The sequence below is a fragment of the Marmota marmota genome, unplaced genomic scaffold, assembly GCF_001458135.2.
Source record: "Marmota marmota marmota unplaced genomic scaffold, marMar, whole genome shotgun sequence".
Lineage (NCBI taxonomy): Eukaryota > Metazoa > Chordata > Mammalia > Rodentia > Sciuridae > Marmota > Marmota marmota.
The window spans coordinates 16,434,415-16,499,338 of NW_026000229.1; the positions used below are offsets into that span (position 1 = coordinate 16,434,415).

General features: G+C 46.7%; 1 protein-coding gene, 1 long non-coding RNA gene and 1 other non-coding gene across 3 annotated transcripts; 2 read left to right on the forward strand and 1 right to left on the reverse strand.

The window, feature by feature from the left end:
• Window positions 1-6,709: 6,709 nt before the first annotated feature.
• On the reverse strand, window positions 6,710-37,983 carry Ankdd1a (ankyrin repeat and death domain containing 1A). The gene is given in 16 exon segments (XM_048793069.1): window positions 6,710-8,773; window positions 9,552-9,683; window positions 10,817-11,021; window positions 12,657-12,752; window positions 13,698-13,796; window positions 15,318-15,416; window positions 19,172-19,270; window positions 19,399-19,497; window positions 20,047-20,145; window positions 22,862-22,960; window positions 23,633-23,737; window positions 29,471-29,569; window positions 31,267-31,293; window positions 31,295-31,396; window positions 33,222-33,325; window positions 37,822-37,983. Coding segments are annotated over 16 exon segments (1,560 nt in total). The 5' UTR covers window positions 37,856-37,983; the 3' UTR covers window positions 6,710-8,711.
• Window positions 24,332-41,082, forward strand: LOC125613306. Its single transcript, XR_007343829.1, has 3 exons — window positions 24,332-24,487; window positions 28,486-28,591; window positions 40,832-41,082. It is a non-coding gene; the product is annotated as an uncharacterized LOC125613306 (long non-coding RNA).
• A 6,082-nt stretch (window positions 41,083-47,164) lies between these two features.
• Window positions 47,165-47,305, forward strand: LOC125613444. Its single transcript, XR_007344011.1, has one exon. It is a non-coding gene; the product is annotated as a U4 spliceosomal RNA (small nuclear RNA).
• Window positions 47,306-64,924: the final 17,619 nt, after the last annotated feature.

Below are 64,924 nucleotides of genomic sequence, written 5' to 3' on the forward strand. Positions count from 1 at the left end.
TAGGAGGTTGAGGCAGGAGGATCACGAGTTCAAAGCCAGCCTCAGCAACAGCGAGATGCTAAGCAACTCAGTGAGACCCTGTCTCTAAATAAAATACAAAAATGTGGCTCAGTGGTTGAGGGCCCCTGAGTTACATCCCCAGTACACCCCCACAAAAAAATCACTCCCATTTCCTCACTGCTCAGACCTGCCCCTCCTCTCCTACACTCACTTCTCAGGTCCTGGCAGGGTTAAGACTCAGAGGCCTCAGCTAGAAATTCAGCTCTTAGACCACTCACCCATATCCTCTATCCCCAAGTCTCAGGCCCAAGCAGAAATAAAATGAAACTTGGCTGTAAGATGTTTAAAGATCAACATCTGTGAAGGAATGATAGCCTGGGCAGAGGAAGAGCGATGATTCAGGCCCAACCAAGCATCTGCCAATCAGGCAGGGAGCTCTGGAGCTAGCAGTGCCCACTGGAATATTCTCGTGGAGGAGTGGAATGATGGGTTTTATGCCTGCTGCCTTGTTCAGTTCTCCATGCAGCTGCCATGGAGACAGCATGGCCTTGGGTAAGGCAACTCTGGGCAGCAGAGGCAGAAAGCAAAGGTCACGTGCCCACCACACTCCCTGCAGCTGGGCATAAGGCCGCCCCTTCCTAGCCACAGGACAGGTCTTGGCATCTCCTGCTCAGACTATTGCAGTGGCTTTTCACAGGCTCCACCATCACCCCATCCCAGCCAGCCTCTATGTACTGGTCTCATTTTGTCACTCATCAGTGAAACAGCCTGACCAAACTGAAATAGGACGTTTAGTAATGAAGGGAGCAACTCCAGTCATAAGTGGTGTCTTCTTCACCCTAGCGCTGAGAACCAAACCCAGAGCCTTGCACATGCTAGGCAGGCACTCTACCACTGAATGATACCCAGCCCTTTTTATTTTTGAGGGCAGCTAAGATACTCACCCATGATGCCTCAAACTTGTAATCTTCCTGCTTCAACCTCCAGAGTAACTGGGATTAAAAATGCTTGGCTTTCACCCAGTTCTTTTTTTTTTTTTTATTGACAAATACATAACCTATCTTTGTTTTAGTAACTTATTCAAATTTGTTATATATGACAACAGAATGCATTTCAACTCATATTACATATATAGCACAATTTTCATATCTCTAGTTGTACACAACGTAGAGTCACACCATATGTGTCTTCATACATGTACTTAGAGTAATGATGTCCATTTCATTCCACTTTCTTTCCTACCCCCATACCCGCTCCCTTCCCCTCCCTACCCTTTGCCCTATCTAGAGTTCATCTATTCCTCCCATGCTGCCCCCACCATCCCCATTATGAATCCAGCATCCTTATATCAGAGAAAACATTCAGCATTTGATATTTTGGGATTGGCTTATTTCACTTAGCATTATATTCTCCAGCTCCATCCATTTACCTGCAAATGCCATGATTTTACTCTCTTATAATGTTGAGTAATATTCCATTGTGTATATATACCACATTTTCTTTATCCATTCATTTACTGAAGGGCATCTAGGTTGGTTCAACAGTTTAGCTATTGTGAATTGTGCTGCTATAAACATTGATGTGGCTGTGTCCCTGTAGTATGCTGTTTTTAAGTCCTTTGGGTATAGACCGAGAAGTGGGATAGCTGGGTCAAATGGTGGTTCCATTACCAGTTTTCCAAGAAATCTCCATACTGCTTTTCATATTGGCTGCACCAATTTGCAGTCCCACAAGCAATGTATGAGTGTCTTTTTCCCCACATTCTCGCCAGCACTTGTTATTGTTTGTATTCTTTTTTTTTTTAATTTTTAGTTGTAGGTGGACAAAACGCCTTTATTTATTTATTTTTTATGTGGTGCTGAGGATTCAACCAGTGTCTCACCCGCACTAGGCGAGCATTCTACCACTGACTCACAACCCCAGCCCCTGTTGTTTGTATTCTTAATAGCTGCCATTCTGACTGGAGTGAGATGAAATCTTAGTGTAGTTTTGATTTGCATTTCTCTAATTGCTAGAGATATTGAACATTTTTTCATATATTTGTAAATTGATTCTATATCATCTTCTGAGAAGTGTGTGTTCAGTTCCTTGGCCCATTTATTGATTGGGTTATTTGGTTTTTTGGTGTTAAGATTTTTTTTAAATTTTTTTTTGTAGTTGTAGATTAACAGAATGCCTTTATTTTATTTGTTTATTTTTATGTGGTGCTGAGGATCGAACCCAGTGCCTCAAGCATGCTAGGCAAGCACTCTCCCACTGAGCTACAGCCTCAGCCCCAGTATTAAGATTTTTGAGTTCTTTTTATATCCTAGAGATTAGTGCTCTATCTGATGTGCTTGTGGTAAAAATTTGCTCCCATTCTGTTGGCTCTCTATTCACCTCACTGATTGTTTCTTTTTCTGAGAAGAAGCTTTTTAGCTTGAATCCATCCCATTTATCAATTCTTGATTTTAATTCTTGTGCTATAGGAGTCTTATTAAGGAAGTTGGGGCCTAATCTGACATGATGGCGATTTGGGCTACTATTCTTCTAATAGGCGCAGTGTCTCTGGTTTAATTCCTAGGTCCTTGATCCACTTTGAGTTGAGTTTTGTGCATGGTGAGAGAGAGAGGGGTTTAATTTCATTTTGTTGCATATGGACTTCCAGTTTTCCCAGCACCATTTGTTGAAGAGGCTATCTTTTCTCCAATATGTTTTTGGTGCTTTTGTCTAATATAAGATAACTGTAATTATGCGTGTTAGTTTCTGTGTCCTCTATTCTGTACCATTGGTCTACCAGTCTACTTTGGTGCCAATACCCATACTGTTGCTCTGTAGTATAGTTTGAGGTCTGATATAGTGATACCACCTGCTTCACTCTTCTTGCTAAAGATTGCTTTAGCTATTCTGGGTCTCTTATTTTTCCAGATCACCCCAGTTCTTAACCCGTGAGTTTTATGGGCTCCTTTTGATATGTGATGTGACCCAAAGCCTGCCCCACACCTCCCAGAAACTATCCTGAAATCCATTGGAGAAAGAGCTTTCACTATAGATCTATAAGCTTACAGAGTATATTTAAATAGATTTTAAGCTTATGTCTTGCAAAAGGAGGGAATAACAATAGAGAAAGAAAATACACATTGGAAAAGATTGAAGTGTACTTTTTAAATATAAGGAAAATCATAATTAGCAAGGTAAACCTGTGCTCTGAAAGAAGCACGTTTCCAAAGAGGGAGTGAAACAAAGCCATAAAACGGCAAATTCCCTAAAAACTGATCAGGCTGTTTTTCAGGAAGGAAGCAGGTCCAGAAACCTAGGACCTGACCAAAAATAACCTTCAGAACTTGGTGGAACCTGAGGAATGAAAATTGGGCCTCACAGACCTAGAATAAAGGGAGGGGTGCAGGAAGCTCCAGAATCATCCGCAAGATGCCCTGGGCCAGCAGACCATCTGGAGTGCTGGCTGACCCAAGTCTCCCAGTTGCAACCAATAGCCCTCCAGTCCCCTCACCCAAAGCCACATAAATGCCTTCGCTGCTGATGAGGGAGACAGATTTGAGTGTCCTCCTGTCTCCTTGTCAGATGACCCACAATAAGGTTCTTCCTTTTGGCAAAAAGGCAGTCACATGGTACTGGGTTCTATGCATGTCATGCAGCAGATTCTTGCTCAGTTATAGGAATCTATTCTGTTCAGTTTTTTTGTCTTAGGAGACATCAATTTTTAAATTATGGGGTGAAGAATGAACTTTCAGCATCCCTTCTGCACCCCTTTAAATCTCTCCTTGTCCTTCCATACTCTGTTCCAGCAACACCAATCCTCAGATGCATCTATTGCCACACCTCCAGGCCCCTGCATAGATGGCACTCTTAACTGAGTCTGTCCTTTCCCCACTACTTTCTCCTCTGTGAACTTCTCAGACCCCCTTCTTCAAGGAAGAATAAATCCCATAATTCTTCACACTCACCCACTATAGGGCCACTTACAGAATATTACACTTACTCAGGTCCAAGCCCCTCTCCTTCACTCTAAGCTTCTGGGGGCAAGAACTATGGGCTACTTACCTCCGTACTGGCTCCGGGCAGGCTGCCAGCACAGGGGTGCTCTGGGACTGTGTACTGGTGGGGCCACGCTGAGAGCGAGCTCACACAGAACCCACCCAGGATAGACTCTTGCCTGCTTTGACACTGTTTGGATTTCCCAAACAAAAGAAATGAGGATTGAATCTGAGAGATTAGTTCAATGTTTATTTAAGGACATGCTTTTTTACCTCAACAAAAAAAAAAATACAAAATTCTTTTTGTAAAATTCATCCAAATAAATTATCAAAGTCCCATGTACTACAAAAGACACCTGTAATTCCGGCTACTCAGGAGGCTGAGGCAGAAGGAGTTGGAAACCAATTTATTGAGACCCTATCTCTAAATAAAATAAAAAAGGGACAGGGATATAGCATAGGAGGTAGAGCATTCCTGGGTTCAATCCCCAGTATTGGAAAACTTTTTTGAAAAAAACTTTTCCAAATGGAATAGATGATGGCCATGTTGCCCAAGCTGGTCTTAAACTCCTGGATTCAAGCAATCCTCCTGCCTCAGCCTCCCAAGTAGTTAGGACTATAGGAATCTGCCATCACAGTTGGTCTTTTCTTTTTCTTCTTCTTCTTCTTTTTTTGTTTTTGTTTTTGTTTGTTTGTTTGTTTTGTTTGAGATGGGGTCCTGCTATGTTACCCAGGCTGGTTTTGAACTCCTAGTATATTAATTAGCTTCCTGTCTCTGCAACAAAATATCTGAGATAATCAACTTTTTAAAGAAATATTTTTATTTTATTTGTTTATTTATTTTTTTTATGTGGTGCTGAGGATCAAACCCAAGGCCTCCCACGTGCCAGGCAAGTGCTCTACCGCTGAGCCCCAGCCCCAGCCCGATAATCAACTTTTAAGGAGGAAAGGTTTATATTTGCTCACATTTCAGTCCGCAGTCACTTGGACCTGTTGCTGTGGTAGCACAGCCCATCATGGCAGAAGCACATGAAGGAGGATGTCTGTTCACCTCCGGGCAGCCAGGAAGCAAGGAGGAAGAGGAAGAGACCGGCATCCTGATATCCCCATCAAGGGCATCAAGTGACTTAACTTTCTTCTAATAGGCTGTACTTCCTAAAAGGTTCCACCACTTCCCAATAGTGCCACCAGCTGGGGGCCAATCCTTCAACCCACGGGTCTTTGGAGGACATTCCAGGTCCAAGCTACAGTACCTGGGTTCAGGTGATTCTCCAGCGTCTGCTGCCTGAGGATTACAAGTGCATAGCACTGTGCCCAGCCTGATGGGTTGATTTTTAAAAGCTTTTTCTTTTATTCCTTTTTATAATTTTATTTTTAGATCTAGAGAAAAGTTGGGCAGAAGGTACAGAGAATTTCAATATATCCTTCTTTTATTTATACAAGTAGAAGCAAATAAAAATATATTTTTGGTTTCTTTCCTTTCTTACACAATCAGCATACCATATGTACTGATCAGATCTTGATTTTTTTCTACTTAATTTATTCTGAAGCTCTTTTGAAACAATACTTGGAAAGTATCCATGATCTTTTGTTTTAATTTTTTTTTAAAGAAAAAGAGAGAGAGAATTTTAATTTTTTTTTTTTTTTTTTTTTTTTTAGTTTTCAGTGGACACAACATCTTTGTATGTGGTGCTGAGGATCGAATCCGGGCTGCACGCATGCCAGGCAAGCATGCTACCGCTTGAGCCACATCCCCAGCCCCTCTTTTGTTTTAATTATTGAACCATACTTTATTTTACCCATCCTCTGAAGATGGTCATTCAGTTTATTTTTAAAAAACAAAAGATTGACCAGGCATGGTACTGCATGCCTGTAATCTCAGTGGCTTAGGAGGCTGAGGCAGGAGGATCATAAGTTCAAGGCCAGCCTCAGCAATTTAGCTGAGGCCTTAAGCAACTTAGTGAGACCCTATCTCAAAATAAAAAAGTAAAAAGGGTTGGGGATGTGACTCAGCGGTTAGGTGCCTCTGGGTTGAATCCCCAGTAACAAAAATAAAATAAAAAACAAGAGATTGGAAACAATGTAGTGATAAAAAACCTCATATGTCTGTTATTAGGTACATATATTGACTTATTATAGGACATGTCCCTAGAAGTGGGATTGCTGGACCAAGGGGGAGAGATGTCTGTGGTTTGGATAGACAAAGCCAGATTGCCTCTCAGAGGACTGGACCACTGTGTATGCCACCAGCCACAAGTGACAACTGAAGCCCCTTTCAGCTTTAACAGTTCTGATTCTGTCTCCTGTCAGTCCCGGCCCAGGGGAGAACTTTGTGGGGAGCTTTTCTGAGACGTGGGCTCCTAGAATGGCCACAGCTGTGCCACACAAGAGAGCCCACACTAGATACCAATGGCTTTCTGGCAGAACTTCTAGGTTATTCTGCACAGATGGTTTCTGAATTGTAGGAAATCAAAAAGCTTCCAAAGAGTCACATTTTCCTGGAAACCTACTCTCCTGCTGGGGTGACCGAGCCCCACAACCTGTGCTTGCCTGGCACCTGAAAGCGAAGCTCAGATTGGCTCTGTGGTCCAGTGTGGTTGTCACTTGTCTATTTACATCTCAAACGACTGAGGTGGGGGGTGTAGCTCAGTGGTAGAGCACTTGCCTAGCATGCCCAAGGACTGGGCTCAATCCCCAGCACCACCAAATGTGTATACATGTATTTTTTTCAAACAATTAAAATAGGATAATATTTAAAATCCATTTCCTCAGACCCACTAACCACATTTAAAGTGCTCAATAGCCACAGGTCACTAGTGGATACCATCTTGGACAGGGCAGATAGAAAACATTTTTGTAGAACATTCTACTGGATTATACTGCTCCAAAACAGTGACCCTTTGTATGCAGCTATTAAAAATGAAAAGAGGGTTGGCGTTTAGCTCAGTGGTAGAGCATGTGCTCGGCATAGGCAAAACCCTAGATTCAACCCCCAGCACCATAAAAAAAAAAAAAAAAGTACAGAAGAATGACAACTAAATGCCATCAGTGATCCTGGACTGGATCCTGGTCCAGAGAAAAGACATGAATGCTCAACCAGCAAAATTTGGATCAGGTCTGATATTAGCAAATAGCATTGCACAGTGTTAATTTCCTGGTTTAAAAGAGTATACTGTAGTTACATAAGACATTAATATTTGGGAAAGCTGCTTGAAGGGTATTTGGAAATTCTTCATACTATTTCTGCAACATTTTTGTAAGTCTGAAATTATTTCAAAATTTAAAAAGTTTTAAAACATAAAAATTATAAAATAAGGGCTGGGGTTGTGGCTCAGCATAGAGCATTTGCCTAGCACATTCGAGGCGCTGGGTTCGATCCTCAGCACCACATAAAAATAAATAAATAAATAAAATAAAGGTATTGTGTCCAACTACAACTAAAACATATTTTTAAAATACTTTAAAAAATTATACAATAAGAGGGGAAAATGAGCATGCACTTGTAAGGAGCCTCTCCCATAGACATGCCAGGCCAGGCTGGGACTCACTAAGTTGCTAGCTGTAAAGAACAGCAGCCACAGGCATGCTTAGTCACAACTGGACACAGTTGATTAGGACCATCATCTAGAGACAGGCAGAACAACACTGGAGCGTGGTAACAATGAGCACCAACTTGGAACTGCACATAAACTGCTTGTCCTGCCACATCAGAGAGCTTTGCTCTGAGGAATAAGTGAGACTGGCCACCTTGCTGTCCATCCATCCCCAGATCGAATCCACCATTCCCTGATGTCCAACCATCAGCTGGAGAGAACCACTGGACAATAACAACATCTGCTCTTGTTAAGAGAAGTTGTGTGGCATCAGAGGTACTTTGGGGCTGGAGGTTGCCTTAGTATTGTGTGATGTGCTTGTAGTGTTTAATTAGTGTACATTAGATGCAGTTAGGGTGCTCCAACACAACCAACACTTTTTGCATTAATTGTTTGTGTTTGATGATTGGTGGGATCAAATATACGCTTGCATTTAAAGACAATCCACCTCCGAACAATTATTAATAGCGCCACTCACAATAGCACCCCTCCTGTCCAAATATACAAATAAATTTGTAACTACAGGTAGGACAAGCGTGCCCAGGCGTGGACAAACACACACCTGTAATCCTAGCTGCTGAGGCTAAAGCAGGAGGATCACAACTTTGAGGTCAGCCTCAGCAATTTAGTGACACCTTGTCTCAAAATAAAAAAAATAAAAAGCTGTTGGGGATGTAGCTCAGTGGTAGAGAGCTCCTGGGTTCTATCTCAGTACAGCAAAACGCAAGCACACACTAACAGTGAACAAATTAAGAAGAGTTCATTTTGAAAGAGACAGATGGAGCCCTTTCCCTGGGTTGGGTGGGAGGCCTGCTGTGTTTGACAACAGACCCCTGGGCAAGTAGCTACTCCTCCCTGGGCCTCAGTGTTCTATCTGTAAAGATGTCCCTTGAATAGCAGGGAAGAGACTGTGAGTGTCCAAGAAAATGGAGGTGAAAATGAGCAAAGAGTAAGGACCTGGGACGGGATCATTGCAAAACCTAGAACAGGCCTCTGGACCAGTCCTCCCCAAAAGGATTATAAGCATTTGCCTGCTGGTGTCTGCTTCACTACGCACTTTAGTAGAAACAGTTGTGGGTCTGTTAACAGTGGTCATTTGAAAAGCACTTAAGGGTTGGTCATCTTCTGTTCAGGTGGCCCCTGATTACATGGCTGTGCACCTCCTGGGGGCCTTCGGCTCAGCATTTGCTTTCTTCCTAATACTCTCTGCAAAACACAAGAATCTTATGGCTTCAGTTCTACCCTCCAGGGCAGGTTTTATGTTTTAATTTCCTGCCGGACTTGGTGCTAAGAAAAGGTACAACAACTTTATATGAGAATATTTTGGAAAAAGATAAAAGCCATCCCTAATTCCTCCACCCCCAAATAATTCTCTGCTTTCCCACCTTGCCTATGGCAGCCACGGGACAGCCAGCACCCTAGGGACATTACAAGTTTAAAACTTTTTTGTCGTGAGCTGATTTTGTTTTTTAATGAGGAATTAGTGCCAGACCTTTTATCCTCCTGGCCTGAAGGTCCCACGGGACTCTCTGAGTCCCAAATCAGGATTTTGGGATTGGCATGATTAAGTAGGTTGTGATGACCTCAGAAGTTTTATTTTCCAGATCTGACTGGTTCAACTCATATTAAGTCAGTTGGGTTCTCAAGTCTTATTTTGTGAAAAAGAAGTCTGAAGGCTGTTCTAGACTTATTCCAAACTAGGGGCGAAATTCAAGGCATGGAGGGTTGGCAAGGGAGAGATTATAGGGGGCTGTGAAAATCAGAGGGTTCGTTTAGGCCGCCCACTCTCACTACAGGGATGGAGAAACCAGGGCCAGGGGGCACTGTGATTTGCCCAAGGCTCCTTCTGGGTTTGAGGAGGAAGGAGGGCTAGGACTAGGAATCTGGAAGATTCAGTTAGCATCACAGCTTTCTGGTCTGAGCAGCCCCTTGGGGCTGGGCCACATTCCAGCTAGGGGACACAGCTTGTGAGTCCAACTCTTACCAGCCAGGTCTCTCCTGCCAATGGCCACCAGGCCCTCGAACAGCGCTTTACTGGGATTCTCACCAGCCATGACCATGCCATGCAGCCAGATGAGCAGCATCCTGTGGCCATGCTCCTGATAGCTCCTGGTGCCTGAGGATGACAAGGGAAGAGAGAGGAGCCATCCATGTCTATGTGGCCTTCTGTAGCCTCCTGAGCATGCCCAGCTACAAAAGAGGCCAAGGACCACCTCAGGCCTCTCTAGCAGGCTCAGCCCAGAGGTGGCTGGGGGTGGGGAGGAGCTGCATCTCAGATGGGGTGGTGTCAGAGTTTGTATCTCAGGGACCTAGAACATCCCTAGTCCCAGGCTTTCTCCTGAGCATCCGCTACACAACCTGTCAGTGTCACTCTGAAGAAAGAAATGGCATATGTCCCTACGGTAGCAGGATGCACACAATTATGTGCCTCATCTCTTTGACTGGTCACAATCTGTGCCTTGCATGCTAGTGGCCTTGTTTTCCAGTGAGCAGAGGGCTTACTGAGAGGCAGAGCTGGCCATGTTCTTTTCCCTACACTAGATGTTCTCAGCCTTACCTGCTCCTTGGAAAGATCCGGGAAGCATGGGAAAATATTGGCACCATGGGCTCACCTCACCCCAATGCAGATGTGGCCGAGTCTGGGTATGGCTTAGGCCTTGAGCAGTTTCAAAGCTTCTCAGGTGATCCCAGCATACAACCAGGTTTGGGAAGTAACTGTCCACACTATCCTGTGTCCAGTGTTGGGGGTTAACGTGTTTTAAACCCTCATGACTAAGTCAGATTTTCCTGCCTGGGATGCAGACAGATGCTTGGCCACATCATCAGATCCAGATTAGTTGGTTCGCTGTATCCTGTGACTTTTGTGTTCTTCTCTGGGTCCTCAGCAGACACTTCCTCATGGTGCTTGCCCTTGATGTGACTGGTGGGAAAACTCAACTGGTCAACCCAGTTACCTCAACACAATTAAATAGTATTTGCCCTGACTCCCACAATTTACAAATCTCCTTTATCATACATGAGAATTCCTATCTGTAATAGAGTTTACGTTTGGACTCTCAGCTTTGGTTGATTCTGAAGACTGTGAAGTCCTCAGGTCACTGGGAGGGGAGGAGGGCATACACCCTGTGCAAGGGGCCAGAGGTGGGAAGGGGCATGTGGGTTGCACAGCCTTTTTCCTCAGGAGCACAGAACAACTCAAGTGCCCCTCACCCCTCTGTGCCTGGTTGCTGGCGGGGAGAAGGCTGGTACCTGTCCACTGTTGCTCGATGGCATAGATGTGTGCCTCGGTGAACTCCCAGGAACATGCCAGCTTCTTCCACTCCTGGGGCCGCAGATACCTGGAGGCCAGTCGCCACAGCACAGAGCGGAACTGCTGTGTTTCTTGCCGATGGTCCTGCTTAAAGGACAAGCTCTCCCCCGAGGAGTCACTGGGATCCCTGCATGAAAGGTGGTCCTGTGGGAAGATCCCAAAAGTGAAGAAGCCATGGGGGAGGGGGTTTCCGTGCCAAGCTCCCTCTCGTGGTCTTGAATAGGAGTAATACAGGGCTGAAGCCCCAATTACCCTACGACCACCTCTGCTGAGGAGCCTGGAACTGGAGTCAGTGGGGCCTGAGGCTCAGTGTCCACTGGAACCATGACTCCACGCCATGCCTTGGAACCCAAGGTGCTCGCACACTCCTTCCACCCAGAATTCGGTTTCTCTCCTCCCGGACTGTCAACCCCACTGCCATAGTCAAAAGAGCACTCCTGTGCCACCTCCTCCAGGAGGCCTTCCCAAATTGCTCTGGTCAGAAGCCTTTCTCTCTCAGTGCTTTTTGTTTGATTTGGTTTTCGATTTGTTTGTGTTTTGGGCCCTATGCATGCTAAACAAGCCTTCTACCACTGAGCCACAGCCCCAGTCCCTTTTGGGGTTCTTACAGCATGTTTGTCAACAGAATGACTCAGAAGCTATGGCCAAAACCAGGCAGGCTTACCAAATCCCAGCAAATAGTGAAGGCTGGGGTTACAGGGTCCTTCCTAGGCAAAGTGGGTAATAATATTAGGGGTTACAAAAGAATTCAGAAATAGCATGAATTAAACCCACAAAACCCAAGGCCCCCCTAAAGGTAATGGATGTTGCGTTCTGGTTGTTTCAAAATTCGAGGTGAAAAAAATTACCTGGCATTTGCAGCTCCAGATCTTGCATCCTGGTCAACCATCTGTGGCCAGTCACCTGGGAGGTGATGATCCAGGAGCCTGGTTCTCACCAGGGTGTTAAAAATTGTTTCTTAGGGGCTGGGGTTGTAGCTTAGTGGTAGAGCACTTGTCTAGCATGTGTGAGGCTCTGGGTTTGAGTCTCAGCACCACATATAAATAAATAAAATGACATACATCAACAACTAAAAAAGAATTGTTTCTTAGGGCCAGGCATGGTGGCACATGCCTGCCATCCCAGTGGCCTGGGAGGCTGAGGCAGGAGAATCACAAACTCAAGGCCAGCTTGGACAACTTAGTGAGACTCTGTCTCAAAATAAAATAAAAAGGACGGAGAGTGTGCTCAGTGGTAAAGCACTTATCTAGCAAGCACTTGCCTTGGGTTCAATCTCCAGTACTTTGAAAAAAGTTCACATTAATTTCAAAAACTAAGGCAAATGCAAAAGTTTTCTATGTATGAAGACATCCCCAAGGACACCCAAAAAACTCCCCATTCCCTATTCCTATTTGCTGATTGGAACAGCCCATACGTGACTTTACATTGTGTTCCTCTGCTTCCCCCAGTCTATGGCAGATATCACCAATCATTTCCAGCACACTTTCCCTCTAGGTTCAGAAAGTTGCCTAAATGAAATATTCTGCAATTTCAATCACCCGGAGATGTCACTGAGATGGAACCAACTTGCCATCTCCTTATTCACCCATGCAATTCGGTCATGTGCATTCGCCAGGAGCTACTGCAGTGTCCAGCCACAAGAACACAGGCGTGGACCTCAGTCTCAGTTTGCCTGGGTGCAAAGCAGGGATTCTCACCCACTTGGAGACAGGGATCCCAGAACTGGCCAGGACCCGAACTCAAAACCAGCTCTACCAGTGGAGCATGGGACCCCCATACCTTCTCCCACCTGTAGAAACGGTCTGCTTTTATGATCATGTCCACCAAGTTGACGTGGTTGCTGCGGGCGGCCACTGCCAGGGCGGTTTTTCCTTGCTGCAAGCAAGAGGCAGAAGGGAAGCCCGAGTTTCCAGTGCAGTGTGGTCTCTGCCACTGACTATAAACAGCCTGTGAGCTGATGTTATCCCCAACCCCATTTTTTTTTTAGTTGTAGATGGACACAATACCTTTATTTTGTTTGTTTATTTTTTTATGTGGTGTCAGGGATTGAACCCAGCACCTCACGCATGCTAGGCAGGCGCTCTACCACTGAGCCACAACCCCAGCCTCCCCAGCCCTATTTTTCAGATGAAGAAATCAGAGCCCCGAGAAGAGAGTGTGGGCTCATTGGTTCATGTTTGTTCACCCTCCCGCTGGTGCCAGCTCCTGTGCCCCAGGCCTCCCAGTCACCTCCAGGGACCCACAGTGGGATGGGAAATTGCTCTTGACATCTGGACAGCTTCCCCAGGGGCCCAGCTCAAAGCAGGGAGCCCTTTCCCAGGCCTAGCCTGATCCTGGTCCCCAACTCTGACCCCACCACCCAGGCTGACCTTGCTGAGTGAGGTGTGCAAGTGCCCTCCCCTCATGCACCTGTGATCTCCAGCCTCATCCCAAGCCTTCAGCTCCTCAGAGACTTCCAATCACCGGAGGAGGTAGCCACCCACAGGCACAAAGTGCCAGGAAGCGTCCCCAAACCCTGGTGCATACGCAGAGGGTGCTGGGTGGTGATACAGTACTCCTGCTACCCCCGAAACCCCTCAATGTAATTCAGGGAGTTTACAATCTGGTGGGGACCAAGCCATAGCCATAGCCCAAGCCTAGGTGGATGTTGAGGGACCTCAGGGGAGGGAAGGCAGGGAGTGGAAGGGCAGGAATGCTTTCTCAAGGAGGCTGCTTTTGAGCAGGGGAGAGGACTGAAGGAAAGAGACATTTGTAGCAGGGTCTCCGGCAAAGAAGGAGCCATGATGGCTCGAGAGGGAGGCCGGCTCTGAGCAGAGGTACCTTATCTCTCAGGGTTAAGTCGACCCCAGCCACGAGGAGCATCTCTGCTATGTCCTGCCAGGCGTGCTCAGCGGCCAGGTGGAGGGGCGTCTGCTGCCTCTGGAGAAGCCAAGGGGACAGATGAGCAGAAAAGCAAGTATGGTGGCCTGCTGCTCAGTGCCAGGGCAGGACCAGGGTGGGACACGCCCAAATTGGCCTTAACAAAGTTATGCTGTGGGGCAGGGGGTGGGGGTGAGCTGGGTTTAATCATTAACATAACACTCCATAATGAGCCTGGTGAATTTCTAGTCCTTTTACATATTTGAGATCATCTTGTACATACACTCTCAATCTTATTTCTCCACCTACCATAATGCTTGCCATGTATTATAAACTTTGATAAATACCATTTTTACTAAACTCTGTAATGGCCTATTTATGCCTGTACCATAATTTACCTAATCACTTCTCTATTATTAAATATTTGGGTCATTTTAAAATTGAGAATTAATAGTGAATAATGTTTTAGGTTGATTTTGGAGCAGGGGGTGTGTGTGTGTGCAGAGATCAAGCCCGAGGCCTTCCTTGCACACGCTGAGGTACATCCCTATCCTTACAATAAAAGTCTCTGTGCATGAACTTTTAATATATTTCTTGAGGCTCCATTCCCTGAAGGGCAAATGCAGATCTTTGCAAAGGTATATGACATAGTCTGCCAAACTGCTTCCCATTCTCCAGTGGTTGTGTGGGCTGGCACTGACTGTGATATGATTGTGGGGGTGGTTGTGGGGACAGGGATTTAAAAGGGCTCCTTATAGATCATAACTTCAGGACTCAGGACTCTTGTTATATAAGAATGCCCCCTTCACCCATCCCCTGAGAATTTTCTCTAGGGAAAAGAAATCAATGAAAGTTGAATATGAGATGTTTACTGCAGCATTGTGTGTGTGTGTGTGTGTGTGTGTACACACATATATATAATACCTAATATTATATACAATATTATGTATCTTATATAATAGATAATATTATATGTACTACATATATAACATATACATATTATATGCATGTGTGTGTGTATATATATATATATATATATATATATATATAATCTATCTCATAATAAAAACTGGAAAACATCCAAAATGTTCAAAATAGAGAAATGGTTAATAAAATGATACGCTTTTAACAGATATTCAAACAACATTTTAAAAAAATGGTACTGGGAATTTAATCCAGGGGCACTTTATCACTGAGCAATATATATTCCCTTTTTATTTTCTTATTTTGAGACAGGGTCTTGCTAAGTTGTTTAGGGCCTCTCTAAGTTGTTGAGGCTGGCCTCAAACTTGTGACCCTTCTGCCTGAGACTCCCAGGTTGCTGAGATTACAGGCATGTGCCACCACAACTCAGCATCAAACAACATTTTTAAAAGCTAAAAAGAGTAACAACTAAGGTTATCATTACATATAATTATAATGTACCAATAAAAATTATGGGAAAATAAAATAAAATAGAAATAAAAGCTAAAAAGCAAATTTCTTTACTCCGGACCACTCTGGGAGTCATGGCCCAGCCCTGCCAGCCTTAGAGAGCACCCAGAGGCTCCCTGGGCCTGGATGGTTTCTGTAGACACTTACATTGTCGATGGCATCCAGGTTACTGCGGGCCTCGATGAGGAGCTGGACCAGGGCAGGGAAGTTGTGCCTCACAGCCAGGTGCACAGGAGAAGTACCCTGCTGTGGGAGGAGACCCACGGATCAATGGACGTGTCCCTCCCAGGACCTGCCCGGCTGCAGGTTGGGGCTGGGAGTCAGGAGCAGGGAGGGGTAGAGTGCTTCTGGGTTTGGCCCTTTTGGCATCTTAAACTACATTGGTGGTCTGAGGCAGTCACAGACCACCTGAATTCCTGAAGCCATCTGTAATACTGGTCCTCAAAGTGAGTGAGGGTCTGCACATCCAAGATTGAGACTACTATGCCATCTTGGAGGTGTGCTCACTGGGTGACACTGGACAAACCATTTCCTGTCCTCTGCTATCTTCATCTGGTAAGTGATCTTTGCTAAGGCCTCTTCTGGCAACACCACCTTCAGATTCTCTATTAATCCACATGTCTCAGAAGCACACATTCTTAATAGTTCTTCACCTTCAAATGGAAACACTGAGCTTCAGAAAACTTAAGCAGCTTTCCCAAGAACACACAGCACGGGCCAGCATGTAGGCAAGTGCCTGATAACTATTTATGTATGAAATGAACGAATAAAAGAATCAGACAGGAACAAAAAAGAGACTTAATTCCAAGCCCAGTGCTCATCCAAGACCTCTTTTGAGGCTGGGGAATATCATCCCCAGGGGTCCCCTTTAGTCCCCTGACTAAATAACACAATGGAGACACTTCCCCAGCATCCCCCTCTCTAGGCAATGGAGTAACGCACATATTGTGGAAGAGCTTGAAGCCAGTGAAGATGATGGTATAGATCTATACTTATTGTGGAAATTTATGTTCACCTGTTCAGTATAAAAGGGTTATAGAACATATAAATATATATATATTTCACAGAATGCCCACTATTGTCATTACCAGTTTAGGCCAAGGTCAGGGGAAGGTTTTTTTCAGTATTAGAAAACAAGATTTTCACAATACTATCATTTGTAATAAACAAGGTGATTATCTATCTAGACAGGTTAAGATAGTTGCCCCTACTCTGCCCTAGTAGAATTAATTTTAAAAAGTCATCTAGAAGCCAGGAGCAGTGGCACATACCTGTAATCCCAGCGGCTTGGGAGACTGAGGCAGGAGGATTGCAAGTTCAAAGCCAGCCTCAGCAACTTAATGAGGCCCTAAGCAACTCAGTGAGGCCCTCTCTCTAAAGGACTGAGGACATGGCTCAGTGGTTAAACACCCCTGGGTTCCATCCCAAGTACCCCCCAAAATAATAATAATATAGAAGAGAAGAATATCCAAGTGAATAGCATTTCTATATTAAAGCCCACAAGAAATGACACAAATTTAAAAAGCTACCCTGTTCACAATGATGGGCAAACAATATGAAATGTCTATGAAGGGTATAACTGGAAATGATTAAGACTCATGTAAACCAGAAGTTACATAAAATCACTGAAGGATGTGAAGGACATAAAGAAATAGCAAGACATCATGTTCCAAGTGAAAAAGTTAAATATTATAAAGATGACCACTGTGTCATTATTTTCAGGTTTAATGTAATCCCAAACCCCGAATGTCAAGTGCCATGAAAAGAAAGTTTTAAAATCCAGGTAAAATTACTCTGAAACTTCAACCGTCTCCTGAAATCATTTGCCAGATGAATGTGGTATCAAAATCAGGCCAAAAGAAGGCCTGTGAGAGGGGATGAGCCCAGACCGGACAGTGGCCCAAAGGCAGGAGCCATCATGGTGGCTTCCCGGGAGGTGGCAGGCTAGAGATACCAAAACAAAATATGCTGGATATGCCTTGGTCTTCCAGGAAACAGGTCTGAGCCATGTGGTGGGGAAGGAGAATGGTACGAAAATATGTTCAGCTTTTTCACTATTTTACATTTTGTCAATAAAATCCAAAAGAACCAAAAAGGACAAAAGGTCTTCCCAACCCATCACCCTTCTGCCCCATCCTCCCTACCCACCAACCCCACTGATAATCAGTTACTGCTTTTCTCAAGCAGGGGGCACTACTGGGGATTGAACCCAGGGGTGCTTAACCTCTGAGCCTCATCCCCAGCCCTCTTTATTTTTTATTTTGAGACAGGGCCTTGCTAAGTTGCTGAAGCTGGCTTTGATCTCACGGTCCTTCTTCCTCAGCCTTCCAAGTGGCTGGGGTTACAGGCATGTACCACCATGCCCAGCTCCAATTACTGCTTTTATCTGACTAATTCCAGAGATTTTTTAAGTATATATACAAGCAAAACCTTTTCTAATTCAAATTTAAAGTTTGAAAGTAGATTCATATGTAATTAGAAAACAATACAGAGATATCTGGTGTGTGCTGTAGTCAGTTTCCCCAATGCTATTGTAAATATCCCAAGGAGGGTATTGACAAGATCAGAAAATCCACTGATATTTAGACTGCTCCAGTTTCACCTGCGTTTGTTGTGTGTTTACTTCCATGCAATTTTATCACCTGTGTAGGTTTCTATATCTGCCACACAGTCAAGACACAGAACAGTTCATCACAAGGAGCCCTTATGTTGTCCTTGTATGACCCTTCTCCCTCCTCTACCTCACCCCTATCCCTAACCCCCAGCAACAAAATCTGTTTATTTCTATTGTTTTCATTTCAAGAATGTTAAATACGTGGGCTGGGCATGGTGATATACACCTGTAGCCCCAGCAAATCAGGAGGCCAAGGCAGGAGGATCAGAAGTTCAAGGCCAGCTTCAGCAACTTAGTGAGACCCTAGCAACTTCATGAAAAAGAAAGAAAAGAAAAGAAGAAAGAAAGAAAGAAAGAAAAGAAAAGAAGAAAGAAAGAAAGAAAGAAAGAAAGAAAGAAAGAAAGAAAGAAAGAAAGAAAGAAAGAAAGAAAGAAAGAAAGAAAGACTGGGGATGTAGCTCAGTGGTAGAATGTCCCAGGGTTCAATCACCAGTAGCGCATACACCAAAAAAAAAAAAGAAAGAAAGAAAGAAACAAAGTTGTAAAAGTAGAATCAGACAGACATAAACTTTGAGACTGGCTTTTTTCACCCAACATAATTCCCTTGAGATCTATCCAAGTTGTTGCACATGTCAATAGTTTCCTCCTTTGCATTGCTGAATTGTATTCCTTACATGCTGTGGTTTGAATGTGGCCCCCAGAGTCCACGTGTTGGAAACTTAATCCCCAGTGCAACAGTGTTGGGAGGTGGGACCTTCAAGAGGTGATTAGGACATGAAGGCTCTGCCCTCCTGAATGGAAAATGCCATTATCTTGGGTCAGGTGCAGTAGCACATGCCTGTGATCCCAGCAACTGGGGAGGTTGAGGCAGGAGGGTTCCAAGTTCAAAGCCAGCCTCAGCAACTTAGCAAGGCCCTATGCAATTCAGCGAGACCCTGTCTCTAAATAAAATATTTAAAAAGAACTGGGGATGTAGCTCAGTGGTTAAGCACCCTGAATTCAATCCCTGGTACCAAAAGAAAAAAGAAAGAAAATGCTGTTATTTCGGAAGTGGGTTTGAAAATTAAAAATAAAAAGTGGTGGGGATGCAGCTCAGTGTTAGAGCACCCCTGAGTTCCACCCCTAAGACCAGGGGAAAGAAAGACTCAGTGCATAAATGAGCAGAAAAGAGGAGCAGACAACTCAGCTGGGACAAAGTGCAAGCTTGATTTCAGTCCCGTTCCAGATAGAACATTATTTGACTTTCCTAAGTGCTGCCAGCTCCCCTGGTCCCAGCACCGACCACCCTCAATGGCTGAAGTGCCCCTTTCTCCCTGCTGTGCTTCATCAGTGTGGTCATGGGAGACTTTGCAATGGGGACTCCTTCAGTTGAGGCCCCCACACTTACATGATCAGCCACATTGGTGCAGCCTCCTGCATGAATGAGGGCCCGGCACATGTCCTCAGAGCCACCAAGAGCTGCGTAGTGGAGGCAGCTCAGCCTTTTCTAGAGGGAAGGAGGCATCAGTGCAGTGTCACAGGTCCTCCCAACGCGGGGTTGACACAGCACTCTGGGATCCATCTGCATCTCACAACCTGCGGGGGCTGAGGGCAGACATCAGGAGACCTGACTACCTGGGTGAGGGCGTTCACGTCGCTCCCGGCCCTGAGGAGCAGCTGCACACAGTCGGGGTGCACTCCTTCAGCAGCCGCATGCAGAGCCGTCAGACCTTCCTGAAACACACAAGGTGGGTGAGGATGGTGGGGAGGCTGAGGCCAGACCCCAAGGTGACAACCCTGTGCCATGGCTCCTAGGCCCCGTGGGTGCTCCACCACCCACTACTGAGGACGAGGGTCTTGGTCATTTGTGGCATCTGAGCCTGCATCTGATATTCTCACTGTGTGAAGCATGGACGGGGCACCTCAGTTCTCTGCTCCACATGTCTCTTCAGGTTCTCTCACCCTTCAAGCCATCACAGCCCCAGCTTCGTCTATTTCCTCCCACTCAAGCCAGGAAGTCCTCCCTGACCATCCTAGCCAACGTCCCCCCTGTGGAACACACAAGGAAGTCATGGTAGCCCATCATGCCTTGCTTCCACCCAGCCTGGATTCTGGATGCGGTTTATCTTTTCATAATTGGCGTTTTTCTGAGAACCTACACTCAGCTTCCAGGCTTCAGGGCCTCAACCAGGAGGAAATAGCCTGCTCTACAGGCTGGGGTTCCTCAAAGGTAGGAAGCCAGTGAGTATCCCACATCTCTGCATCCCCCAGGTGGTGACTCACCACATTCTGCTCCTCCAGGTCCAGCCCGATGTCCACAAGGCGCTGCAACACAGCCACATGGCCCTGGCTAGCAGCCAGGTGAAGGGCTGTGTTCCCCTCCTGTAGGGAGAAGAGCACCAGAGAGTCCAGCAGACATGGAGCCCTGGAGGCACACAGAGACTCACAGGATCCCAGCAGCACTGCCCCTCATTTTATAGACATGTTAGCTAAGGGCCAGAATTGACATGTCCAGGATCACAGGACAAGTATGTGACAAAGTACAGCCTATACTCTGGACCAATGCCACACTGTTCCCAAGAAATGTGTCAAAAACTACAACCAGGGCACCTTCAAGGGCAAATCCTTACACTTCAAGGCAGACACACTGCTTTCAAAATAAGTTGAGCATAGTGGTGCACACCTATAATTCCAGCTACTTGGGAGCTTAAGGAAGGAGGATTGCAAGTTCAAAGTCAGCCTCAGCAACTTAGCAAGGCCCAAAACAAGTTGGTGAGACCCTGTCTCAAAATAAAACATTAAAAAAAAAAAAAAGGGTTGGGGATTTGGTTTAGTAGCATCCCTGGGTTCAATTCCTGATACCAAAAATAAAATAAATAAAAATTTAAAAGGTTAGGGATATAGCTCAGTAGTAGAGCACCCCTGGGCTCAATCCCCAGTATGATATAATTAATTAATTAAAATCAACCCTACTTCACCCATACCCACCTAAAGCCAGTCGCCCCAGGTATCCAAGCCTGTGTTCAGAGACACATAGGAAGCAGGTAAACCACGAGGGGCCCACATATACCCCCAATTAGCAGGGTGCAGAGATGATTGTGGGGCTTTCTTCTTCCTTCTGGATTATAAACACCCACGTTCTGCTCTCCAAAGCTACAAGTACATTCAGGGACTGCCTCACAGGGAGTTTTTCCACTTTCCTGGGGCAGGGCAGGGGACTGGGGCAGGAGCTGGGCAGAAGGTGGCCTTAGCCTTGGGCCCGATGCCCTCTTCCCCCACCTGGGGGATGCCCAGCCTCTTTGCCTCTGTGTGGCCTCATCAGCAACATCTGGCCACTCCAAGTGGCCTGCAGCACCTCTGGGCCCTCACTTCAGCAGGTGTGGCTGACCTGTGCTATCCTTGACTCTGAGATCCATTCTCCTCAGCAGACCACAGGGTCCTAAACTTTGAAAAGCACCCCTCCCCAAATAAGATTTAAAATAAAAACACTTCTAATCTGAAAAACCGAAACTTAACAGGGGTATGCAATTCTAGAAGCTGCTTTCTAGAATTTCTGATTCTGGATGCATTCGCCATAGCTAGATTTTTTTTTTAATTTTTAATTTGTAGATGGACATAATATCTTTAAATTTATTTTTATGTGGTGCTGAGGATCCAGTGCCTCACACATGCTAGGCAAGCTCTCCACCACTGAGCTACAACCCCAGCCCTCAGTAGATTTTTCTCCTCTGAGTTTGATGCTTCTGTTTTCCTGGGGCCCTGAGGTTTTGCCTCCAAGGTGAGCCTGTCCTGCAGGGGGCTGTCCTTTCCTTTATCCCTCTGTGTTCCCAGTTCCTGCCACAGAGCAGGACCTGCTCAGCCTGTCTTTTCAGAATAAAGGAAACCAGTGTAATCTGAGTCTCTTATCCTCAAAAACTAAACGTGGACAGGTCCAGGGCAGACTCCAAGGGTTTGATGCCTTAGGAGGCAGCCTGGTGAGTGAGAGGAACATAGGGTGTATCAAGATGCTGTTTTCAAAGCCCACACTACCTTTATCTTGCTGTGGGACCTTGGCTAAGGCATCTCCCCCTCTGGGCCTCAGGTTCCACAGCTGTAAAAGCAAGAAAGCTGCACTGACCCTTAATGAAGACCCCTTCCAATGCCAAGATCCTGTGGTGTGTTTGTCTGTGAGCTCCCTGTCGCTACTTACAAACAGAACTCCCTTAAATCCTGGCCAAGCACACCAATCAGAGTACCCATGTATTATTAATCAGAAGATTAATAATGGAGCTCCTCCCTTTGTTGAAAGCATCGTTTAGAATTTTGCCCAATGACTCACTATGGTCCACCGATATGAGTCATTTTCAGGGTAGTCTCCCCTTCTCAGCTTGGTGAAATCCTGCTGGTAAGCTCTGCACCCTGAGTGAACTGCTCCCATTCTATGTTGCCACAACCATGGCAGAGCATAAATGCAGATGCATGGCTACCACCCCCCATCTCCTCCCCACATCCCAACAGTAGACACCCTGGAATAACAATCCTGCTCAACACCCTCCAGACAGCACCACCAACCAATCAGATTTGCTGTTCTGATTCCCTGACAGAATAACAGCCCCTTCCTAGGACTATGGTATGGATTTCCTCCAATAAGAAACTGCATGTTGGCCATATTTGTGGCCCAGCCCATAGCACAGGGTGGACCACAGTATGTGCACTGAAGTGCCTGCTGGGTGAACATCAGACACACTCTGATCTGTCTCTGGATACTGCCCCCCAGCACAGCTGGAGTCAGAAGTAGGCACAGGAAGCGGGGCACGGTGGCACACGCCTGTAATCCCAGTGGCTCAGGAGGCTAAGGCAGGAGGACGGCGAGTTCAAAGATAGCCTCAGCAAAAGTGAGATGTTAAGCAACTCAGTGAGACCCTGTCTCTGTATGAAATACAAAATAGGGCTGGGGATGAGGCTCAGTGGTTGAGTATCCCTGTTCAATCCCCAGTACCAGAAGAAGAGGAGGAGGAGGAGGAGGAGAACAATGACGACATAGGTGAGGTGCCAGAGTCAGGAAGGTAGCAGGAGGTTTTGCATCCTGGTCAAAGCCCAGACTTCACAGTCACAGTACCTTGTCTTTGACACTGTGGTCACAGCCAGAGCCCACGAGGAAGTCCAGAGCATCCAGCTGCCCGTGCTCAGCAGCCCTGTGAAACGCCGTCCTTCCCAGCTGGCCAGGACAAGAGAGAGAGAGTGACCTTCCTCACCCTGTCAGTGGGCATGCCCATTCTGCCCACTGGCCTTTGTTTCCCTACCTCTCTGGGCTTGCAGTGGCCTCTCCTGTCCAGATGTTCTCCCCCTTACTGCCCCTTGCCCCACACATCCTGCATGGAAAAGCCTGGACCTCACTTCCCAACAAGGGCCACTTGGGGGGAGGGTCTCCCACTGCAATCCTTTGGTGGCTCCCTGCTGCCTACTAAATGAAGAACAGATTCCTAAGACTGGGGTGTATATCTCCACAAGGGGTTCCCCATCCCTCCCATCTCACCCCAACCCACCTTCCTTCCCAAAATTCCAGTCCATCTGAACTCTGGGGCTCCCCATGCCTTCCAATCTTACCCCAAATCCAACTCCTTCAATGCCACCCTCTCCAGGACACAGCAGCAAGGCTCCCTTCTGTGCCCTGTCGAGTCCCTGCCAGGGCCTTTCTGAGGCAACTGCTCATGTTCTGCTTCTATCCCACCCATTTGTGCCCTGAGGTCTCCCCCAGACCAGTACTCCAGGTGGGACACAGTCACCCACAGATCAAAGGATGCACTCCAGAGTGCAGTAAGCCTCTAGGGCACAAGTGGCTCCAGGAGCCCCAGCCCATGGGAGGGAGGAGTGGCCTTGCCATTCTCACCTTGTCCGCGTGGTCCAGGGCTACATCCTCTAGGTCCTCCATTATGAACGCCAGCACAGGCACATGGCCTTTTTGGGCTGCGCAGTGCAGCAGAGTCAGGCCGTCCTGGAAACAAGCCCAGGGTGGGCCCTGCAGTCTGAAAAGGGAGGCCTTTGGCATGCCTGCCTGTCTCCCAGAACCCAGCTTTCCCATGGAAGCCACATGGTAAATCAGGAGTGGCCCCAGGCTGACCCACTGGGGCAGCCACTCAGCCTCAGCTGGGCTGGTAGGAATAAGGATGCCAGAGGTCAAACTCCAGCATCACACCCATCAGCTCTGTGGTCTTGGGCCCGTTGCTTCTATCTCTCTGAGCCTCCATTTGGGCACAAGTCAATTAGGATGATCAGGTTAGAGGACTACTTGGCATTGCCTACAGGAAAAGTATTTTATAACTGAAAAATGATTTTTAAATGTAAGGTGAGGTCATACAGCACTCACTGTTCCCAAAACATCCCCCACAGAATAGTTGAGAATGTTCTAGGCCTTTGTCTCCCTTCATAGAGTTACAAATGAAGAAGCAAGTGACTAAGGGCTCCCTGTATTCAGGTCACTAGGAGTTGACCTCTGGTGTGCAGGAACTAGAGGAAGTGGCCTGGTTAGGGGGAGGGAAGAGGCAGGAAGGTCTCTTGAGTTCAAAAGCAATATTTAAATGAGAGAGATTGCAAATTCTATGCTTATGACCCAGAGCTCCTACCCCTGCCTGTACCAAAGCCAGATTATTTGGAACATTGTTTATCAAATAGTAGATTGCAGTCCATCAATGGGTCATAAAAATCAACAGAACAATCGTCTACATCTTGATGGCGTCAAAACTCAGTGAGTATACTTTTTTATTTGTGTATTTCACTGTATATAAAGAAACTGAATTCCAATGATATGCTTGCTGAAGTATTTAGAGGGAAGTGCGTTGAATTTACTTTGAAATGTATCCAAAACACATAAAGAACTCTAAAAATTCACCAGTGAGGAATTAAACAATCCAATTAAAAATAATTTGGCTGTGGAAGTGCCTGAGTGCTGAGTCCCCACACTTACAAGGTGGGAGGACTGTTGGAGCCCAGGAGTTCAACACCAGCCTGAGCAATACAGAAATCTCATTTCTCTCTCACACGCACGCAAATACCTGTGGCACACACCTGTAATCCATCTATGTAGGCAGCTACAGCAAGAGGATCTCAGATTCGAGGCCAGCCTGGGCAATTTAGGGAGACTTTGCTTCAAAATCAAAATTAAAAACAAGGCCGACGTAGTGGTACACACTTGTAATCCCAGTGACTCAGGAGGCTGAGGCAGGAGGATCTAGAGTTCAAAGCCAGCCTCAGCAACTTGGCAAGGTCCTAAGCAACTCAGAGAGACCCTGTCTTAAAATGAAAAATAAAAAGGGCTGGAGATGTGGCTTATAGGTTAAGTGTCCCTGGGTTCAAGTGTCCCTGGGTTCCCTGGTACCAAAAAATAAAGTGGGTGGAATGGGCTAGGGGCATAGGTTAGTGATAGAGCATTTGCTTAGCTTGAGGGAGGCCTTGGGCTTAATCTCCAGCACTAAAAAAAAAAAAAAAAAGGCATATAAAGGATAAGAAACTGGATCAGTCCTTTCAAAATAATAAGAACACCACCTTGGTGTTTTATTATTTTGAAAGGAGATAGCAAATTTACATTTGAAAAATTACCTGACATTATTAGTCATTATTGGAATGCAAATTAAAACCACAAAAAAGATCCTAACAATAGAGCATGAAAAGGGAAAAATGCTGACTTTACAGTAGAGAAACCTACCAGATGCCACCTTCACCAGAGGATCAAGGTCAACATCCCTAGTGATAAGTAATGTTGGTATCACAAAGCCCCTAGTAAGACAAGATGAGAAGGGCATTGCTCTGTGGCCTTCAGCTCAAATTTATAAGTGAAGACTGATGATGAGGAAAACATCAGATAAACCCAAATTGAAAGGCATTCTACAAAACACTTGACTGCTACAAATATGCCAAGGTCATGGAAAGCAAAAAAAAGCTGAGAAGTTGCCACAAAATTGGAAGACACTAAACAGGTAAGATGACTAAATGCATTATAGGATGTTAATAAAAAGCAGGTGAAATGTTAATATATCCTAAACTACTTTAAAATGTAGAATTGTGCTACCCTTCTCATCAAGAGATCAAGAATCCAAGTCAGTATTTTCCTTCCCTTGGACCTAGGCTGGTCCTGATGGGCTCTGGCCCACAGACAATGGTAGAAGTGATGTCATGTGGCTTTTCAGCCTTGGTCTCAAGAGACCTTGCCTCTTCTGCTCTTGCTATTTTTCTGCCCCAAGGCAGCCATACAGGAAGTCCAGGCTGGGCAAGGTGAGGATCAGTGACCACCTGGAGAAACTGGGTCACAGCACAATTCACAATTGCTAGACTGTGGAACCAACCCAGATGCCCTTCAATAGATGAATGGATAAAAAAAATGTGGCATTTATACACCATGGAGTATTACACAGCACTAAAAAATGACAAAATCATGGAATTTGCAGGGAAATGGATGGCACTAGAGCAGATTATGCTTAGTGAAGCTAGCCAATCCCTAAAAAACAAATACCAAATGTCTTCTTTGATATAATGAGAGCAACTAAGAACAGAGCAGGGAGGAAGAGCAGGAAGAAAAGATTAACATTAAACAGAGACATGAGGTGGGAGGGAAAGGGAGAGAAAAGGGAAATTGCATGGTAATGGAGGGAGACCCTCATTGTTATACAAAATTACATATAAGAGGTTGTGAGGGGAATGGGAAAATAAACAAGGAGAGAAATGAATTACAGTAGATGGGGTAGAGAGAGAAGATGGGAGGGGAGGGGAGGGGGGATAGTAGAGGATAGGAAAGGTAGCAGAATACAACAGTTACTAATAGGGCATTATGTAAAAATGTGGATGTGTAACCGATGTGATTCTGCAATCTGTATTTGGGGTAAAATTGGGAGTTCATAACCCACTAGAATCTAATGTATGAAATATGATATGTCAAGAGCTTTGTAATGTTTTGAACAACCAATAAAAAAAAAAAGAAAAGAAACTGGGTCACTACTCTAAACATCCCAACCTTCCTTACAGAGGCCCCGACACGTGGGTGAGATCCTCTAGAGCCAGCCAGCCTCAACCACCTGCCCGCTACCTGCAACCTCATGGGGGAGCCCAGGCAAAGCCAGAACTTTCCAGCCAGCCTCAGAATAAGAAGTCCTTATTGCTTTAAGACATTACGTTTTAAATAGATTTGTTGCCAAAACCAGAACATAAAATAGAGGGGATCTGCTTGACTAGAAGAACTCATTACTTAGAACCCCATCCTCCATATACACCAAGACACCCCCCATTCTAGAATACTGAGGCTCCCATTTACAACTCCAGCAAATCTATCAGGACAGCCACTGGACTCCCCAGGGCTACTGAGCTCCTCTGAGGCCATGCTGGGCCAGGCAGGCAGGACTAGACAGGAGGACTCTGAGCTCCAATGTGGGTATCTTCCCAGGGCGCTCTTCTGAGGCTCCCCACTCCCACACTCCAGCTCCGATCCTGTGACCCAGGAATATCCTTCCCAGAAGTTGTCAGTTGTGCCCACTGCCACTGGCAAGATCCTGACAATAGCCTGAGCCAGATTTCATATGTGCCATGGCCCTTTTTGGCACTTGGTGAAGCCTATGAATTTTCTTAGCATAATGTTTTCTTAAATACATAAATCATTTGGGAAAAAAATTTTAATCAAATACATAGGCTTACAATGATGTATTAGTTTCCTATTGCTGCTATAACAAATTACTAGAAACTTAGTGGATTAAAATAGCACAAGTTTATTTTCTTATAGTTCTGAGATCAAAAGTCTAAAATTGGTTGGCAGGACTACATTTCCTCTGGAAGTTCTGGGGAGAATCTGTTTCCTGGCCCTTTCCAGCTCCTACAGGCTACCTAAATCCCTTGGGTCATGACCTGCATCACCCAAATCTCAGCTTCCTTCATCACCCCCTCCCCTGACTCCCTGCTTCCTCCCTCCTTCCCCTACAAGGACCCCTGTGAATGCATTAGACCCCTGTGGATAATCCAAGATAATCTCCCTAACTCAAGGTCTTTACTTTAATCGTATTTGCAAAATTCTTTTTGTCGTGTTAGGCTCTGGGGTTCACAGGTTTTAGGGATTAATATATGGACATCTTTGTAGGGGGGCATTATTCTGCCTGTCATAAGAGAAAACCAATTTCACTGAAATATAGTTATCAAAATATTAAGAACCAGTTTTCAATCTAGTAACATTTGTTTCTTTACTGATACATTAAACAATACCATTAGTAAAGAGTCTGATTGGGGTTGGGGATGTGGCTCAAGTGGTAGCGCGCTCGCCTGGCATGCGTGCGGCCCAGGTTTGATCCTCAGTACCACATACAAAGATGTTGTGTCTGCCGAAAACTAAAAATAAATATTGAAAATTCTCTCTCTCTCTCTCTCTCTCTTTCTTAAAAAAAAAAAAAGAGTCTGATTACCACCATAATTTTAAAGTAATGATGAATGTAAGGAGTATTTTTTAAAATATTTTTTTAGTTGTATATGGATACAATACCTTTATTTTATTCATCTTTATGGGGTGCTGAGGATCAAACCCAGGGCCTCACACATGTGAGAGGAGTGTTCTACTGCTGAGCCTCAGCCCCAGCCCAGGAGTATTTTAATATAACTGCAAAGACTTTAATTAATATGAAAACAACTACATTTTCTTTTATTGAAAGAATTTTTAGGTTTTCAAGTAGACATTAATGAAAATAAATATGCACTTTTTTGGATCCAACTTTATAGGTCCTCTGAATTCTCTCCAAGGACCCATGTTTGAGAATTCCTGGCCAAAGGCATTTGGAATAAGAAGATATTTGCATTTCCTGAAGGGCCAGCAGCACTCTAAAAGGTAAGAGCAGGGGAGGGTTCCCCGCACTCTGACCTGCTGGGGCCCTCCTCCCTGAAACCACACACACACACCAGTGAGCCATGAGGGCTGCTGGGTTCCCTAGGGTGCCAGCACCCAATCTTGTATGTCATATGCAGCCCTGTGCTGGCTTCTCCTACAGTTCCAAGGTGTAAGAACATCCCCGGGGGCTGGGGATGTGGCTCAAGTAATAGCGCACTCGCCTGGCATGTGTGAGGCACTGGGTTCAATCTTCAGCACCATATAAAAATAAAATAAAGATATTGTGTCCACCTAAAGCTAAAAAATAAATATTAAAAAGAAAAGAGAGAGAGAGAGAGAGAGCATCCCCATTCCTAAGAGGAAAGCTGAGGCTCAGGCCGATAAAGTAACTCACTCGAGGTCCCGGGGTTGGTAAATGGGGTCCTTCCATCCCACCACTGAGCACAAGGGAGGAGGGTGGAGGTGAACCCACCTCCCTTTTTGTTCATCCTCCTAAATTACCCTCGGGGGGTGTTTGTTGACTTCTCTCCTATAAATAAGGAGGCCAACCAGAGGGCTGGGGATTGTCCCAGCATTACAAAGTAGTAAGAGGTGTGGGAACCAAAGAAAAAGCCTGTCACTTTCCCTGCTGTTGCTGCTGCTGCTGAAAACACTGGAAGCTCCTCCAGACCTTTCTCCTAAGCCCCAGGGGAAGCAGCCAGCTTGGAATGAGCTCAGCACAGCTTCTGACGGGGGCGGGGGGCGGGGGGGGGTGTTCTCAGAGAATGGGGCAAGTTGGGAGCTGCAGAGGCAGGAAGGGACAGAGTTGAGAGCAGATCTGTGTGTCTGGGGTCAGGGGGAGCCAACCTCAGAGGGCAGGGGCTGTGGGCTGGGTCTTACCTTGTTCTCACAGTGGATCTTGGCCCCAGAGTTGACCAGGATCTGGAGGATTCGCAAGTGACCAAACCAGGCAGACAGGAGAAGCGCGTTCATCCCAAACTGGGGGAAAGGACAGAGAGGTAAAGAGAATAAGGAGGCGTGGCCATGACACCTGGGGCCCTGCATCTACATGGCCAAACCATACAACCATAAGGACTGTAAGTGCCACTCAGTTACAGAGAGCACCAAGCTTTAGGAACTTAAAGACCAGGAATTTTGGGGGATTATTTTGCTAGATCAAATCTAAAAATGAAACAGCTACCATCTACTCTCATCATTGTTCTATAAGGAAGAACCATTTTTTAAAAATATGAAAGGAGCCAACCTCAGAATATATTCATTATAATCCAGAGTCATCAAAAGCATACGATTTTGTCCTTATTGTCTGACCTGATGGCTGGTGAAGACCTCACCCAGGACTGAGCCTGAGAATCACTGTTGAAATCTTCCTAGAACATCCCCCAGGTGATGGCTTTGTGTGCAGCACTACCTGCCTCACAAGACAGCCACACACGGTCAGACACCGCTGTCAGACACTCCTAGCCCTGCCCTGCAGTTGGCACTCTGGCCCCTTTCACCCCGTGGTCCCTCTCAGCAGCTGGAAATAGGTTGATCACCCATTTGAGGGCTGCTTTAACTCCACTTCTGAGTGCTCCAAGGTCATCTCCAGGGACCTCAGCCATGTTAGGGGCCCTGCATGGTGAGGACAGTCTTGATCACATCACTTCTGGGTCTTCTCTTGGAAATGGGGCTAGGGTTGTGGGGAGGGGAGATATTGCTGCCACACCCCAACCTCAGCTAGTAATCAAGTCCCCCTCATGGTGGGACCTGGGACCAGAGAGAAGCCAGAAAGGAAAGAAGTATTTCCAGATGCCCAACTACCTCTGAGGCTGAGACAGGAGGACTGCAAGCTCAAGGCCAGCCTCAGCAAGTTAGCAAGAACCTGTCTCAGAAAAAAAAAAGGGGGCTGGGGAACGTAACTCAGTGGTAGAGTACGTGCCTAGCATGCACAAGGCCCTGGGCTTGCTCTCTAGCACTGAAAAAACAAAAACAAAAAAACAGTGTTTCCATGGACAACTAAATCTCTGCAGGCAAATTTATGATCTTTTTAGAAAATTTAAATTTATATTAATTCTCTCTCCTCACACCCGCTCCACCACCACCACCAATATGAGGGATTGAACCCAGGGCTTTGCACAGCGCACTACCACTGAGTTACACCCCCATCCTTAAATTTAGGTCCTTAAATGTATTCTTAGGAAATGTCATTATCAGATTCAGCTGGATCCTCAAACCTGTAGAGCTAATTTTGCAGATGTTAGCCTTCAGTGCTTTCTTTTTCTCAACAATGGTGCTTGCTGTTCATTTTCTCAGTAAGACCATTAGTCTCTATGCGAGTCATTGGTTAAAGTGTTAGCCAGGGCAGGGCTGTGTCCTGCCATGACAGACCTTCTTCCTGGTGACTTTTATTGGCCTTTACCAACACCCAATTATCTGTTCTATAGCCCACAGCTCTCCCTGTCCTCATGGTATCATAAGGGACTGAGAAAGGCTCTTAGAACTGAAAGGCCCTTGACAATGGAGAGCTCTTTATCACTGTGCAAGGGAAAAATAGAATTGATGTGGTTTCACTAGGCCCTGAAGCTGACTCCCCACTGAGCACCTGCATATCAGTGACAATCTCAGCAACTGCAACTGGCTTACACAGAGCCAGAGAGATCCTGGGATCTCTGCCCTAGCCTGAGACAGACAAGCACACACAGACACGCCTCCGAGAGGGACCCCTACCGCGTCCTCATCGTCCACAGCAGCCTTGTGTTCCAGGAGCAGCCGCACGGCCTGCTCATGCCCTGCACCCGCAGCCCAGTGCAGGGCCACCCTGCCCACCTGCAGGAGGGAGAGGAAACTTATCACTGTCGCCCTCCACACCTGCCCCACCAGGAAAACTGGTCTGCAGGCTGAAAGGGCCTTTTGCTGGCTCTGGTGACCATCTGGCTGAGGACCCAGCCCCACTTTAGCCCCACTGTCCCTGACACAGCAGAAGGCAAAATAAACACAGTAAGACACAATGACTGCGTGCTTCTGTCCCCACCTAAAAGTCTCCACAGCTTCTCACTGCTCTTGGGACAGACTCCTAACTCTAGGGCCTACAGGATTGTGCGTGGCCTGGCAATGTACACCACTGCTTCCTCAAAAATGCCAAACAAATTCCCACCGCTAGACCTTTGTTCCTGCTAGTTGAACTTGAATTATTCCCCAAATCCCCAAGGCCTCCATCCCGAGTGCCTGGGGTTCTTCCCTCAGAATAGGGCTGAAAGGGCCTAACTGCCCACCTCATTCTCAGACTACCCTGCAGGTTCATCATGGGCTGTGGCCTCAGCACATCTGAGCTGGCTGAGGGTGGTCAGTTTCCCACCCAGAGTCTGCTCCTGCCTTCTGCAGCACTGTCCCCTCAGCTTATGAGGGGGACAATGAAAGGAAACACTGTGTGATCTCAGACAAGTCACATCTCCTCCCTGGGGGACAGGCTGTTCCTTCCTTCCTTCTTCCCATGCTATTCCCTCTGCCTGGACAGTGCCCTTCCTCACCTGGCTCCTGGAAGCTTGCCCTGACCCCTCTAGGTGGGCAAACCCCCTCTGACCCTTCTCCCAGTGCTCTCAGGACAGCTTTTCACAGTGGGAAAGGACTTTAAAATGCTTTGCTTAGTGTCTGTCCTCCCCACCAGCCCATTGGCTCCACCAGGGCAAGAACCATGTCTGTCATGGGTTCTACTCTGTCCGTAGCACTAGCACAGGGCTGAGCAGAGTACGCCTTAATAAATAACTTAATGAATGAATGAATGAGCCAATGAGTGTGCAAAAGAAGGAATGAATTAGTGAATGTGGTGCTGGCATCCTATCATCCTACAAGGTCATGCTTCCTTGCATGTTGAGACCAAGGTTTCAGTCACCAACAACATGCTGTATGACCTAAAGTGACCTGTGGCCCGCTGCACTGCTTTGGACTATACACAGGGCTAGTACTTCCTGGCCTCCTTATCACTTCCAGGGAACAGTGATAAGTGAAGACCACTAGGAAGGAAGAGGACAAGTGCTCTGAAAACCAAGATATAATAGATACATCCCAGAACTCCTGTTACCATTATGTGCCCCAGGCTGCACCTGTCATGTCACCCCATATAATGTGACCTCTTTCTGCAGTCAGGAATCCTGCATCTACTCCTTCTAGCCAGGACCTGGCATCTTCTCCAAGAAGTTCCTGACAGTCAGAATTCCCAAGGCAGGGAGGTGTCTGTCCCTCATGTCCCCCACAGAAAGAATGCCTTCTCCCTCTTGTCCCCTTCACCAGCAAGGCTATGTCTCCCCAACTCCTGCATGCAGCATTCCCTTGGGCCTCTGTCCCTCCCAGAACCTGCACTTTGCTGCCCATGGGCCAGCCCCTGACTGTTGACCTTCAGCCCCCTGTCCTTCTGTGGCTCTAGCCTTTGTCCTAGGTGTGTCTTTCTGATGGGTAACCAGGATTCAGAGTCGGAGCTCTGGAATTGCCTAACAGCATCCTGACCTTAATCCCTACCACTCCAGAGTCTCAGAGACCTCAAGAGGATGCAGACCCCGTACCTCCCGCCAAATTAGCACATGCAAAGCGTCTGTCTCCAGCTCAATGTACTGTCCCCCTGTGTGATGCTGTCACCTTGTGGGAGCCCATTACTTACGTGATTTCTGGCCCGGATGTTAACCCTCCTCCCCATCAGCTCCTTCATCCTCCCAATGTTGTTCTTTTGGGCAGCCTCATGGAGCTGCCTCTCCAGGGGAAGTACTGAGGGGAGAAAGTGATGTGGGTTGAGCAGAAGGGTCTCCCATATTTTTTAAGGGCTGCTCTTGGCCAAGTACAGTGGCATATGCCTGTAATCCCAGTGACTCAAGAGGCTGAGGCAAGAGGATTGCAAGTTCAAAGCCAGCCCCAGCAACTTAGTGAGGCCCTAAGCAACTCAGTGTCTCAAAATGAAAAATAAAAAAGGTCGGGGATGTGGCTCAGTGGTAAAGTGCTCCTTGGTTCTCCCAGTACCGAGAAAGGGGGTGGGGAGGAAGAGCTTCTCTTGGGGAAGGGGAATGGAATTCATTCCCAGTGGAGTCAGTAGCTCCAGTCTGCATAGCTCAATCTGGTGCAGAAGGCAGCCAGGATTCCCTGTGTCAGCCTCAGGTGAGGCTGGAGGCTCATTGCTCCACTTCTACACCTTCACCTCCTGGTTCCACCCCTCATCCCCAGATCCCAGTCCTTCCACCTCTGCAATCTGAGGCCCACCCTGCTTTGCCTCCCCTGTGGTTTATTTTCTCCACTGTCACCCTGGTAGCTACGTCCTTATATCAGACTCTCAGACTGCTGGGAACTCAGAGCTGCCCCTGCCAACCTGTCACAAGCATTGGGGGGAATCAGTGCCACACGGCAAGTTAGCATCTGAGTTTGGAGAACACAAGGCTGGTGACATGGTCTGGGCCTCACCCCACCTAACCCCCAGTACTTCGGTTATCCTGACTGCTCTTAATTGTGAGACTCTGGTCTCCTTGGCTAGACCAGAAGCTTTTGGGGATCCCGGCCACTTCTGCTCATCCTGATCCATCCACAGCTCTCAGCAGACCCAAAGCTGGACACAGGAGAAATCTACAAAGCTCTGCTTCTATGAGTGTCACTATTAATCCCCAGACTAATGAATGCCTGACCCTACTCTAGAAGGGCTCAGATCCACCATAACAGGGGACAAATATTTTCTAGACCTTTGCACAGTCACTCCAGGGCAAGTAATTTTGTGTTTATGTTGTTGCCAAACCCACATCCCACATGTTTGGTCCAGTGTGAATGTTTGGATCCAGCCCTGGTGTATCCAGGGACAGGTGGTCATTCTCTTGACAGGGAAGGTTAGGATGCACTGAAGTGACAGGCCCGCCATGCAGTTTGCTTTTCCACAGCCTTCCAGATGTTAAAGAAAGTCACGGGCTCTCTAGGTCCTCATGGCGATGACTTGTGAGTGCCATAGTTTCTGCCTTAGGACCATTACATGGCCCTGGGTTCAACTCTGGAGGAACCATTTCTAGCTGTTGTGACTTACGTTACTTAATCACCTGGTGCCTCAGTTTCCTCATTTGCAAAATGGGGACATGAACTCTCCCCTGCAAAGTTCATATAATGATTAAAAATTTATCTTGGGCTGGGGTTGTAGCTCAGCAGTAGCACACTTGCCTGGCATGTGTAAGGCACTGGGTTCAATTCTCAGCACCACATTCAAATAAATAAAGATATTGTGTATCCATCTCCAACTAAAAAAAATTTTTTTTAAAAATATATCTTTACCATCTTTACCACTATGTGCCCAAACCACCATCACCATCATCATTACCACTATTCCTCCAAGGCAAAGAGTCAGGGAATATTTTCTGTTGGCCAAAGACCTGGAGATGCCTCCTTCATTTAGGGGCCCCTGAGTCAGTGAAGCCCATCCAAGGAAAGGACTCCCTATTTACCTCCTGGCATCATTTCTTTCCATATGTTATTTTACATATTTATATTATCTACTTGCTCCTTTGTGTGTGTGTGTGTGTGTGTGTGTGCATGTACTGGGGATTGAATCCTGGGCACTTTACCACTATATATCTATCTAGCTCTTTTTTACTTACTTTTTTTTTTAATTGTTTTTTTTTTTTTTAGTTTTAGGAGGACACAATATCTTTATTTTTTATTTTTATGTGGTGCTGAGGATCGAACCCAGTGCCTCATGCATGCTAGGCAAGCGCTCTACCGCTGAGCCACACCCCAGCCCCTTTTACTTACTTTTTAAAAAATTTATATTTTCAGTTGTAGGTGAACACAATATCTTTATTTTATCTATTTATTTTTATGTGGTGCTGAGGATTGAACCCAGTGCCTTACATGTGTTATCAAGTGCTCCACCACTGAGCCACAACCCATCCCTCTTTTTTTTTAATATTTATTTATTTATTTTTTTAGGTGTAGATGGACACAACACAATGCTTTATTTTTATGTGGTGCTGAGTAAAGATTGAACCCCGGTCCCGCCCACACTACGCAAGCCCTCTACCGCTGAGCCACAATCCCAGCACCCCATCCCTCTTTTTTATTTTTATTTTTTTATTTTAAGACAGGGTCTCACTAAGTCACCAGGCCAGCTTATTCCTTTTAACATAAGCCCATGACAAGAGAGATTTTTGTCTGATTTGTTGATATCTATAGTTCCAAATTTGTGCCCTGGCACAGATCTGTTAAATAAATGTGTGAGACACAACTCATTCAATTTCCTGGGGTTGGAAGGTTGGCCTTTAGACTGTAAGATGTGCCCCAACTGAAATTCACTAGTCCCCTAGAAAAGTGAAATATAAGCTCAGGTTAACAGCAGGAAAGAAGCTCCAAGGGAAATGCAGCTTCACCCCAATACTTTAGAGGAGGGTATTTGAGAGAAATGCCACCTTCCAAGTGTGGTCTCCACTGATGGCTCCACTTTTCCCTGTCCCAAAGGGTCTGCCTTCCCTGAAAAGGTGAGGAGACCTTCTCAACATAGCATAACAGGCTTTAAAAGAATCTTTCTCAGATCCTAAGAATCTTTAACACATGCTGTCCTGCACTTACTTTTCTTTCTTTCTTTTTTTCTTTTTTCTTTTCTTTTTCTTTTTTTGGGGGGTGGGTACTGGAGATGGAACCCAGGAGCACTCTATCACTGAGCCACATCCCCAGCTCTTTTAATTTTTTTTATTTTGAGACAGGGTCTTACTAAATTGCTGAGGCTGGCTTTGAACTTGCAATCCTCATGCCTCAGCCTCCCAAGACACTAGGATTACCGGTGTGCATCACCGTACCCGGCTGCACTTTTCTTTCCTCAACTTTTTGCCTGAAAACCACCATGACCTAGGTTCAGAGGAGCTAGCATTTCAGGTGTGAGCCAGCTGAGTGTGGGTTCCAGGCCCTACTATGCCACTTTCCAGCAGCACAATCCTGGGCTAGTCAAGTCCCTTTACAGGTCTCAGTTTCCTCAGTTGTAAAATTGGGGGACAGAAGAATCTATTCAGGTTCTTTCCAGTTTCTACACCCACTATGCTAGCTGAAGCTCAGGGGAGTGGCCTGGTTTGTATTGACAAATAACCAAGAGTCCCAATGGGGAACAAGCAGACACTCCATACAGTGACCAGAGAAGCTCAATTGACAATGAAAGCAAGTTCTGTCTATCTCTTCCACTCACCTCGCCTCATGTACCTTCCTTCCAGCCACAGCAAATGCACACTGTGCTCTCTGATCACTGAGCCTTTCCCCATGCTCTGTCCTGCACCCAGAATCCCTCCCACATACTCCATTGCTACCCATGCTTTGAATGTGAAGCTCACTTGAGTTGAGGCCAGCTCCAGTGAGCTCTGCCCCAAGAAGAACCCCCTTAATTAACACTTTGAAGGAGCCCACCACTCCCAACACCATCCCTCAGCTGAGTGGATAGTTTGCTCCATCATATGGAACACCAGTGAGCTGTACTATGGGGATTTAATGAGGAGCCCTTGAGTTCAGGTATCAGGGCTCAGCCAAAGGCTGCAGGATTGAGGCTTCACAGTGCAGATACTGACATAATCCTCTCCCCTCTCCCACGCAGTGCAGCCAAAGCTACACCCAGGTTAGCTGGTGCCTCAGGAATATTACTACCCCACCTAGGAGTCCTGGCAGTGGGCACACTTCTGGAGGAAGTCTCTGGGGTGCCCTCATCCAGCTTGGAGCTGGCCTCAGCTCCTCTCCTCTGGGTTTCAGCTTCCCCATTTGATATGGTTTCCATTTCCCATCCAACTCCAACATTCTGAGAAAGCTGGGATCGCCAGCATTTCTACCAATTAATGGCCATGTGACCTTGCACAACTTACTTAATGGCCCTGTGCCTCAGCTATCTCATCTGCAAAATGGAGATAACAATAGGTCCTACCTGTGCGGCTGCAGTGAAGATTAAACATCATGCCTGACCTGCCTCAAGGCCCGGCACACAAAGCCAGTTCAGATCCAGTAAGGATCTCTATTACCTTTATTCTGTCTAGCTAATGTCTCCTTGGCCGCAGCTTCTAATTGGCCAGATGGGTGGCGCCCCCAAGTCCCAGAGGTGCGGCCAATGCCCCCCTTGGCCAGCTGTGCGTTCTGCTTGGAGCCATAAAGAAGCCCAAGACGGAGGTGGCCAGGCAGACCGCGCCAACCTCTCCCTTGGCTGCCCTACGCGAATGTCCGGGTCCTGTCGGCCCAGGCCCGCCGGAGTCACCCCTCCCGCGGCGCAGCCGACTCACAGCCGTGGGTCTCCCACGCCAGCTCCTCCTCCATCCCGCCGCCCCGCAGCCCTGTGCGCGGGTGCGCGGGTGCCCGGGCACGAGGCGCGCGTTCGCCGGCGCAGAGCCTGGGAGCACCGAGGGCGGATGCAGAGCCCGGGATAGGAGCGGCTCCTCCCGATCCTGCGCCCCTGCTACTGCTGCTGCAGGCGTCTGGTTACTCCCCCTCCTGCTTCTTCACCCTGCCCACCGCCCGGCGCCCTTCCTACCCGAATCAAGCCGGACAGGGCACGCTGGGCTCCTCAACAGTCCACCTGGGCGTGTCTGCCCCTGAGAGTTCGCCCCTCTCAAGGCCTCTGGCGGGCATCTCCCACCCTGGACTCAGGCGCCTTTGTCTGATCGCTCCCAGGATTAGAAAGTCAGACCCCTAAAGACTGGAGTAGGCATTTAAGGAACAGAAACCCCGACAAAGACTGCGAGTCTGTGAAAACATGATCAGATTCATTTGTGATCAGAAAAATACAGGTTACAATGACAATGAGGTGTAACACCAATCGACTGGTAAAAATGAGAAAGCTGGATGATGCCAAATGTCAGTGGGAATGTCGAGCTTTCCCAGCTGTCGCACTGCTGGTGGACTAGCCCGAGGCTGTCATTCTGGAACAAAGTCTGGCAGTAATGAGGGAAATTCACAGTGAGCTATTACTATGACCCTAAAATCTAATTCTTACATACAGAGCCCCAAAATTCCCTTTCAAGCCCCTAAACGGACACGTGGAAGAATGTTAGTTGCTGGATCACCAGGAGTTGGAGGCAGCCTAAATTGCTAGACATTGGGAGAGTGAATGGGTAAAATTTGGCACTATGCAGCCTTAGAAGCAAGGGGCCAGGGCCTGCCTGTAATCTCAGCAACTCAGGAGACTGAGGCAGGGGATAGCAAGTTCCAAGCCAGCCTTGGTAACTTGGGGAAACCTGTCTCAAATTTTTTAAAATGAAAAGGGCCAGAGATGTAGCTCAATGGGATTACACCCCTGGATTCAATCCCTAGTACTCCTGCCCCCCCCCACACACCCAAAAGCAGCAAGGGACCAGGTGTGTTCATGGCAACATGGATGTAAACACCTACTGCTGGATGGAAAAATACCTGTAACACAACTGTAATAAAAATATTAAAAGTTTTAGCTGGGTGTGGTGGCCCACACCTGTCATCCCAGTGGCCTGGAAGTCTGAGACAGAGGGATCACAAGTTTGAGGCCAGCCTCAGCAATTTAGATAGGCTCTAAGCAACTTAGTGAGACCTTACCTCAAAATTAAAAAATTAAAAGGTCTGGGAATGTAACACAGGGGTAAAGCACCCCTGGGTTCAATCCCAGGAACCAATATATATATATTAAAATATCTAAAGAGTCAGGCACAGTGGTGCATGCATGTAATCTCAACTATTTGGGAGGCTGAGGCAGGGGGATCACAAGTTTGAGGCCAGCTTCATCAATTTAGTGAGACCCTCAGCAATTTAGGGAGACCCTGTCTCAAAATAAAAAATAAAAGAGCTGGGTATGTAGCTTAGTGGTAGATTGCCCTGAGTTCAATCCCCAGAACCAAAAAAACAAAACAAAACAAAAAAAAGTACATGCCAAAACTTAAATATTCAAAGACATACACAAACAAAAAGATACACATTAAACACATCAGAAGAGATTATATTTCAGACCAGTGGGGTGCCAGCTGCCATCCTTGATGTCTGTGCCCCTACATCTGCAGAGAAAAGAGGCTGCAGCTTTATCACCCTCCTGCAACCACTGCTACCTGGGTACTATCCATAGTCCTCCTAGCTTTCTCTGTGGAACCTGGAGATGAGACCCAAGAGGATGTAAATGAGCACTGGAAAGACCTACAGGGAATGAGGCCTCTCACCAGGCACAGGCCTGCTCATTCTCCCCAGAGCAGCTGCCCTGGCCCAGGCTGAACCACACACACCTATTGCTTCTAGATCAGCCTAGAAGGCCCTACAGGCTTTCTCTAGTAGGCTTCTCCAGCTCTGCTCTCAGGGCTCCTGCTCTGTAGCTTGGTAATGATGTATATCATTTCAAAGATGTTGGGGTTCGGGGGCACTGGGGATTGAACCCAGGGCTTCACCTTCTGGGCCAGCACTCTACCACTTAGCTATATACCAAGCACTTTTTTTTTTCTTTTAGATACAGGATATCACTGTAAGTTTGAGCTGACCTCGAACTTTCAATTTTCTTGCCTCAGCTTCCGAGTAGCTGGGATTACGGGCTTGCATTTACCCTCTGACCCAACAATCTCACTTTTAAGTACAGATGCCAGAGATACCCTGGTAAACACATCAAATACTACAAGCATTCTACTGTAGTGACAACAGACCGGAAATAGGGAAAAATGTCCATCCGCAAAGAGACAGGTTGAATAAGCCACACAATGGAGAGTTCTGAGGCTATAAAAAGGATAGAGGATGATCCTGACTATTGCTGGAGATCTCTGTAGTGGGTTGTATGAATAAATATCCAGAACAGGCAAATCCAAAAAAGTCAATGAATGGTTGCCTAGCCATTCTAGGGGCGGGAGTGGGATGGGAAGACTACCTGAGAGGGTGGCTAATGGTTACATAACTCCGCAATACTAAAAATCACTGAGTTGCACACTTACGTAGGTGAGTTGTAATGACATGTGAATTATGTCAGTAAAGCCACTACCAAAAAAATTCACAAAGCAAAAAGATTGTGTGTGGTATGCTACTGTAAAGAAAGGCAGAATATAGGATTGATTCAAACAGTATAAAGGCAAGCCACAAAAACAGTTATATGTCAATCAAGGGACAAAATGACTTTGAGGTTGTGGGTTTGGGATTTGTCATAGCAATTGTGAATGAAGCTGGGAAGAGAGTGACTAAAGGAATTGGGGATCAGAGGAGTCACTAGCCAGTCCTTCTGAGAAACCAAGTATGCACAGCTGCTGAAATGGACCCACAAGGGAGGCTCACGGGAGGTCTTGGGGATTGTTTCCACCACAGAGCCAATGTCTCCGGATCAGTCAGCATCTGTGGTGGTCTGGGGCCACTGCTGGTCAGCAGCCTCCTCAACTGGGAATAAAAATTGGATATGGAATGAAAGAGAATAAGAGCAAGATGGAAGCCACTAGTCATCTCTCCATCCATCACCACAGCCTTCCGAGACTCCTTTGAAACGGGTAGATAAGCTGTCATGTAAAACAAAATTAACATTTAAAAGCATATGAAAAGTAAAATAAAACATATAAACAATGTTTGTTGAGTTGATAGCATAACTACACAGTGAAGTGACTTTAAAACAATAATGTGACTTGATGCTCCTAGTAGGATGTAGCCAGATGATAAGAAAATTTGTTATTTATTTATTTATTTTGCAGTGCTAGGGATTGAACCCAGGGGCTCACACATGCTAAGCAAGCGCTCTAACCACTGACCCACATCCCTAGTCCCAAGAAAAACTTTAAAAAATATTTTCTAGAATTATCTTGTTGATTATTATATCAGAATTGTTATTCTGAGGCTGTTTGGAGCATGAATGAGAATTCTGTTGAAGTCACCGGAAAGTGGGATTTCCAACATAAGAGAAAGAAAACATAGATGTCATTTGATGATGTTCCATCAAATCCCATTGTCTTGAGTTTGAGTTGATACTTACAATGTGTATTATGGTTTGGACATTAGGTGCCCCCACCCCACCCAAAGCTCATGTGTGAGACAATGCAAGAAAGTTTAAGAGGTGGAATGATTGGGTTATAATAGTCTTAACCTAAGCAGTGCATTGATTCCCTTGATGGCATTAACTGGGAGGTGACTATAGGCAAGTAGTGGCTGGAGGAGGTGGGTCATTGGGGATGTGACTTCAGGGTATATATTTTGTCCCTGACCTGCAAAGTCTCTCTCTGTTTCCTGATAGCCATGTCCTGAGCTGCTTTCCTCCTCCACATGCTCCCGCCATGATGTTCTGCCTCATCTCAGGCATACAGCAATGGAATCAGCCATTTATGGACTGAGACCTCTGAAATAGGAGCCCCAAATAAACTCTTCCCCCTTAAACATTGTTCTTGTCAGGTCTTTTGGTCCAGTACCAAAAAAGCTGACTAAAACAATGTTTTATCAAAAAACAAAAAATGGACAAACATATCCTAGCTTGATCTGATGAATGGCCCTAGAAATAAGACCAACCCAACAGCAATGACCAGTAAGGAACAGCAATGCCTGGATTTCCATCTCTAAATACCACTTCCATTAAAAGGACCCAGGCCTCCCAGGAAACATGGATGCTTCTAGGGCTGGTGACAGGAATATGGTGGCTGGTGCCAGGAACTTACCAGATCAAGCTGGAGTGTTTTGGCATGTCAACAGTAGGTTGAAGCAAAAGGTATCACAATCTGAGTACCAATAAGGAAAATAACATCAGTGGATAAAACATAGATCCTACTTTACAATGATAATAAAACAAAATACCACAGTGATCACTTCATACAATACTTGGAAGTCATCTCATTATTTGGAAAATTGGTAAATAAAAGGAAAAACCACAAAAGGAAGGAATGCTTTCCAACAGGAACTGTACCTTAATCAAATAGTTGATGAGAAGGAGTTTCACATTTGATAAGTATGCCAGTCAATAAACAGAGAAAGTACAACAGAAGTAGAACACCATCAATTTTTAAAAGCCAGCTTAATAAATGTATAGAGAATATCATTAATGGCTGCTGAATGTCATACAAGGGGGGACAAGATTCTGTGCACCTTGTGATGGAAATACATACCACTTCTAAGAAAGAAGCCTTGCCAAGACTCTCTTTTTATCAGTCTGCCGATTTATAGAAAATACAGGAGTCAGGAGAACATGATAGATGACATCATGGGGAAGGGATTGGCAAACCCTAGATTTCAAGAATCTCTACAGGACAAATGGTCCAGTATCTTCAACAAATGAATTATGTGTGTGTGTCTGTGTGTCTGTGTGTGTATAAGAGAGAGAGAGAGAGAGAGAGAGAGAGAAGGAGAGAGAGGAAGAGAGAAAAAAATTTTTTAATTCTTTTTTTTTTTAGTTGTAGATAGACATGATACCTTTATTTTATTTACATATTTTTATGTGGCGCTGAGAATCAAACCCAGCGCCTCACATATGCTATGCGAGATCTCTACCACTAAGCCACAACCCCAGCCCTGGAGAGGAAATTTATAGATTAAGAGAATCAAGAGACAATTAGAGGACCTTAAATGAAATGAATAAGCCAAGCACAGAAGCACAAATATTACACATTCTTACTTATATGTGGAAGCAAAAAGTTGATCTCAAAGAAGTAGAGGATGAACCAGGCGGGGTGGTACACAACTGCAATCCCAGTTACTCCAGAGGCTGAAGATTCGAAGCCAGGGGCTGGGGATGTGGCTCAAGTGGTGGGGCGCTCGCCTAGCATGCATGAGGCACTGGATTCTCAGCACCACATAAAAGTAAAATAAAGATATTTAAAAAAAAGATTCGAAGCCAGCCTCAGTAACTTAAGAAGACCTTCAGCAAATTAGCTCAAAATAAAAAGGACTTGTAGCTCAGGGGTAAAGCACCCGTGGTTGAACCCGTGGGTTCAACCTCTGATATTTAAAAAAAAAAAAAAAAGGAAGAGGAGAAGGAAGAGAAAAATAGAGTAGTGATTACCAGAAGCTGGGAAGATGTAAGAGAGAGAGATGACTAACAAGTACAGGAATGCAGTTGGATAGAAGGAATAACTATGTTTGACAATAACTAATTGAATATTTTGAAATAGCTAGCAGAGAGAATTTGAATGGTTCAAACACAAATAATAAATGTCTGAGGTGATGCATATGTCAATGACCCTGATCTGATTATTATATATTATATTAATGTGTTGAAATATTACAGTGTATCTCAAAAAATCCATACACTTACAATGTGTCAATTAAATTCCCATGTAATTTTGCTAGCTATTGCCAAATTTCTCTCCGTAAGATCCATTCTATTTTGCATTCCCATCGCCAGCACATGAGAGTGCCTCTTTCCCCCAGCCTTTCTAACAGAACATATTACAGTCAAGCTTGGATTACTGCCAATAAGATAGGTAACTCATAATTTTAATTTGCATTTCTATCATTACAAGCAGTTGTTTATTTTTTTGGGTGTTTAAAAGTCACTTTCAGTTTTTTTATGAAAACAATGTGTTCTTATCTTTAGTTCATTTTCTTTATACTTATTAATCCTTAATTTTTTAATTTTTTTTTTTTTTGTACTGGGGATTGATCCCAGGAGCACTCTACCAGTGAATTACATCCCCAGCCCTTTTTTTTTATTTTGTGAAGGTTTTGCTAAATCGCCCAAGCTGGCCTTGAATTTTCAGTCATCTGCCTTAGCCTCTCAAGTAGCTGGAATTAGAGGCCTGCACCACTGTGCTTGGCTGTGCTCACTAGCCTTTTTCAAACAAAAGAGCACACACACACACACACACACATGAAATATTGGCTAGTCTCATGCCAACACTTGGGAGCCAGAAATTGCATGGGTCTCCTTTCTGCTTAGAGTCTTCAGTATAAGGTGAGGCCTAGAGTGCTAGGGGAGGGAGGGGGCGGCAGAAGGTCCTGACTGAGAGGCACTGGGTGCAGCCAATGGGAGAAGCAGCTGAGTTGAGAAGGCTGTGTGGTTATGGTGGGAAGGAGAAAGCCCCTGTGGTGACAGACTTCTTACTTTCCGCTTCTGCTCTTATTTCTAGCCCAGGGCTAGGAAATCTGAGCTCCAGTCCAGGTTTGCATTGCTCAGAGGGATGACTCTGGAGAAGTCTCTCCTAGCCTAAGAAAATAGGATCCCAAGGTCAAGGCCAGCCCCAGCAACTTAGCCAGACCCTATCTCAAAATAAAAAATTAAAAGTGTTGGGGATGTAGCTCAGCGGTAAAGTGCTCTGGGTTCAATCTCAGTACTGGGGCAGGGAGGGGAGGTTATATGTGATAAATAATGTCAAAGGAAGAAACTATTAACTAAAAGGAGGTAGGGCCAAATATTTTTCTAGTCCTTGGGCACTTCCTTCACTCAAAGACCTCAGAAATTGGACTTACCCACATCTCCCATGGCTTGTGTATCCATGTCTTCCTAAGTCTAGTTCTAGCTCTGCTGATCTCTACCTATGTGATCCTCAATTTCCTCATCAGTAAATGATACTCCTCCAACCACTCCACCCCACCCCAACCCCCGTGGTGTGGGATAAGGAACTCAGGGCCTGGAGCATGCTAGGCAAATGAGCTATACTTCCAGCCCAGATGATTGATACCTTTTGTATGTTTGGGGATTGGGGGAGAACCCTGGGGCACTTAACCACTGAGCCACATCCCAACCCTTTTTTGACTTTCTATTTCATTTTTTAATTTAGAGACAGGATCTCACTAGTTGCTTATGGCCTTGCTAAATTGCTGAGGCTGTCTTTGAACTTGTGATCCTCCTGCCTCAGCCTTCCAAGCTACTGGAATTACAGCCATGAGCCACCACACCTGACTCCAGATGATACTTTTTAATAGGGTTGTTTTAAAATGCCTAGAGCAATCCCCAGCACATAGTGGGTGCCCCAGTATAGTGGTGGTGACTACCTTCTTGCTTTCCATCTGCCATCTGTGCTATCCCACTTCATCATCTTGACAACCCTGTGGAGCAAATGCTACTATATCGAAGCTCCTTTTTATAGAGGAAACAAGTGAGGCTCAGAGAGATTAATAGTTTGCTTGGGGACAAGCAGTGGAGAGCTTAGAGCGGCCTCTAAGTGTGACTCTTTCCAAAAGCGAACTCAGTCGACCCCATGACGCTGCACCCAGTGCTCAGGTGCCGAGACGGGGTGAAGACGCAGGTCCGCTGGGGCACCCCACCTCTAGGAGACGACTCTGTCGCCAAAAAGGAAAGAGATCTGGGGGGAAGGCTCAGAAAACAGCTCAATCATGGACCCGACGCAGAGGACCCAGACCACGAGGCTTCCAGCAAGAGCGTCCAGCTTCTCTGCACTCAACCTCCCTCCCTCCCGGAACTCCGCGGCGGCGGGCGGAGGCGCAGGACCCCGCTGCAGTTCCTGTTGTTAACGAGAGGGGGAGCCAGAACCAGGGAAGAGCCGCTGTCTGTCAATACCGTAATTTCCACAGTTGTGTGCACTCATGATCTGTCCCCAGGACTAGCACGATGGTGACTCGGGCCAGAGCCGCGCAAAGAGGAAGAGGTTAGGGATACAGGATGTTGTCTATCCTGAGCCACAAAGGCTGGATCCGCTGTGAAAGGCTTCTCCTGGAGTCCACTTGCTCCGAGTCTCCCCCAACAGGCGCCTCCCCGCCGTGCTTCCTGCTGAGCTGTTTTCTGAGGTTTTCCGGAAAATTGCCAGTGAGGGTACCGAACACCAGGCCAAGGACTCAAGACCTTGGGGACAGGATAAGGTAGAGGCCTGGCGACGAGATTTAAGTAAATGTGGGATTAACTGCCCGTCTGATTCCCACTACCCTTTCTTCCACCTTCTCCAAGGATCTTCCCCGGGAGCCTCAGGACTTTCTAACTAAGGATAAGAGAATGAGAATTTGTAAACTGCTGTGAGTCCCTGCCAAAGGACAGTGTATTTTAAAAACCTTTAGGAAAAGGGAACCGCTGAACTCAAAATGAACTTCTAAAGGTCTAATTTCTGAAACTAACAGGTGGGAGAGAGATGTTTGCCTGGAGAAAAGATGGGCTGACTTGGGCTCCTGGGTTGAGGAGAGGCAGCTTCTGTGATCTGGGTTCCAGAGCAGGGGCAGGGTCCTGCAATTTGGTAACTCTGCCCTGACAACCCAGTGCACCTGGGCACATGGGTCTTGTTCCCAGGCCTCTGGAAAAATGGAGCACATCCAGACATAGTAGTACAGTGTAATCCCAGCTCCGTGGGAGGCTGAGGCAGGAGGATTACAAGTTTGAGACCAACCTAGGCAATTTAGTGAGACCCTGTCTCAAAATGAAAAATTGAAAGAGCTGGGGAATGTAGCTCAGTGGGAAGGCACCCCTGGGTTCAATCCCCAGTACCCCACACACACACACACACACGCAAAGTGGGTACTGCCATATGCAGTGTCCTTGGGTAGTGCCCAAAGCCCAGGGTTCTGCTTGTGAGACAAAAGGATGGTCATAGAGGAAGCAAGGCAAAGAGAAAGGAAAAGGGGAGCTGAGAACTGAGAGGCTGAGCCAGTCAGTCAAGGTGTGGGACACCTGTAATCCTAGTTACTATGGAGATTAAATCATAGAAAAAAAAATCACAAATTTGAGGCCAGCTTGGGCAATTTAAGTGAGACTCTTTCTCAAAATAAAAATTTTACAGAAGGTCTTGGAGCTTTGCCCAGTGGCTGTATCATAATCAATGAAGTTTATCTGAAGCACAATTATTGCTAATTAAAATCTTTTCCCAATATCCCAGTGTGACAACTTGCAATATAATCAGCATTGGCATTTTTTGATAGTCTCTATGGAGACTTAAAAAAAAAAAATCTCAGGATGTAGCTCAGTGATAGAGGCTTATCTAGCATGTGCAAGGAGGACCTGGGTTCAATCTCTAGGAGGAGAAAGAAACAATCAAAAGCTCCGAGGCTGGAGTTGGGCAAGACCTTCACCCTGCAGGCCTCAGTTTGCTCATCTGGAATGTAGAGATATTACCTAATGCAAAAGGCTACCGTGAGAATTCAACAAAATGGTGTTCCAGAAAGTGCTCTATAACCAGTACAAATCCTAGGCAGGAAACCTCCTCCATGGAAACTCCCAGGTTGCTCCAAATCCAGGTGCAGCTCTTGCCTGGGTGCTCCCAGTATTTGATACCTGGCCTGCTGGAGGGAACTCTTTTGCAGACCTCTTTCCTGTTCCCCCAACTCCCTCAGACACACCTACTCACAATGGAATCCTTGCCAGACTGTGACCTTCTCAAGGCAGAGATGGGTGGCTGATTCATCCCTGCATTCATTCAAAAATACCCCCTGATAAGACTTGGCAAAATGTTACTAAAGTTCATCTAAGAAAAAAAAAAAAAAGCCTGTAAAAACAGACAGCAAAGTTATGAAAACAAACAGCAGTGGAAGTAGAGATGGGAACAGATACTGAAACAATTTGACAGCAGCTATCAGAATTTTTTTTAATGTACATCCCCTTTATGCTGACAACTCCATCTCTTAGAATATGTACTACAAAAAGATAGCAGTAATGAACAAGATAAATGTGCGAGGATGTCTGCTGATATATATATATTTTTTGAACTGTAGGAAAGACCTGGAAACAACCCAATGGCCCATCAATAGGAGATGGTGAAATAAATTGTGATACAGCCATATAAAGCAATGCTGAGCAGTTGTTAAAAACAAAGGAGTGAGTGCTGAGGTAGGAAGAATCACTAAGAGATAGCAAGAGTCAGAACAGGAAGTACAGTAGGAGTCCATGTCTTTAAAAATGTTCTCCTACTACTGCCTTGGAGCCTTCATTTATCAAATTTCCCTTCCCAGTCCCAGAATGACAATCTGGTAGATACTTTTGTTTTACTTTATTTTTTGCAGTCCTAAGGATTGCATGCCAGGCAAGTGGGTCTACCACTGAGCTACATCCCAGCCTTTTTTAAATTTTATTTTGAGACAGGGTCTCACTAAATTATAAAGGCTTGCCTTGAACTTGGGATCCTCCTGCTGGAATTACAGGCCTGTACTGCCACTCCCAGCCAGTCTATGCCCTTAACCACTCTGTGTCACCTTAGGCTCACAAGACCTTGAGTGGGACTTGTCTTGGGATTTCAGCAGGCGTGCTACATGTCATTAACTAGATATACCAAATTAATATAATGATTACCCTGCTGATAAACACGTAGATTATTTCTTTCTTTTTTTAAAATTTTTTTTATTATTAGTTGTTCAAAACATTACAAAGCTCTTGACATATCATATTTCATACATTTGATTCACACGGATTATGAACTCCCATTTTTACCCTGTATACAAATTGCAGATTCACATAACATGTGGATTATTTCTAGTTTCGTGCTGTTTGTGAGCAGAGCTGTGTTGCACTTTTTCAGCATGGAAGTTTTTGTGCACTGTGCAAGTATTTCCATAGGTTAGATTTGTAGAAGTCTCAATTCTTTAGTCAAAGGGTAAATTTAAATGTGGATACTATTCCAAATACTGTTATTTTCACTTTGACTAAAGAATTAGTTCCAGTCTGGCAGTTGAAATGGGATTTCTTTGTTATTTTGTTGTTAGACTTTTTTTTAGGCACTGAAAATTAAATTCAGGGCCTCATGCATGCTAGCCAAGCACTCTACCATTGAGCTACATCCTCAGCATTTGCTTTATGTTTCTTTAATGATGAGTGAAAGTGAGCATCTTTTCATGTATTTACTGTTTAAAATTTTTCTTTTCTTATGAATTTTCTGCTAACATTCTTGGACTGCATTTGAATTTGGTTGCCCTTTTTTCAAATATTACTTAAAGAGTACCCCTTTATCTTATAATGATTGCAAATAGTTTTTTGTAGTGGTCATGTATGTATGGTATTTATTTATTAATTTATTTAGGGAGATGTACCGGGGATTGATCCTAAAGGGGCTTTAAAACTGAGCTACATAGCCAGCCCTTTTATTTTTTATTTTATTTTATTTTTTAAAGAGAGAGAGAGAGAGAATGAGAATTTTTAATATTTATTTTTTAGTTTTCGGCGGACACAACATCTTTTGTTTTTTTTTTTTTTTTTGTATGCGGTGCTGAGGATCAAACCCGGGCCGCACGCATGCCAGGCAAGCGTGCTACCGCTTGAGCCACATCCCCAGCCCCTTATTTTATTTTTTTGAGATAAGGTCTCACTAAGTTGCCCAGGCTGGCCTCAAACTTTCAAACCTCCTGCCTCAGCCTCCTGAGTTGCTGGGATTACAGGAACATCACTACACCCAGTTCTGATTTTGTTCTTTGATAACCTTTTTGATTCAGGTTTTTCATTTTTACATGTTCAAATTATCAGTCTTGTACTCTACGGCTTCTTTATTTTGGAAGATACTTCCCTTTCCTGTTTCAGAATTTTCATGCTAGTCTCAAATGTTCATTTTTCCAGATGAATGTTCATTTTTCTAAGGCTTCTTCCCCAAATCCTATCTGTGTTTGGATCAGAATCACTCTCAGTATATAGATCCAGTAGAGAAAATGCCCAGCCTATGACTGAAGGGGTCATAGGGAATCTTTTTTCCCAGAGGACATAGAGGCTTAGTGAGGGTTGGCCAGGCCTTCCCAAGGAGGCCCCAGGGTGCTAGCACCTAAGAATGCACCCCTGGCATTCCAGAGAGCCTAGAACACAACCCCAAGCTCCTGGCCTCGCGCTGCGGGACTCCCTCATGCAAGCAGTCCTTGGAGGCCCAGGAGAGGAGCCAGATGTGCCCTCAAAGAGCTAATTCATGAGTAGGAGATTTCCCAGAGCCACACCTTGTTGCAGAGACCAAGCACAGTGACGCCTTTGAGGCAAATCCTACTGGTCTCAAAGTCACAGTGTTGGGGAGAGGCAGGGACCTGCTGCAGAACCACAGGAACAGGAGGCTGCTGTGGGCACAGTCCTGCAGGCTCGCCTTCCTGCCCAGCCCAAGCTCTGCGGGCTCCTTTCCAATCCTGGAGCCCCAGACTGCAGCATCGGCCCTGCTTCCCCAGGCAGGGGCTCACGTGGGCCCCAAAGGCTTTCCCAGGATACCAGGAAGACCAAGTGGGCATTCACTTATCCAGCCATTATTTATTGAGTGCTTACTGTATGCTAGTCAGTGTTCTAAGCTCAAAGGATTGCAGCAGAGAATTAAAAAGAACAAACTTCCTACCCTCCTGGAGCTTACAGACATAAGCTATAAAAATTATCAAAATAAATATGTAGATATATTGGGAGACAAGTGCTATGGGGAAAAATAGGGCAAGGAGGGAGAATTGGGAGTTGGGGTAGGAAGTGGTCTCATTCCCCAGGGTGACCATGCTGGGGGACTTCCACTTGGCCTCAGACCCCTAGGGAAAGCTGGCCTGAAGGCTGGTATCCTGGCTCTGGCTGGGTTCAGCCAAAGAGGAGGGCTGAGCTAGGGGTGGGGTTCATCCCTGTCGCCTCCCTACAGAGTCATGGCTCCTGACAGGTGCTCCACTCCCACCATTCTCTCCTTCCTAATCGTAGCAGCTACATCCGGCCAAATTTGGGAATAGCAAAGCCTACCGTAGCTCAGGGCTCTGGCACTGCACTGTCCCTCGGGGTTTCCTTAGCCATATTTCACGTCTGTAAGTCATCCTTGAATAAACTTAATTTGAGTGCTGTGCTCTGTTGAATGCTGAGAAGCACAGTGACATTTGAGCAGGCTGCAAGGCAGTAGGGTCATAGCTATGGGCAGAATGTTCTAGGCAGAGGAAACTGCCAGCACAAAGGCTGGAGGTGGGGGGTGTGCCTGACCTGTTGGAAGAAAAGCAAGGAAACCAAAGGAAAGCAGGCGCAGTGACAAACGCCTGTAATCCCAGTGGCTCTGGAGGCTGAGGCAGGAGGATCACAAGTTCAAAGTCAGCCTCAGCAATTTAGTGAGACCCCGTCTCGAAATAAAAAATAGAAATGGGCTAGGGATGTGGTTCAGTGGTTAAGTGCTCGTGGGTTCAGTCCCTGGTACAAAGGACTGGGTAGGTAGCTCAGCTGCAGAGTTCTTGTCTAGCAAGGGCAAGACCCCAGGTTCAATCCCAGCCTCCCTGCCTCCCCACACACACAAAAAGAAAGCTGAGCTGGTGCAAACAGAGGGATGGAGATGGAAATAGCAGCAAAGAGGAGAGCGTTTGGAGGTGGGGACTCAGCTTTTGCCAGAGTGAGGAGGACTAAAGAGCTCTGAACTAAGTGGTGACATGACCTTTAACAGTGTCACTCTGGCTGCTGGGTTGAGAACAGACCATGGGGACAAGGGTAGAAACAGGGAAGCTGGTGAAGGGGGTGCTGCATCATCCCAGGAAAGATAGAAAAGGCTCAGAGGCTGTGGGAAGCATCAGAAGAGGCTGGTGTAGAGGTGGAACCAGCAGGATTTGCTGTGGTGTGTAGGAGGAAGGTGATGAGGGTGGCTTCATTGTTCATGGTCTGTTGTATTTAGCAAGGCTTTTACGCTTTGGGTGGAATCCCTATATCCACCCAGCCTGACCCTAATTCCCTGTCCCTCAGTGTATATGGGGGTCTGGGGAGGGGCACATGTGCAGTCCCCAAGGCTGTACACATCTCCTCTGGCAGAACTATGGGTCTGCTAGCGTCTGCCAGGAAGGGTCCTCATTTAAGTCACAGACCCCTTTGCCTGCAGCTGGCTGCCTTCTGGTCCCTGGTCTGGTGTGGAAGAGAGGACTCAGCCCCTGAGGCACTGGGAACGGAAATGATACCCGATCCTCAGAGGCACCCAGCAGGCTGACTGTTCCTGTATCAGTGTCCTGCTTTCAGGGCACTCCCAGACCCCTGCCCTTCAGCTGGAGCTGAGGGTCAAGCAGCCCTGAATGTGACAGGTTTCCTCTTCCACCACTTGCTTGGCTGGTTTCCCTGTAGGCTCCAGGCCTGTGTGGGGGCAGATGAGGCCTTGAGTGAAGAACCTCCTCAGGGGTGGCCCAGCCCCTTCCTCGGAGCCCTTGGCAGCCCTTTTCCCTCCTGTTGGACATGGTCTTTCAGAATCCTGGGTTGGGAGGCCTCCTCCCGTGGCATCCTGTGTGGGGCCCTCTGGCTGGATTCCCATTGCCTGAGACCCTGAACTCAGGCCACAAGGCCTTCCGGGCTGGCGAGGCCTGGCCTCCATTGATAACAGTGCTCTGCCGAGCCCTTTCCCATACAGAGGCCTGTATTAAAGTGGCTCTGGGTGGAAGCTGTGCCACTCACCTGCATGTGATGTTAGCCAGTCACCTCACTTCTCCAGGCGGAACGTCCTCACCTGCCCTTGTGTCCCTAGCATGATGGAGGTCTAAGTACTTTCTGCATAAATAACTGGAAGTAATAAGCTTTATTCGGTGCCTACCCCAGAGTACATGCTCAGCTATTTAACTCATTCCCATTTACAGATGAAACCGAGACTCAGAGAGAAATATCACTTGTCTCAGGCCACAGGGTTGGGAAATGGTAGAGCCTGGTTCCCTGCGCCCGGATCTGGCCATCCCCCCTGTGCCATTCTTCCTGGCCCTTTCCACCCTCACAGGTGGTGTCAGCTGGGAAGGGTAAATGGAGCTTACACTCTCTGAGAATCCCTGAGGGGAGGAAGGCCTCCTGTTGCCATGGATGACATGGTGAATTAAATGTAGTCTTCTGCCTTAAAGGGCGGCCAGTCTGGAGCTAGGAGCCACAGCACCCGGATAGGCACCCCTCCTACATAGAAGACCCAGGAAGCATCCAGGGAGGGCTGGCATCTGGGTTTACAACTGGTCCATTTGACAGAAATGTCACAGAAATGGTAACCTTAAACAAGCTTCAAACATTCTGTTTCATATCAGTGAATCAGTGGGAGCTGGGTGCGGTGGCGCATGCCTGTAATCCCAGTGGCTCTGGAGGCTGAGACGGGAGGATCGTGAGTTCAAAGCCAGCCTCAGCAAAAGCAAGGTGCTGAGCAACTCAGTGAGACCCTGTCTCTAAATAAAATACAAAATAGGGCTGGGGATGTGGCTCAGTGGTCAAGTGCCCCCTCAGTTCAATTCCTAGTACCAAAAAGAGAGAGAGAGAGACAATGAATCAGCGGGGCTGGGGCTAAAACTCAGTGGTGGAGCTCTTGCCTCCCATGTATGAGGCACTGGGTTTGATCCTCAGCACCACATAAAATCGAATAAATAAATAAAGTTATATGTCCATCTACAACCAAAAATATATTTTAAAAAAAGAGAGAGTATGTATCAATGCCCCAAAGAATCCAACATTTTGACACCTAAATGACCTCAGGTCACAAAAATTCTCATTCCACCACATATCCAAAGTATAACTTGGGGAATTAGGGACCTCACAGATGCCAGCTGTCCCCATCCTTGTGGGTGTATGCATGTCTACACCGACACTTGAGCCACCAAGGCAGAGAGTCACCCTCTCTCAGGCCAGAGGGAGCTAGGCAGCCTGAGCAAGTGAGCCCTCCTTCCCTTTCCAAACCCCAGAGCTGGGCTTTGCGAGGGCTGGAGGGGCCTGAGAATCCTCCTAGAAACAGACCCATCTTACACACTTCTTGTCAGCATGAAGGGCAAACTGGTCCAGGCAGCACCCAGGTTGCAGCAGGGCGCTTGAGATCAGGCTGCTGCCCTCAGGTGCAAGGACCCTGCCCCCAGCCTTGCTGCAGGTCTGCCTTCCACAGCACCCCTGTCTCCACTTTTGGTTTCGGTTTATGTGTGCAGAAATAATCCTACCCTTTCCTTCCCCTCTCTAACTGCCCTCCTCCTCCCTTCCCTCTCTTATCCCTTGTCCCTGGCTCTGTAGGACAGAAGGAAGAGAAGGAAGGGATAGAGAAGTGGACAGAGTTGCCACAACCCGCCCTCTGTTTCAGGGCTGGGTAGCCACTAGCAGTTGTGTGTATTGCACTGCACAATTCTAGTCCCCTCACCATCACCGAAATCACCAAAATTTGCATAATTATTAACTCACTTTTCAGGCAGATGGAGTAAAATATCCTGAGAAGGACCATTTTTTCCTAAGTAGAATGAAGCACTCCGAACTGGATGAAAGGTTTGAGTTTCAGCTCTGGCCTCCTAGAAATCCCAAGCTAGTGCCTGTCCCACAGACTGCTTATCCCCCAATCCTTATGTTCCAACCCACAAGGTTAGAGTCCCACTGAGAGACTCTGTCTCAAAAGAGGCTGACGAGGGCTGGGGATGTGGCTCAAGCGGTAGCGCGCTCGCCTGGCATGCGTGCGGCCTGGGTTCGATCCTCAGCACCATATACAAATAAAGATGTTGTGTCCGCTGATAACTAAAAAAAAATATATATATATAAAAAAAAAAAGAGGCTGACGAATCACTTCTAGCACCATTTGTAAGACCCCAAGCAAATCTCTTCTTCTCAGTCCTCAGTTTCCCCATCTGTAACATGTAGAGTAGACGAGATGATCTCTGAGGATCTCTGTGCTGGGATGCCTGGGAGGCAGGCCTCAGGGTCCCCTTTACCTGGAAGAAAGGAAGTTATTGTTTGCTATCCCCAATAACCAATAAAAGCAGGACTCAGAGAGGATTATTTTGCTGAAGGATGTTGATAAGGACCCCGAAAGGTGCTCCAGAGGGGCTCTGTGACCCGGGGCAGTTCCCTAAACCTCAGTTCCATCCCTATGAAGTGGGGTGAGAATATTCACCTTGCAGGGACAGATTGCAAAGGTACTGGCATAGAGGAGGCCCTCCAAGAAGGTAGAGAAGAAGGCTGGGAGAGGTATAACACACCTGTAATCCTAGCAGTTTGGGAGGCTGAGGCGGGAGGATTGCAAGTTCAAAGCCAGCCTCAGCAATTTAGCAAAGCCCTAAAGCAACTTAGTGAGACCCTGTCTCAAAATAAAAAATTAAAAGGGCTGGGGATGTGGCTCAGTGGTTAAGCGTCCCTGAGTTCAATCCCCAACATAAAAAAAAAAGAACATTAAGAAGGCCCTAAAGACCTGCGCAGGCGGTTGGCTGGTGCTGACCAAGGCTGGGCCTGCAGACAGCTCAGCGAGGCTCAGGCTCCAGCACAGGAAACATACCTGGTTTCCTTTGGGCCTGAGATGCCACCCTTCCACCTCTCTTCCCCATCCTTCCTGCCCTGTGGGCCGCCCTCCCCTCTCTGCATGACCTGGGGGATGGCCAGCTTGCACCTATCCAGAGGCACACTCCTCTGGGCCTGGCGTGCAGGACCTCCTAACCCCAGCCCAGCCCCCGTTCCTCCCCGGCCACACCTCACACAAGCCAGGTGCCGCTACAACTCCATGCCTTTGCCCCTGCCAAAGCCTTCTATGTCACATGCCCTTCCTTTTGTCCACTCCTCAAGAGAGCCAAATCCTGTGCATTGTTTAGGGCCTGGCTCTGATCTTCTCTGGGAAGGCTGCCCCTGTCCTTCCAGTGAAGAGAAGAATCACTCTCCCTGTTGGCTTTTTTGACCCTGGGACTCTATCACGACTCTTCGAATAGCCCCAGCACCTTGTCAATAACCTGGAGACAAACCATCTCTGTCTTGCAGGGTGGTGGATAGATGATTTCCCCCCAAAAAAGTAAAGCCTCCAAACATCAGCACCCCAAAATTCCAGCCAGCCAACCCTGTGCAGAGTGGGGAGTAGGGGTGTCAGGCAGCATTTCTGTCCTGTTCCAGTTCTCAGAGGGTCAGCTCACTGCTCATTAGAAGATCAATCATGATAAACAAGTTTCGGGGCCCAAGGACAGATCTGATCCTTCCTGGAGCAGATTGTCCGCCCATTCCCCAGGCAGAGGCCAGGAGCCACTTCTGGGGGTGGGCCTGATTTCTACCCACGGCCTCGCGCAGCAGCAGCAGCAGCAGCAGCAGCAGCAGCAGCCCGCTGATGACTCAGGTCGGCTCCCCACCCTTCCCCTGCAGGAAGAGGCCCTGTCATAATCGCAGTTGTTCTACATAAAAATAGCTTTGGTTCACAGATATGTGAGCGCAGCCCTTTTCACTGAGGGAAGAGGAAGGCTGTTTCCCTGCATGTCTCCCCTTGGCCCCTCAGCCCCTCTTCAAAATCTGATCTTCTGGGTGGGTCCTAACACTGCTCAGGCATGACTTCCTCCCTGGGGTGGGCGCTGAAGGGCTTTTTGCCGCTTTGCAATCTGCTTCACACATTCTGTTTGTCCCTTGCATCAGACATGTGAAGTAGCTGAGGTTATTGTATCCATTTTGCAGACGGAGAAACTCAGGCCAAGAGAGTAGAGGCGACTTACCTAAGGTCACAGTGAGCTGGTGTTGGAGCGGAGCTTCGGGCCCCTCGCTCCTCCTCCTCTTTCTGGTATCAGCACTTGCCTCCTCCTTGGAAAATGCCATGGCCACAGCCTGGGCAACAAAGAAAAAGGAGAGGAGAGGAAGGCTGGGCAGAGCTCAGACCCTGGGAAGGGCAAGATACTCACAGGCCAACATTTGTCAAGCTCCTAGTGTGCGCCAGGTACCATGACAGGCCCTCGGGATACGCAGAGAATAAAACACAGGCCCACCCCCAGCCCTTATGAGCACACAGGTAATAGAAAACATTTATTGAGTATTTTCCTTATACTAGATGTTTTGCTAAGCATATTTACATGGATTATATCATTTATCAACAACATCTCCATAAGTAGACATTCGTCCTTCATGTTGCCCACCCAAAGTCTGGAACTTCCTCCTCTGTGTGGGGAATTCTCCACTCATGAGGAAGAACCCAGCTTCCACTACTTAGACGAACTATGCCAGAACCAGCCATCTTCCTGCCTCCCTTGCATCTAAGGCTGGGCACTGATCAGGCATGGCCAGTCGTCCCACCACTCCAGACTCCATGTTGGAGCCCTGATCACAGGGGTCACAGTCAGTAGAGGCGGGAACAACAGGCATCTGTGACCTCCAGAGGCAGCAGGGTCCCTCATTCGCTGCTGGTGCATACTGCATCTGTGCTCACTGGTGGCAGCCTGTGCTGTCCCCCAGCTCTGTAGCTAGTGGAGAAAGATCAAGTCCTGCCTTGGCCGCAAGAGGGAAGGTGGATGGGCAGATGCTGGGAATGGCAGGGAATCTGAGCTGGGGTTGAGATTTCCTCTGGGGCCTTCCAGCCTAAGCCCACTGAGCCCAGTGGCCTAGGCTGGGGTAGAGTGGGCACTGGCTGTCTCAGAGGCCCTGCCTACTGGCTGCATAAGCATCCCTACCCAAAACCTGAATCCCTCAAGGGCCCTGCGCACTCTCCACCATCTCTTTGCTCCACCTCCCCTCCTTCACACAACTGCAGGCCTGCTTCTAGCCCCATGGCCTCCACCTGGACACAAGGATACCTGTGACAGCTCTTCCTTGAATTACTCACTGCCGTCCTTCATCCTGGAGTCAAAGTGGCCTCTGGAACTCAGAACTGACGGAGTCATACCCCTCCATCAGCACCTTCCAGGACACCCTGACATCTAAGGCTCTGCCAACCCCTCTGGCCTGCACACCATCCCTGTAGACCTTCCAGAGCTCTGGTCACCCACTGTTCTATCCGCCTCGCCTGCCTCCCTTCGCCCTGTCTCGTGTTGTCTTTGCTCATGCTGTTCCCTCTATCCTCCCTGTTCCCGATACTCTTTCCTGTCTAGTAAAATCTCATTAATTCTATGTGTGTATGATACTGGCAGGGATGAACCCAGGGGTGCTCTACCACTGAGCCACATCCCCAGCCCTTTTTATTTTTTATTGAGCCAGAGTCTTGCTAATTGCTGAGGCAGGCCTCAAACTTCTGCCTTAGCCTCCTGAGTCACTGGGACTTTAGTAGGCACGTACCACCATACCCAGTGTCTGGCTCCATTCACTCCCCCCTCCTTAGGTACTGGAGATTGAACCTAAGGGTATTTACCACTAAGCTACATCCCCAGCCCTTTCTATTTTTTATTTTGAGACCAGTTGCCTAAGTTGCTGAGACTGGCCTCTAACTTGTGATCCTCCTAACTCAGCCTCAGGAGTCGCTGAGATTACGGGTGTACTTCATTCATTCTTGAAGCAGCTTCAAATGCCAACTCATTCATGAAGTTTCCCTCACTCCCACTGAGGCTCCCAGGAATTGTGCTTCCTATATTTTGCCTGTGAGAGAGGTCCTGTGGCATTTTGTACGTGTGTGAGGTACTGCTGCTCACATCATCTACTTTGGCATCAAGAAAGGCGTGCCTGTGGGACCAGGACCTGGGGCTCCAGGTCAAATAGACTTCAGTTCAAGATCAGGCTTGGCCATTTGCCTGCTGAGCTTTGTGGGCAGGTCAGTGAATCCCTCCAAGGTCCATTTCTTCAGCTGCCAAGTGGGACATTAGTCTCACTTGCCACCCTGTTGTGAGAATGGAATGAAGTGCCTGTGGGGAGGAACCTGGTACAGTGCCTGGTACAGAGTGGTATACAAGTGTCAGTTTTCCTTCTGTGCCACCCTGAGTGGCCCTCTCCAGGCCCCAATGACAAAAGAGTGACTTCCCTGTCAGTCTGCCCTGCTTGAACATGAGCAGCCTTTTCAGACCCAAGACTGATGAACCTTGGCCAGCCTGGGGTCTGGGAGTTTTTGCTGCCTAATTGAACCCCTGAGGCATGGCCATCCAGGAGACATCTGTCCAGTCTTGTGGTCTTAGCTTCTCCCCTTCAATTCACCCTCAACTATGAAATGTCAGGCAAGTCAGAAGACACAGGTAAGAGCTGACCGGGCATCTCCTGGCCCAGGGAGAGTGCACAGGTGTGTTCCCTTTCATGTGCAGGTGACTCTGTGGGTGTGTATGTGGCTGTGCATAAACTTGGTGTGTGTGTGTGTGTGTGCAGGACTGCTGTGGTTGTCAACTCAGAATGAAAAACCCACACTTCCTGTTAAGAATCAGTTAGAGCATTTTTTAATATTAGTCCCAGATCTCCTAGTCCATGGGGCTGAAGAGAGGGGGACACAGAACAGGGAAGATGTCTCCCCTGAGCAGTTATGGGAGGGGACTTCAAGGTCTTTCCCTCTGGGCTACCAAGTCACTGCAAAGCCTAAACAGTCACCATACCTCTCTGGGACTCCATTTCCCTTTTTGCAAAAGCAGGAGAGGAGGGCTGGGGCTGTAGCTCAGTGGCAGAGTGCTTGCCTTGCACATATGAGGCACTGAGTTCAATCCTCAGCACCACATAAAAATAAACAAGTAAAATAAAGACATGCTGTCCATCTACAACTACAAACAAAATTTTTTTAAAAAGCAGGAGGGGAGATTAGAGCAGATTCTCTGTCTCTCTCATACACACACACACACATGCACACAGATTAGTATCTAGAGTGCACCCTCCAACAGGAGACAACAGATGAATCACCCAACCAGACCGTCCTTGGAAATGCCTAGCCCCTTCCTCACAATCATGTGGAGAAGGGGACATGGAGGGAGTTTCCAACGGAGAAAGGCATAGTGCCAACCAGTCTCCACCCTCATCAGCAACTTCCTCTCCGCCCCCATCCCTCCTTTCCAGTTCCCACATCCTCAACCAGAAGAGAAACAGAAATTAATTGCTCAATAGGAAAAGGCAAGAGCCCCTCCCCTCCCATCCGTCTCTACTAGGGAGGCTGAAGCATGAGGATTGCAAGTTTGATATCAACCTCTGCAATTTAGTGAGACCCTGTCTTAAAATAAAAAATAAAAACGGCTGGAGATGTAGTTCAGTGGTAGAGCACTCCTGCGTTCAATCTCCAGTACCGGAAAAAAAAAAAAAAAGTAGGAAGAGGGCTGAATTCATGAAACTTCCCTTCATTTTACAGGTAAAAAACAATCCATGCTCAGAGAAGGGCAGTGACTTGTTGGAAGACACCCAGTGAGACAAGTCAGTGCCAGGATTGAACCCAGGGTCTCCGGTCAGTTCCATGCCCACGGAGGATACAGCACAAGAACAGGAGCTGAAATTACAATGGGGACCTTAGGGTGAACACCAGGAGGCACTTTCTCTTGGACTCTGCAGGTCCCAGGACAGATAGCCAAGGAGCGCTCCCTCCTCCCTGCCATGCCTCTTGAGTAGCATACTGTGGAATGCAGTAGCTCCCTGTGGTTAGGAAGAGGCCAAGTTATTCTGCAGGGATCCGAGACAGGGTCCATGAGCAAGGGGAAAGCCACCAGGATGCACGCTCAGCATCACTTTATTCCCACACAGCTCTAGGAGAGAGGATCCCGTTTAATAGATGAGGAACCGGAAGCCCAGAGAGGTCACACAACTAAAAAATAGAGGAACCTATGTGGTATGACCCCCAAAAATCTTTGTCTCTCCCCTAGTTTCCCAAAACATAGACCACAATATGAATTTAAAAACATGGTCCAGCCAGGCACACACCTGTAATTTCAGCAACTCCGGAAGCTAAAGCAGGAGGATCAAGTTCAAGGCTAGCCTCAGCAACTTAATGAGACCCTGTCTCAAATTTTAAAATTAAAAAAATGGCTAGAGATGTAGCTCAGTGGTAGAGAGCCCCTGGGTTCAATCCCCAGTACTGAAAAAACAAACAGAAAAAAATAAATCAGGCTGGGGCTGGGGCTCAGCGGTAGAGCTCTTGACTCACATGGGTGAGGCATTGGGTTCAATCCTCAGCACTGCATAAAAACAAATAAATAAGTATATTTAAAATAAATAAATAGAAACACGGTCCACCAGGTGTGTTTATAGGTGAACAACAAACACACTGATCCAAATGTAAATCAGGAAAAATCAATCATCTCATCAAACTCATGATTTCACAGATCGCATAGCTCAGAACTAGGCTAAATTTTAAAGGGAATCGATGTAAAGGAAAATATTAAATGGGTAATCATTCAGGGAGCAAAATTCCAGAAAGTGCCACATGACTGGCTAAAGCTTCCAAAATGGTGCTTGAAACCCTCCTGGTCAGAGGCAGTACATATGAGCCTCTGTTTGGCCACCATGGTTGGCAAACACAAGTCAGTCCTGAGTGTGACCCCTCCTGTCTAGCCCTTCTGACCGTGTGTGGAGGGGGCAGGTCATCGCTGGTAACCTCAGCCTTGGGAAGATGGGAGAAAGAGAGCCAGAGCCCAGCTGCTGGGTTTTGGAATGGAAGGGAGCAGAAGCATGAAGGGTGAGCCTGTGGGGCCTCAGAAGTGTGAAACACTGCCCCAGACACCTGGAGTCAGCTCTGAAGAGAGCAGAAGTATCCACTTGGCCTGCCCTGCATGGGTGCCCCTTCCTCTCTCAGTTTTAGCTCCTTGTTTTGAGTCCGGTTCCTATTCCCCGTCAGTCAGTTTCAGCCTTGCTCACTGTCTGAGGAGCCATGGGCAGGAGGGAGGCTCTGGGCCTCCCTGAGGAGGCGGCTAACTCCTGGGCCCTCCCTCATGGGCCGCCCAGCCTGATGAAAGGAGCAGTTTCACGAAGCCAAGCATGGAGACTGGATGCTGGCTGCCTCCGGGCCCAAGGGACTGAGAGAGCATGCAGAACCCAGCCAGGTCCTGGCCTGCTGACCGGGCAGCCTGGGTCAGCCCCAGAGGGACAGGCGATTGGGAGGTCAAGCACTCTCACTCCAAGGCTTGACACTGGGCAAGCTTCCAGGGCAGCATCTTCCCTGTTAGTAGGAAGGTCTGCAGTGGAAGGCCACCTTCCTTCGGCCCCCTTATGACACTAGCTCTCGGGGCTGCCCAGCCTGCCATAATTAATCTTGGCCTATTCACTCAATCAGTAGGATTTGAGTCCTGAAAGATCACAATCATATTCATCAATAAGCATTTGAGGGGTTTCCCACAAAGTTCTGAGTCGAATGCTCTTGTGTCGGATTTTATTTGATCTTCACAATACTCGGGTATGTCTGTTATTCCCTCTTAACAGATGATAAGCTCAGTCTTAAAGAAGGGAACCATCTTGCCTGAGGCCAGATACAGGCACGGAAGAGCCAGGACCTGCTCCCGGACTGTCTGGCTGAACTGTGCTATTTCTCCCATCCCCAGGAAGTGAGAGCTCACCATTGGAAAAGAGGGTCGGTCCTTCACCCAAAACTTGAACTCCAATGGAACACAAAGCCCAAGGACAAGCTTTCTAGGTTGTCCATGCTTAAGTGTGAGTGAGTTAACAATCACTGGACCTCAAACCGTGAAATTTTCCACATTCAACACATCATTTAGTCCACGCCAACAAGAGCATAAATCATTATCCCCATCTTATAGCTAATGTGACTGAGACTGAACAAGTGCCACCAGCCACTACCCCCGCCCCCGCCCCTCTCTGACCACCTTTCTCTCAGAGCACACCTGGATAGCAGGGAAGCAGACTCAGGGCAGGCGGGGAGAAGTAGCTGCCGGAGAGAACAGACCATGGATGTTCCCTGGGTGTCCTGCTGTCCAACCTCATGTCTTTGTGGGGTCCCTGGAGCTGCATGCAGGAATGTAAGGGCTGCACTGAAGCAACACAGTTGTCCCCTGTCCTCTCCCCCACAACCCTCCACCACCAGCCTCTCTTCTGCTGAAAAGATGGCAGTTTGTTTTCACTGCTCTTCTTAGCACATTGTTTAATTATGGTGATTATACATGTGTACGAAGAAAAACATGCGGAGGACTGGAGGTGGTTTTTAAGTGAAGTTAAGCAATGTCAATGCCTGCAGGAAAGGAAGCTCCATAATAGTCTCTTAGCCTTTGACTGCGGAGTTGGGTGTTGCTCATGGTGCAGTAATGTGCGAAGTAGGATTTCACCTGATTAGTGACCTAACCAGATCAGCATTCGACTTTCTGATATGACTAGAAAATGCCCTTTAAGGGCTGGGGTTGTGGCTCAGAGGAAGAGCGTTTGCCTAGCAGATGTGAGGCCCTGGGTTTGATCCTTAGCACCACATAAAAATAAATAGATAAAATAAAGGTATTGTGTCCAACTACAACATATATATATATATTTTATTTTTTTTTTTAAAGAAAGAAAGAAAAATGGCCTTTAAAAATAGGATTCATTTGAATGTGAGTATCTCTCAGAATTCTGCAGAGGAGGTCTAGATCAGTAGTTCTTTTTTCTTTTCTTTTCTTTTTTTTTTTTTTTCTTTTGAGGGAGCAGGTACCAGAAATTGAACCCAGGACACTCAACCACTGAGCCACATTCCCAGTCCTTTTTGGTGTTTTTATTTAGAGCCAGGGTTTCACTGAGTTGCTTAGGGCCTCATTTAGTTGCTAAGGCTGACTCTGAACTCAAGATCCTCCTGCCTCAGCCTCCTATGCCGCTGGGATTACAGGCATGTGCCACTGTGCCCAGCATCATGTCAGTAGTTCTTAACCTTCCTATGCGTCCCTGGGCCCCTCTGTCATCTAGTGAAGCCTGTGGATCCCTTCTCAGAAAAATGTTCTGAAGTGTGCAAAATAAAAATAAAATAAGTGTCTCAGTGTGGGAAGCCATTCTCACATGTGATTGGGTACCTCCCTGACTGGGTGTGAGGCGCTCAGGCCAGCTATGTCAGAGCTTTTCCCCACCCTTTTTAGGTGCGAGAGCCTGTCCGTGTGGGGGTATGACTGGCCATTGACCCTGAAACCAATCACTGACCCTGATCTTGGAATGCTGTCTCCCTCGACCTTCATTGGATGGAATTTTCCCCTGAATTTTTTGTTCCCCAATAAAAGCCCACTCTCTGGCGTGCTCTTCCTCTCTCCTGCTGGTCTCTTGTGTAAACCTCCTTACCACATCAGGTGGCTCGAGGCAGGAGCAGCAAGGGCCGTCTCTTAGCTGGGCAAGAAAAAGGTAAATTGAGTTTATGTGTCTTTATTTTGATCTCACTAGTTTAGAACCTCTAGTATGAAGCTAGCGTGCTGGTTGCGCAGAAGATCTCAGTCTGTTTTTTGTTTTGTTTCTGCTAAAACAGAATTCTATAAGCTGGGAAAACTATCTGGCTCACAGTTCTGAAGGTTGGGAAGTCCAAGACGGATAGGCAATGTCTGGCGAGGACCATAACATGGCAGAAGTATCACATGGTGATCTCTCAGGAGAGAGATTCAGAAAGAGACAAACAGAAAGGGTGCTATTCTCCCCATCCCATAACTAACCTACTCCTATAATAAAGGCCTTGATCCATTCATGAGGGAGGTACCCAAAGACCTTTTCTTACCTTTTAAAGATCCCACCTCTAAATACAGTCACAGTGGCAATTAAATTTCAATGTTAATTTTCAGGGGGACATTCAAATCATAGCAACAGGCTTATAAAGAAAATCAATTATATCAAAAATAGTCATCAGACATTTTGTTTTTTATACTGGAAATTGACCCAGGGACTCTCTCTCACTAAACCACATCCTTATCCCATTTTGGTTTTTACTTTTTACTTTGTCAAGAGGGTCTTGCTAGGTTGCTAAGGTCTCTAAGTTGCCCAGACTAACCTTAAACTTGTGATCTTCATGCCTCAGCCTCTGGAGTCTCAGGAATAACAGGCATTTTCCACCCACCCAGCCAAACAAATCATTAATATATATATATATATATATATATATATATATATATATTTTTTTTTTTTTTTTTTTT